This window comes from Mytilus californianus, unplaced genomic scaffold, assembly GCF_021869535.1.
Source record: "Mytilus californianus isolate M0D057914Y unplaced genomic scaffold, xbMytCali1.0.p SCAF_3, whole genome shotgun sequence".
Lineage (NCBI taxonomy): Eukaryota > Metazoa > Mollusca > Bivalvia > Mytilida > Mytilidae > Mytilus > Mytilus californianus.
Genome location: NW_026262679.1, coordinates 61406623 through 61467570, shown reverse-complemented (window position 1 = coordinate 61467570; position 60948 = coordinate 61406623). Strand labels below are relative to the sequence as shown.

General features: G+C 31.0%; 1 long non-coding RNA gene across 50 annotated transcripts; it reads left to right on the top strand.

The window, feature by feature from the left end:
- The first annotated feature begins 2383 nt into the window (after positions 1–2383).
- Positions 2384–44720, top strand: LOC127734955 (uncharacterized). Of its 50 annotated transcripts, none has more exons than XR_007997845.1 (19): positions 2384–2427; positions 14487–14566; positions 29902–29933; positions 30839–31012; positions 31870–31952; positions 33733–33923; positions 34256–34490; positions 34821–35066; positions 35398–35632; positions 35964–36209; positions 36542–36776; positions 37109–37353; positions 37687–37921; positions 38309–38497; positions 38831–39076; positions 39409–39653; positions 41590–41654; positions 43663–43747; positions 44404–44720. It is a non-coding gene; the product is annotated as an uncharacterized LOC127734955 (long non-coding RNA). The 50 variants fall into 50 exon arrangements; XR_007997843.1 differs by lacking the exon at positions 29902–29933 and adding an exon at positions 28091–28122; XR_007997846.1 differs by lacking the exon at positions 29902–29933 and adding an exon at positions 28091–28295 and having other exon boundaries at positions 30931–31012.
- Positions 44721–60948: the final 16228 nt, after the last annotated feature.

The window sequence follows — 60948 nt, the reverse complement described above, 5'->3', positions numbered from 1 at the left end:
ACCAGCCTAAATTAAAAAAAAAAGATACAACTAGCCTGTTCTATTCAGTATTATATTTTATTGCATATCTGATCTTTAATAAGTTCTTTCATTTTATTGGTCAAGTGTCGATCAACTGATATTTTAAAATTCGAAGTATTGAATGTAGCGAGTCCAATTTTCCAGTATACGAAATTCGAACCTCTAAATAATTTAGACTTATCCCCCTTTCAACAAGAGTAGACACACTGAAATGTCTCGCCTGTCCTAGTGTTCATAACTAATTTATGTTGAAAGTAAAAAAAAAAAAAAAAAATAAGTTCAAGGTCAGACGACACTATGACTGCCAGTTGGACATGTACACCTTACAGTAATTCCATACACCTAACACCTATTACTTTTAGTGTCTGAGATACGGACATGACCACGCAAACTTAGCCTTGTTCACTGATCCATGAAATGAGGTCTAGGTCAAGAGAAAACTATCTGAAAGGCACGAGGACCTTGCAAAAGAGGGACGAAAGATACCAGAGGGACAGTCAAACTCATAGATCGAAAACAAACTGACAACGCCATGGCCAAAAATAAAAAGACAAACAGACAAATAATAGTACAGATGACACAAAATAGAAAACTAAAGACTAAGCAACACGAACCCCACCAAAAACTGGGGGTGATCTCAGGTGCTCCGGAAGGGTAAGCAGATCCTGCTCCACATGTGGCACCCGTCGTGTTGCTTATGTTATTACAAATCCGGTAAATAGTTTAATTCGGTAGGTCACATTCGTGAAAAGGGAAGGGTATTGTAGTTACGACAAAAGGAACATATCTGATATCATCTGTGAAACGGTTATTCTATAACGGTCAACCAACTCGTGATTGCGTCCGTAAAATTTACGAAGGGATGATTTCAACTTCACCATTTGGAACTCTTGGTTTAATAGCTTCCTTGTGAGCAGCAATCCTCTATCAAGGAAATTATGATAGGAAATACAAGCCCGGGAATATCGTATCAATTGGGAGATATATACTCCGTATGCAGGCGCTGCTGGAATGTTGCTACATAGAAATGGAAAGTTCTCAATTGGGAAGCTGAAATCATCTCTTTTGTCGTAAAGTTTTGTTTTCAACCGACCCTCATTGTCAATTTCTAGATGTAAGTCAAGATATGAGGCAGACTTAACTGTATCTGTTGTATCCTTTATATCTAGTTCGATGGGATAAATTCGTTTAACATAGTCACCAAATTTTGTATTATTTAGTGAGAGAACATCATCTATATAGCGGAACGTAAAGTTAAAGGATATTGCTAACTTCTTATCTTTCTTCCTAAGAAGTTCCTGTATGAAGTCAGTCTCGTAATAATAAAGAAACAAGTCGGCAAGAAGAGGGGCACAATTGGTTTCCATTAGAATTCCGACAGTCTGTTGAAAAACACGTCCTCCAAACGTAACATATATGTTGTCAATCAAGAAATCAAGCATCTTGATAATGTCAGTTTCAGAGAATTTTTTGTTTGAATCAGAGTGAATTTTTACAAAGTAGGATTTATCCCCCCCCCCCCCCCCCGCCATTCTTTTTAATGAAACAAAGTAATACCAACTCTTCCAATTTGTCTTTTAGTTTGGAATGGGGAATGCTTGTGTAAAGTGTAGAAAAGTCAAATGTTTTAATACTATTGCAAGATGAGAGAGTCTTAGATTGTATACATATAGTATGTACTCTAAAGGATTTTTGGAATTTTTTAGTATCCAAGGTACGCACATACCAAATATAGTTACCTTATTACGTATAATAAGAGAAAAAGTAACATAACAAAAATAAAATCTTATTTTTTTTTAACTTTCAAGTAGTCGCTGATCCATAAATGATGTCATGGTCATCTGATAGACCGTAAGTTTGTAACATAGGCATCTATATACAATGGGGAATTATGCATGGTGTACAGATCGGATGAAAATTGTAAAACAATGCATGGCCAGTTGATCAACAAACAATTGCTAAACTGTGCATTGCGTAAATTATATAGTTTGCACAGTTTCAAAATTGTTTCAGGCCCAACCCAGCTGCATAATTTTACGTGTATATGGTTCATCATAACCTTTCAGTAAATGTGGCCGTCAGATTGACACTACAATTTTCACTTCGAGTACAAACCTTTGCACCTGGAAAAGTTTTAGAGCATAGCTGGATCTAGATATATACAATTTAAATGCGTTTTAAGTTTCAGAATATTAAAAACTTAACTTAAGAGGTTTGAGAAGCTCCCCTCAAATTTAAATGTTGTGAGTTGTATTGATTTAAATGGACAATAGATGGACAATAGACATGTACAAACAATAGGTTATTCAAACTGTGTAACTGAGTTTACCGTATCAAATAAAACTCATTTGTTTGTTTATTTTGATATCTTCTGCAGACTGGAAAAAAACGCACATCAAAATCTAGGTAAGTTTTTAATATTCTGGAACATATACTATATATAACTATAATATATCTAGGTCTAGCCATGCCTTAAAACTTTCCTTGGTGCATCGGTTTGTCTGTACTCGGAGAAGATTTTGTCCCAACGTGGTGTAAACACGGCCTTATTTTTAAATTGTGTTTGATGAACCATAAGCCATGCTAACTTTTACAATTGTTTGGTCAACTCAGCTATACATTATATATTAAGTGAATACATGTACTGCCCATGCAGTTTAACAAACAATTGCAAAACTCTGCATTACGTTAATATTAAGGCAGTGGCTATTTTGCCGGTACCGGCAAATTAGAAAATATGCTATTTTACCGGCTCTGATTAAAATATCTTTATTCAAGCCGGCAAAATAGCATATTTCTATAGAAATGGCTATTTTACCGGCACCAGCAAAATAGTGAATATGTTGCCGGAGCTGGAAAAATAGAAAATATGCCATTTTGCCAGCTCTGGGTATAAGCGAAAGCCAGGTTAAAACTTATTTCGTTTACATATATGCAATTCAAAGAACTGATTATTATTTCAAAAGCAAATTTAATTTAACATTTTTGATTTTTGAATCTATGCGATTGATTTTGTTGTATTGTACAAGTCACGGTGGACAAAAATTAGTGTGGATAGTATGATTGGGTGTTTGACAGTGTTTTATATGACAAAAGGAGTTCTATGTTTTATGTTTAATATGAAAAAGGTATTGCAGATATATTCTCTTTTCAATTTTTGTTGTTATATAGATATAGGAAGATGTGGTGTGAGTGCCAATGAGACAACTCTCCATCCAAGTTACAATTTATAATAGTAAACCATTATAGGTCAAGGTACGGCCTTCAACACGGAGCATTGGCTCACACCGAACATCAAGCTATAAAGGGCACCAAAAAATTACTAGTGTAAAACCATTCAAACGGAAAAACCAACGGTCTAATCTATATAAAAACGAGAAACGAGAAACACGTATGAACTACATAAACAGACGACAACTACTGTAATCAGATTCCTGACTTAGGACAGGTGCAAACATTTGCAGCGGGATTAAACGTTTTAATGGTACCAAACCTTCTCCCTTTTCTGAAACAATAGTATAACATCACATCATAGAAAAACACACTTTTAAAATTTCAATTGGAAGGCTTAACAATCAAAAAACGTAAATTAACATACAATGAACGAATAAATTTGACCTGTGACACCTGAATGCAAATACACAGTTAATAAAAAATTACAAGGGATAAATAATTAAAGTCAAAAGTAAATAAACAGGTTTAAACAAAGTTAAAGTATGATATCACTGTGAAATGTCAAACAATTTTTAGAAAATCATCACTTTTGAAGAAACCTGCGTCATATTATACACAGGTAAATGAAAATAATTTTGTTGTTAAGTATACTTCTTCTTCTGTGTGTATAAAATCTTCCGTTTAGGAATACCAAGAAATTTCTTTAATATCAATAAAACTAATCTAACACTTGGTACATATGGGGTGAATACCAACAATAAAACTATACAATTAGTGCTAGATAAAACTTCCTGTACAGGTCCAAGAACAGCATCTGAGGAAAAATGAAATAATTTTGATGTTCATAGTACGAAGAAGTGAAAATTTGTAGTAATTCCAAATAATCAAAGCTATTATATAGACAAGATCCATGTTAACATTAAATAACAAAAAAGCATTACAAATAGTATCAACAGGTCAAATTAAAAAGAAAGTACGATTTGAGAGTACTCGCAGTTACTGACAGCTAGTTAAAAGCCAAAACAATTAATAATAAAAAATCATGCATCAGAGACTAAAATCAACTAAAATACATCCAAGGGATTTAGTATTTTAAAGTCGTGAACAGTCAAAGAAGACAAGACTTGTGCAATGCCAAAAATAAATGTATCGACAGGTAGTAGGATAGTTAGGAATGACTATACAAATATATGTATACAAATATAAGTGATACCAGTACAGTAAGGCAGTTTTGTTGTGATATGAAAGTGTAGTAATTAACATTTACTGTTAATTCAAACAAATGAATGATAAATGTTGAACATGTACAATGAAATATAGTTTTAGAAATCAATTAGGCCAGATAGGCTTTAAAATTTTTTTTTTAACATACTGAATGACCATTTACACTCAGGACTGAGTCGTCAGTAGGCAGTACAGATGTATAAAAATAAAGTGTAATAAAACAACCTAGCATCATATTGCTAGTAGCGCGAGTAGTATTGTTTGGTAAATTTGTGCTTTTTTTTTAATTTGGCTTATGGACAAAAAATGTTTGGTTCAATACTACTTTGACAATTCCTTGTACATGAGAGTTGTCTGTCAAATCTTTATTTCACAAAGAATGAATTGCATAACAATGAACTGAGCTCAAAGCAAAGCACTTTAATAATACACTTAGACAAAGAGTTCAATCCAGTGATATACTTTGTACTACAGGTCCTTCATGAACATCCTATCGGCCAAAACCATATCTCACAAACATGCCATACTACATCGTTGGATCATTAAGTCCTGAAAAAGACATGAATTTTATTATCGTATTTTAAGTATATACACCGGTTAAAACGTTCACAAATTTGTGGTAAAATCATTCAGTATCTAGCAACTATCAATCGCTTCATGCACAAATTGATATAGGTTGAGTGCCCCTCTGTCGGAAATAAGAACATGCGTACCTCCACCTAATTTTAGTTAATTGATGAAAAAACATTCAAAACTATAAAATGTTATCTAAGACTTGTCAGTGTCTATTTACCATCACCACTGAATCAATAATATATGTATACATATATAAGACTAAAATTGACGTACATATATATAAGACTAAAACTGACATTCGGTCTTTACTCCACCTTCATTCCTCAAGTCGTGTTCAAATCTGACTTCATGATAAAATAAGATTCCATATCTACCAATGAAATACCCCTCTAATAGACTAGCCACAATGAAATGGTAGGTGGAACCTAAAAAAAAATGTTTAACGATATATTTTAAATATTGCAAATACATGCAATAATAATTCTTCTAAAAAATTCGCTATATTTTTCCTTATTTTGTCTTTTGTTCGAGACTGTATATTGACCTCTAGATGTCTTTCAATTACATCCAGTTTGGCATGGTTGATGTTTGATTGTTGTACATGTTATATATCGACGTGGGATTTATAAAAAAAGAAGATGTGGTATGATTGCCAATGAGACAACTCTCCACAAGAGACCAAATGACACAGAAATTAACAACTATAGATTTGTTTATATACATATATAACAACTATTCCCTTAAATTCAAATAAAATAGATGTAAATACGAAATTATAGGCAACCATATGCATACCACCTTCAATAAACAGCTGCGCCATGAGTGCATGATATGCCCGTCACATTTACAAAAAATAAAGTTCAATTACTTCTCAATGTCATATTAGTAATTTATGGAAAAAAAAAGAAGCTTTTTGGGGCCCTTTATAGCTTGCTGTTCGGTGTGAGCCAAGGCTCCGTGTTGGAAGACCGTACTTTGACTTATAATGGTTTACTTTTATAAATTTTGACTCGGATGGAGAGTTGTCTCATTGGCACTCATACCACATCTTCTTATATCTATTTACATCAATAGATATAAACAATTCACCAAAGATTAATGAGAATTGCTGAAAACATTGTCCAAAACTGGAAAATCCCCCCTTTTTAATATATATAACCCCATAACTTGGAAATGTAAAATGAAAAATTTATAAAATTCCAAAGGCAGCAGGGGCTAGCTTACATCACTAGATATAAACAATTCACAAATGTTTCATGAGAACTGCTGAAAGCATTTTTGAGTTATGGTCTGAAACCTGAAAAATTCCCCTTTTTTTAAGAATGAACTCGGAAATGTAAAATCTAAAATTTATAAAAAAAGAAAGGGAGCTCACATCAATAGATATAAACAATTCACCAAAGTTATATGCAATTTTTTTAAAGCGTTTTTAAGTTAATGTCTGACATGTTGACGACGGACGGACGGACAGATAGACGGACAACGGTATTCCATAATACGTCCCGTAAACAGGCCTATGAAAATGAGAAAACCCCATACTGTATATTCTGCTGTAAAAGAGCCCAACATGTTTATATTGGGATACAGTTTATATTGATATAAAGATTCGAGATTTATTAAAAAACCTTTCATGACATCATAATTATTTGCATTTGTTCTGTTGATTGATAGTGGTACATGTATGAGGACTGGGATGAAATCACTTATATATAGTTCTGATCAACAGTTTCATGGTAAATAAGTTGTAGTAGGTTGTTTGAAGTTTGCAGCATATTCAACTTTGAACATCTTTTTCAGGTCTGCAATCCATATAAAAATCAGTATATGTGGTATGATTGCCAATGAGACAACTATCCACAGATGTTCAAATAACAAAGTAATTATAGACAACCACACAGCCTTCAAAAATGAGAATAAATTGCTTCGCTGAGCGCAGCTGGATACGACCGCAGATGTCCAACCCTGAAAAGTTGGGGCCAAAATGGACACAATATTCACGCTTGATACAGGTCTGAATTTGGATTGTAACTAAATTTTTGATACATAATAGGTTTCTGACACAGAATAACTGAAGTCAAAGAACTTCAAATTGGTTATATGATTTGAATTTATATTAATTTTTTTGCTTTTGTGCAATACACTATGCTGTTGCGAATTGCCCCCCCCCCCCCCCCCCCCCAAAAAAAAAATTACCCCGGTTTTTTGCTTTTGTGCAATACACTATGCTGTTGAATATTAACCCCCAAAAAAAATATTTTAAGAAATTTTCTTTTAATTTCTGAAATCTGAAATGAGAAAAATTGTCCCCCCCCCTCCAATTTTTTTCACCTCCCCTTTTCCCTTAATCCCCAAAAAAATCTTTCCCTCAAGATAGGGTCAGTATCTCAATTCAAATTTCTAATGGAGTTTGCAACCATAATTACCCATTTAAATACCGTCATAAAAGTTTTAAAATATAAAATGACATACATAGTCATGGCTAAAATTAATATTAATTAATAGTAACTGCTAAAAATAAATTAACAGCTAATCACCTCAAGACAATCATCATTTCTTAATACATAATTAACAAGCAGTGTAAGGGAGGTAATCATACAGTGTTCTTTTAATTGATTTGGATTACCTCCCTTGCACTGCTTTTAAATTGTCTCAATTGTCCTTTAACCAATAAAAACCCTTGTTTTTCCCCTTTTTTTGCCCCTAATTACTAATTGGTTTGAGCCATAACCCCCAAAAGTCAATCCTCACCATCCCTTTGTAGTATGGAAACTTGTGGTATAATTTCAGAGAGATTCATACACTTTAACACAAGTTATTGTCTGGAAACCACAAAAATGCTTATTTGGGCCCCTTTTTGGCCCCTAATTCCCAAACAGCTGTGAAGTAGATAAAAAGAAGATGTCCGGTAGCCTTTTTAACTTATAAAAAGGGATCTGGAGGGGATTCATTACATTCGGAACAATTTTTCTAAAGGATGGATACATATAAAAATTACAATATGTAATATGATTACCAATGAGACAACTATCAACAGAGGTTCAAATGATAAAGCAATTATAGGCAACCATACAGCCTTCAAAAATAAGAAAAACTGTCCCGACATGAAAAGTATGCATCAATACAATTGAGAAGAGTAATGGCCTGATTCACAATTCCACTAATAAACAGGTTGGGAATCCCCCCCCAAATGAGGGATATTTTGCGGTTTTAAAAAAAGGAAAAAAAAGATGTAGCCTTTTTAACTTATAAAAGGGGGGGGGGGGGTTCATTTTATACTATATGAAAACAACTTTTCTAAAAGATGATTCCACTTATTTTCAATAAATAATAAATATTGAAGTCTATCTCAGGCATCTGGGAACAGACCCAACAGTATTTCTATACATGTATTAATATATTCCAAAATCTGGACAAACCTGACATCAAATGTTGTACTTGAATGACTTTAGTGGATGAGATCAAATTAAAAAGTTGCAATGGTGATATACTCCAATGGCAGTCTTTCCTGCTAAAATGTCATGTGTAAAACGTGATATACCATTTTTAGGACTATATACTGTCCTTTATATTTAGGTCATTTTGACACAGCAAGATATAAAGAAAACGTTTACCATCGGGAAATTGAGTTCTTTTTCGCAAAATAAATGCACTAAAACTAAACTTTGAATGCAAACGACCCCTAAATGGCTAACAGATATTGGTATAAAGAATAGTCCATGATTCTTGTTAAAAGTTCATGAAATGTACACTGATTCTGTCAGTTGAACGGACTAGAATGAGATAAGCTATATATATACATAAAGGTCTTTTCAACAGTTGTTGTGTAAATCAGTTGTATTTTATGGTTGACATATATATATATATATGTGTATACATATCATTGGCTTTTCTACACACTAACAGATATTGGTATAAAGAATAGTCCATGACGATTCTAGTTAAGAGTTGATGAAATGTACACCGATTCTGTCAGTTGAACGGACTATAATGAGATTAGATATATATACATAAAGGTCTTTACAGTTTTACGGTCGACGAAAGCAAGCTTGATAACGACTCCTCACACATTGTGACGTCGCTGATTACATCTCCCCAGACATTATGACGCGAGTTATGACGTTGCTGATAATGCCTGCTCTCGTATCAAAGCCGTGATACGACGGAGCGACTGAGCAGGGTGGCGTAGGGAAGGGGTGGGATATGCAGAATAAAATAAACGTATTTACACTTTTGGTATTTTCTTATTCAAACTACCGGTATATAGATTCTTTTATGTTCTAGACAGTGCACATGTTCTTTATTTTCAAAAGTAAATATTAAATTTCACTTTTCACTTTATTGTCGGTGCCGGTAAGGCTTGAATTAAGATAAGCAGGGGGTTGTTGGCCGCCGACTGAGGCCCCCAGGTAATGGCGGGAGGGGGGAGCAGGGGGTAAAGCCCCGAGCCGAAAATTGTAATATTAGTGTTCGAAATATATCTTGTTTCATCCGTTTTTGTATCATATTTACCGTTTTTTTTTATATTTACCGATGAAGAACTGCATTAGGCTATCAGAGCCGGCTGATAGATACTTGCCTCCAATTTTGTACCATCAAACATGTGTCCAATACCATTTACAGTAGGGTACATGTTTGATAGTAGAAAAAGCGGGCAAGTGTATGTGGTCAACGCTTCATTAAGATTACAAAATAACACACATTTTCAATATCTCTTCAATAAAGCCCAAAGAGTGGAATCAGTCACTATCTGTGAATGCTAGTTCGAACTTTCTTGTGCCACTTAGATCCCATCGTTTGACTACTTTCTTGAAATTGAATAATTATTTTTTTTTACTAATTTTATAAATGCATAACATCGGAATCAATAATGATACAAATTTAATACTCTCGAGCCACCTTTACCATGTTTGATTGTGCGACCGTCTTTTTTTCGCAAGCCAGGAGTACTCCAACAATACTCCATGAAAATTCATAGTATCAAGGAATCAAATTGTCAGTCTGCCAATTGCAAGGTCGGCTTCAAGTGTCCTGTCCATTTAGCATTCGAATGAAATGATCACATAACCTGCTCTCCATTATATAGCCGAAATAAAGCCCACTTGGCGTTAAACCAAACAAATCCTCCATCCATCTGAAATACATTTTTGTTTTCGAACAGCAGCTAAGTTTGTAGCAAAACATTTGAAACTACCTCAAATCTTCACTTTATTGAAAGAGAAATGCACACACATTGTGGGTGTTTTGATACTCCTGCGTGAGCTGTGAATGCTTCTTTAATAATATTGACCTGGCAAGTTGAAGAAATTGAATTCAAATTATTTAAATTTTGATTTACTTTGATAATGTGGAAAAAATCCATTATCATTTTCGCAGGAAATAAATAATTGCAGAACCAAATGTCGGTTTATTGGCGATGTTAATCAGACAGAGAGTTCAATGAAATAAAAGTACAGAAGCTGCACAACAACCTTAATTACTATTCGAAGTCTGCATTACTTATTTTTTTATATGAAAATGCAAGGATGTGTTCTACCCCTGCATGCCTAGCTTTCTCCATTTTCTTTTCTTTTCGTCTTTTTGTTTGGTTTTTTTTTTGCCATAATCTGCCTCATCAATAGTTACGGCCCTGCGAATCCGGCAGCTTTAACGGTTCATCGGTTCATTAATTAGACCACACTGCCATTACAATCTCTGTTTTAATTGGTTACTATGTTTTGGCGGTTTTTATCTAATGTTCTAATTTTTCAACTCATACCATGATGGAATTCATTCGGAAGGTCAGTTTTATTCTTTCTTTATTAATAACATAATAATGGTCTAGTAATGGTTCATTGGTGTTACTTACACACAGAATCAAAGTTTATTTTAGCAGAGACATATAGACACATACAAAAACGCTGAATGCAAACGATAAGAACCTACGAAGTCTCATAGTATAAGTCTAACCGGTCTACTCGATCCGAAACGTTGAGTCAATCAATTGGTAAATACAAGTCATATATAAACCAGACTAAATATCATAGTATAACAAATCTAAATAAGATTACTGAGTTATGAAATATGATCGTAAAATCTTCTTTTCTGATCGTAATTTTATAATGGATTGACTGTCCTTTTCGATAGTTACTAAAATATGAGACTTAGTAGGTTCTTATCGTTTGCATTCAGCGTTTTTGTATCGGATATTTTTGTTAACTATCAATGTTCGTGGTTCAGCATGGACAGTAAAAAAATATCCGATAAAAAACGTTGAATGCAAACGATATGAACCTACGAAGTCATTTATAGTAGTAGACCGGTATGAATGCTATTTTCAAAATTGTGTAAATCGATTGGAAATAACACGACATAGAAATAAATAGAAATAAGAATAGTACTATAAATGATCATATGGGTTAAATTTGAATTTTTATCATAAACAGATTTTTTTTAGTGTAAACTGATGAATTGAGCCCTTTTCAACTGATTTTTATAGCTTGTTCCTATATATGTTGAACTGTACACCACTATCCCAGGTTAGGGGGAGGGTTGGCACCTTCAAACTAGCTTAACCCTGCCACATTCTGTATGTGCCTGTCCTAAGTCAGGAGCCTATAATTCAGTAGCAGTTGGTTTTTGCTGTATATCATTTTGTTTTTTCTTTCATGGTTTTGTACCTAAATCAGGCTGTTTTCTCATTTGAAATGTTTTTTGCATTTGTCATTTCGGGGCCTTTCATATATGACTATGCAGTATGGGTTTTGCTCATTGTTGAAGGCCTTACATCAACCTATAGTTGTTAACTTCTATGTCATTTGGTCTCTGGTGGAAAGGTTGGGAACAGACCCTCTATATAATGTTTATACCTGTAAAGAGGAATAACCCTTCTGAAGAAGGATAATTATCCCTCTATGACCCTCTATAGAGGGATATGATTTTTTATATAAAAAAGAAGATGTGGTTTGATTGCCAATGAAACAACTCTCCACAAGAGTCCAAATGACACAGAAATTAACAACTATAGGTCACTGTTAGGCCTTCAAAAATGAGCAAAGCCCATATCACATAGTCAGCTATAAAAGACCCAGAATTGACAAATGTAAAACAATTCAAACAAGAAAACTAATGGCCTTATTTATATATACAAAATAATGAACGAAAAAAAACAAATATGTAACACAGCAACAAACGATAACCACTGAATTGTAGGCTCCGGACTCGAGACAGGCACATACAGAATGTGGCGGGGTTAAACTAGTTTGAAGGAGCCAACCCTCTCCTAACCTGGGACAGTGGTGTAACAGTACAAGACAAGAACAAACAATAAAAATCAGTTGAAAAAGGCTTAACCCATCAGATGGATATAAATAAAAAAACATCTAACAAAAACACAGTGGATGGGGACAGACTGCATCACAACAACAAAAATACATTAAGTAAAGATCTGAGAGTACTTGCAGTTACTGACAGCTAGGTCAAAGCCAATAACAACTAATAAAAAAAAACATGCATCTAGGACTAAATTATCAATCAGTTGATATCCAACATCCAATGGATTTAGTGTAAAGACGTCATAAACAGTCAGAGAAAATCATGACCTTGTACAATGCCAAGATACAGGATTATCATTATTAGACGGATTATAAGCAAAACATGGCAAATGTGCATTTTCTACTTATTATGGCAGTAACCTGCAACATTTGATGCACCAATTGTTGCACTTAATGTAATATGCACATGTCTAGTTTACTGCTAAACTGACTGAATATACAATCTATTGTTCATGTTAATTGAAAGCTGTGATGATCAGGTAAATTCCACTCAGTTATGCCTCAATGAACAGATTTCTACATATATGTAAGCGAATGATAATCCCTTTCTTCATGATTAAGAACAAGTGTTATCGAGTACTTACCATGAAGTAAGGGATTATCATTCTCTTGTCAGTGTAAATTAAATGTTTATAATTGATGCATAACTTCATTTTTTAGCATTTTATTTATGGGTTAGTTTTAGTGATGTAAGGACTGTCATATAGCTTGGGAGATATTTTTAAAATGCTTTATAGACATTAGGTGACACAACAGTAAAAAGAAAAGGTATGAATTGTATATGTTTCCTGATTGTGAGTATGAATGTAAATCATGAAATATTTTTGTGAGGAACTATCCTTTTTTTATTTACAGTTTAAATCAATAAATACATTTGAGTTACAACTAATTTTATTTCACAGCCAATATTTTGGTCCAGCTTTTTAAATAAAAAACTATTTCATTATGTCAGGGAAATGTTCTAATAAAATGCCTTTAAAAATTTAAATATATTCAAAACCTAAATCAGATTCCTGTTTTTTTTTATTTCTTTTATCAGAATATTGGAAATAACTATTCTTCCCAACCTGGGGTTCAGTAAGCTAAAAATTTAGGTTATTTTTTATTTTAAAAAACTTTTTTTGTATTGCTTTGATATTGTTTATTTTTTTTAGTAATTTGAAGTTATTAATATTTTCATGATAGCATTAAACGTACAAATTTTACTGCACCTGTAAACTTCAACTTATATTGATTTTTTTTTTTAACAAAACTTTTAGTTAGTTTCATTCACTGTGATAAATCCTTTCAATCTGATAAATCTGCTTCGGGGCAGTTGTAACTCATTTATAGAAACTCTTTGTTTTGAATTATAGGTTAGATAATACTTGGTCGAATATTTAAAGCCCGAGGCGTAGCCGAGGGTTTTAAATATTCATAAAACATGACCAAGTATTGTCTGACCAATTTAGAACATATTCAGACCTTCGAGTGACATAACAATATTGGCTGCTCATTGTAATAAACAAACTTTGATATTAGCTGACTTTAAGTGTTAACATGTTTAGTAAAAAGGATGTAAATCATTTAATGGTCATTTCAACAGATGGAATGAAAGAGCAATGAGATAGTTTTGTGATTACAAAAAAGGATAAATTATTCAAAAATGGAGATTGCTTCTGCTTCAGGTACAATTTAATCTTATATATCTAAAATTCCTTCATTTTAAAATGCACAAAATGTTGTATAAATAAGCTTTTCTAAAATTGTATAATTTTCAATAAGGGCAACACTTCATCAATAAATTTTAATTTTCAATCGTTTCAACTTCAGATGATTGCTCATTTTTAAAGATGAATGTATTGGTTTTTTTTTCTTTTTTTTCTCAAAAACTTTCCTTTGATTTTTTTTTATCAACAGACATTGTTTCTGAAAACATTGAATTGAGGTCTGGTATAAAAAAATGGGTTAAATATTACATGTATTTTACCTACACCTTTGCCCCCTTTTCAATTTTTTTTCAGGGGGTCTATATATGTATCATAAAATAACATTAACAATGTTGAAATCTCAACTTAGATACCAGCCCCAGCATATTTACGTCGGAACAGGTAACACATGCATTGGAAAGTATGTATATTTTTTTTTTATTTATTAATAGTTGTCTGATAGATATTAAAATAATTTGAATATGTATTACAGAAAGACGGGAGCCCAGAGAAGAAAAGTACAGTCCCAGACAGACCTGGAGATGATTTAATTGTAGATGCCTAGATGATGATGTATGTATTTTGTCGTTACAATTGTACTTAAACTGTTAATAGTTGTAAGGTAATAAAATCAGTTTTCCCTGGAGAAACAGCTTGAAAATTTATTACAAATTAGTCCAAAATTTCTTTTTCAAATTTATACTCGAATGAAAAAAAGTATACTTGTACTCCAATTTAGGATTTGAATTAAAACATGCATCACAATAATTTCTGAATTAATTATAACAGCAAATAGACTCTTAAGATTGACAATTTGGAAACCCTTTCTCTAATAGTCTCACCTGAACGAAAGTAAAGTTTCCGATTGCCAATGTTTATCTACATATTTAGTCGATTTTTTAAAAAGTAATTTGGAAAATATGACTTGATTTAGATTGTTTGAAATTCAGTTGAATTTTAATCATTTCTGTTCAAAATGTATACATCAGATTGTTTTGGTTAGCCACCAACTTCTGATAATTTGACACGCACATTAATTTCGGAAATAATGATTATATCATTAAACGGTCTTCATGACTGTTTGAAATATAGATTTAAAATGAAAATAAGTTAATGATTTACAGTCAAAAAGAGCAATTGACCAATGATGATGGCTGCCATTAATGCCAGTTTTTCTTTATAGATATTTTGAAAGAAAAAAAAATTAAAGTAGCAAATTTTTTAAGTTTTATATTTGGTTCAATATTTTTGAACTTATTTTGTTTTTGTTTCAGATACCAGCCCCAGGATATTTACATCAGGACAGGTAACATATGCATCAGAAAGTAAGTATATTTTTTTTTTATTTATTAATAGTTGTCTGATAGATATTAAAATGATTTGAATATGTATTACAGATAGACGGAAGCCCAGAGAGAAGAAGACGAAATAACACTCCTAGAGCTGGAGATGATTAATTGTAGATGCCTAGATGATGATGTATGTATTTTGTCGTTACAATTGTACTTAAACTGTTATTAGTTGTAAGGTAATAAAATCAGTTTTCCCTGGAGAAACAGCTTGAAAATTTATTACAAATTAGTCCAAAATTTCTTTTTCAAATTTATACTCGAATGAAAAAAGTATACTTGTACTCCAATTTAGGATTTGAATTAAAACATGCATCACATTAATTTCTGAATTAATTATAACAGCAAATAGTCTCTCAACATTTACAATTTGGAAACCCTTTCTCTAATAGTCTCACCTGAACAAAAGTAAAGTTTCCGATTGCCAATGTTTATCTACATATTTAGTAGATTTTTTAAAAGGTAATTTGGAAAATATGACTTGATTTAGATTGTTTGAAATTCAGTTGAATTTTAATCATTTCTGTTCAAAATGTATACATCAGATTGTTTTGGTTAGCCACCAACTTCTGATAATTTGACACGCACATTAATTTCGGAAATAATGATTATATCATTAAACGGTCTTCATGACTGTTTGAAATATAGATTTAAAATGAAAATAAGTTAATGATTTACAGTCAAAAAGAGCAATTGACCAATGATGATGGCTGCCATTAATGCCAGTTTTTCTTTATAGATATTTTGAAAGAAAAAAAAATTAAAGTAGCAAATTTTTTAAGTTTTATATTTGGTTCAATATTTTTGAACTTATTTTGTTTTTGTTTCAGATACCAGCCCCAGGATATTTACATCAGGACAGGTAACATATGCATCAGAAAGTAAGTATATTTTTTTTTTATTTATTAATAGTTGTCTGATAGATATTAAAATGATTTGAATATGTATTACAGATAGACGGAAGCCCAGAGAGAAGAAGACGAAATAACACTCCTAGAGCTGGAGATGATTAATTGTAGATGCCTAGATGATGATGTATGTATTTTGTCGTTACAATTGTACTTAAACTGTTATTAGTTGTAAGGTAATAAAATCAGTTTTCCCTGGAGAAACAGCTTGAAAATTTATTACAAATTAGTCCAAAATTTCTTTTTCAAATTTATACTCGAATGAAAAAAGTATACTTGTACTCCAATTTAGGATTTGAATTAAAACATGCATCACATTAATTTCTGAATTAATTATAACAGCAAATAGTCTCTCAACATTTACAATTTGGAAACCCTTTTTCTAATAGTCTCACATGAACGAAAGTAAAGTTTCCGATTGCCAATGTTTATCTACATATTTAGTCGATTTTTTAAAAAGTAATTTGGAAAATATGACTTGATTTAGATTGTTTGAAATTCAGTTGAATTTTAATCATTTCTGTTCAAAATGTATACATCAGATTGTTTTGGTTAGCCACCAACTTCTGATAATTTGACACGCACATTAATTTCGGAAATAATGATTATATCATTAAACAGTCTTCATGACTGTTTGAAATATAGATTTAAAATGAAAATAAGTTAATGATTTACAGTCAAAAAGAGCAATTGACCAATGATGATGGCTGCCATTAATGCCAGTTTTTCTTTATAGATATTTTGAAAGAAAAAAAAATTAAAGTAGCAAATTTTTTAAGTTTTATATTTGGTTCAATATTTTTGAACTTATTTTGTTTTTGTTTCAGATACCAGCCCCAGGATATTTACATCAGGACAGGTAACATATGCATCAGAAAGTAAGTATATTTTTTTTTTATTTATTAATAGTTGTCTGATAGATATTAAAATGATTTGAATATGTATTACAGATAGACGGAAGCCCAGAGAGAAGAAGACGAAATAACACTCCTAGAGCTGGAGATGATTAATTGTAGATGCCTAGATGATGATGTATGTATTTTGTCGTTACAATTGTACTTAAACTGTTATTAGTTGTAAGGTAATAAAATCAGTTTTCCCTGGAGAAACAGCTTGAAAATTTATTACAAATTAGTCCAAAATTTCTTTTTCAAATTTATACTCGAATGAAAAAAGTATACTTGTACTCCAATTTAGGATTTGAATTAAAACATGCATCACATTAATTTCTGAATTAATTATAACAGCAAATAGTCTCTCAACATTTACAATTTGGAAACCCTTTTTCTAATAGTCTCACATGAACGAAAGTAAAGTTTCCGATTGCCAATGTTTATTTACATATTTAGTCGATTTTTTAAAAAGTAATTTGGAAAATATGACTTGATTTAGATTGTTTGAAATTCAGTTGAATTTTAATCATTTCTGTTCAAAATGTATACATCAGATTGTTTTGGTTAGCCACCAACTTCTGATAATTTGACACGCACATTAATTTCGGAAATAATGATTATATCATTAAACAGTCTTCATGACTGTTTGAAATATAGATTTAAAATGAAAATAAGTTAATGATTTACAGTCAAAAAGAGCAATTGACCAATGATGATGGCTGCCATTAATGCCAGTTTTTCTTTATAGATATTTTGAAAGAAAAAAAAAATTAAAGTAGCAAATTTTTTAAGTTTTATATTTGGTTCAATATTTTTGAACTTATTTTGTTTTTGTTTCAGATACCAGCCCCAGGATATTTACATCAGGACAGGTAACATATGCATCAGAAAGTAAGTATATTTTTTTTTTATTTATTAATAGTTGTCTGATAGATATTAAAATGATTTGAATATGTATTACAGATAGACGGAAGCCCAGAGAGAAGAAGACGAAATAACACTCCTAGAGCTGGAGATGATTAATTGTAGATGCCTAGATGATGATGTATGTATTTTGTCGTTACAATTGTACTTAAACTGTTATTAGTTGTAAGGTAATAAAATCAGTTTTCCCTGGAGAAACAGCTTGAAAATTTATTACAAATTAGTCCAAAATTTCTTTTTCAAATTTATACTCGAATGAAAAAAGTATACTTGTACTCCAATTTAGGATTTGAATTAAAACATGCATCACATTAATTTCTGAATTAATTATAACAGCAAATAGTCTCTCAACATTTACAATTTGGAAACCCTTTCTCTAATAGTCTCACCTGAAGGAAAGTAAAGTTTCCGATTGCCAATGTTTATCTACATATTTAGTCGATTTTTTAAAAAGTAATTTGGAAAATATGACTTGATTTAGATTGTTTGAAATTCAGTTGAATTTTAATCATTTCTGTTCAAAATGTATACATCAGATTGTTTTGGTTAGCCACCAACTTCTGATAATTTGACACGCACATTAATTTCGGAAATAATGATTATATCATTAAACGGTCTTCATGACTGTTTGAAATATAGATTTAAAATGAAAATAAGTTAATGATTTACAGTCAAAAAGAGCAATTGACCAATGATGATGGCTGCCATTAATGCCAGTTTTTCTTTATAGATATTTTGAAAGAAAAAAAAATTAAAGTAGCAAATTTTTTAAGTTTTATATTTGGTTCAATATTTTTGAACTTATTTTGTTTTTGTTTCAGATACCAGCCCCAGGATATTTACATCAGGACAGGTAACATATGCATCAGAAAGTAAGTATATTTTTTTTTTATTTATTAATAGTTGTCTGATAGATATTAAAATGATTTGAATATGTATTACAGATAGACGGAAGCCCAGAGAGAAGAAGACGAAATAACACTCCTAGAGCTGGAGATGATTAATTGTAGATGCCTAGATGATGATGTATGTATTTTGTCGTTACAATTGTACTTAAACTGTTATTAGTTGTAAGGTAATAAAATCAGTTTTCCCTGGAGAAACAGCTTGAAAATTTATTACAAAATAACACTCCTAGAGCTGGAGATGATTAATTGTAGATGCCTAGATGATGATGTATGTATTTTGTCGTTACAATTGTACTTAAACTGTTATTAGTTGTAAGGTAATAAAATCAGTTTTCCCTGGAGAAACAGCTTGAAAATTTATTACAAATTAGTCCAAAATTTCTTTTTCAAATTTATACTCGAATGAAAAAAGTATACTTGTACTCCAATTTAGGATTTGAATTAAAACATGCATCACATTAATTTCTGAATTAATTATAACAGCAAATAGTCTCTCAACATTTACAATTTGGAAACCCTTTCTCTAATAGTCTCACCTGAACGAAAGTAAAGTTTCCGATTGCCAATGTTTATCTACATATTTAGTCGATTTTTTAAAAAGTAATTTGGAAAATATGACTTGATTTAGATTGTTTGAAATTCAGTTGAATTTTAATCATTTCTGTTCAAAATGTATACATCAGATTGTTTTGGTTAGCCACCAACTTCTGATAATTTGACACGCACATTAATTTCGGAAATAATGATTATATCATTAAACGGTCTTCATGACTGTTTGAAATATAGATTTAAAATGAAAATAAGTTAATGATTTACAGTCAAAAAGAGCAATTGACCAATGATGATGGCTGCCATTAATGCCAGTTTTTCTTTATAGATATTTTGAAAGAAAAAAAAATTAAAGTAGCAAATTTTTTAAGTTTTATATTTGGTTCAATATTTTTGAACTTATTTTGTTTTTGTTTCAGATACCAGCCCCAGGATATTTACATCAGGACAGGTAACATATGCATCAGAAAGTAAGTATATTTTTTTTTTATTTATTAATAGTTGTCTGATAGATATTAAAATGATTTGAATATGTATTACAGATAGACGGAAGCCCAGAGAGAAGAAGACGAAATAACACTCCTAGAGCTGGAGATGATTAATTGTAGATGCCTAGATGATGATGTATGTATTTTGTCGTTACAATTGTACTTAAACTGTTATTAGTTGTAAGGTAATAAAATCAGTTTTCCCTGGAGAAACAGCTTGAAAATTTATTACAAATTAGTCCAAAATTTCTTTTTCAAATTTATACTCGAATGAAAAAAGTATACTTGTACTCCAATTTAGGATTTGAATTAAAACATGCATCACATTAATTTCTGAATTAATTATAACAGCAAATAGTCTCTCAACATTTACAATTTGGAAACCCTTTCTCTAATAGTCTCACCTGAACGAAAGTAAAGTTTCCGATTGCCAATGTTTATCTACATATTTAGTCGATTTTTTAAAAAGTAATTTGGAAAATATGACTTGATTTAGATTGTTTGAAATTCAGTTGAATTTTAATCATTTCTGTTCAAAATGTATACATCAGATTGTTTTGGTTAGCCACCAACTTCTGATAATTTGACACGCACATTAATTTCGGAAATAATGATTATATCATTAAACGGTCTTCATTACTGTTTGAAATATAGATTTAAAATGAAAATAAGTTAATGATTTACAGTCAAAAAGAGCAATTGACCAATGATGATGGCTGCCATTAATGCCAGTTTTTCTTTATAGATATTTTGAAAGAAAAAAAAATTAAAGTAGCAAATTTTTTAAGTTTTATATTTGGTTCAATATTTTTGAACTTATTTTGTTTTTGTTTCAGATACCAGCCCCAGGATATTTACATCAGGACAGGTAACATATGCATCAGAAAGTAAGTATATTTTTTTTTTATTTATTAATAGTTGTCTGATAGATATTAAAATGATTTGAATATGTATTACAGATAGACGGAAGCCCAGAGAGAAGAAGACGAAATAACACTCCTAGAGCTGGAGATGATTAATTGTAGATGCCTAGATGATGATGTATGTATTTTGTCGTTACAATTGTACTTAAACTGTTATTAGTTGTAAGGTAATAAAATCAGTTTTCCCTGGAGAAACAGCTTGAAAATTTATTACAAATTAGTCCAAAATTTCTTTTTCAAATTTATACTCGAATGAAAAAAGTATACTTGTACTCCAATTTAGGATTTGAATTAAAACATGCATCACATTAATTTCTGAATTAATTATAACAGCAAATAGTCTCTCAACATTTACAATTTGGAAACCCTTTTTCTAATAGTCTCACATGAACGAAAGTAAAGTTTCCGATTGCCAATGTTTATCTACATATTTAGTCGATTTTTTAAAAAGTAATTTGGAAAATATGACTTGATTTAGATTGTTTGAAATTCAGTTGAATTTTAATCATTTCTGTTCAAAATGTATACATCAGATTGTTTTGGTTAGCCACCAACTTCTGATAATTTGACACGCACATTAATTTCGGAAATAATGATTATATCATTAAACGGTCTTCATGACTGTTTGAAATATAGATTTAAAATGAAAATAAGTTAATGATTTACAGTCAAAAAGAGCAATTGACCAATGATGATGGCTGCCATTAATGCCAGTTTTTCTTTATAGATATTTTGAAAGAAAAAAAAATTAAAGTAGCAAATTTTTTAAGTTTTATATTTGGTTCAATATTTTTGAACTTATTTTGTTTTTGTTTCAGATACCAGCCCCAGGATATTTACATCAGGACAGGTAACATATGCATCAGAAAGTAAGTATATTTTTTTTTTATTTATTAATAGTTGTCTGATAGATATTAAAATGATTTGAATATGTATTACAGATAGACGGAAGCCCAGAGAGAAGAAGACGAAATAACACTCCTAGAGCTGGAGATGATTAATTGTAGATGCCTAGATGATGATGTATGTATTTTGTCGTTACAATTGTACTTAAACTGTTATTAGTTGTAAGGTAATAAAATCAGTTTTCCCTGGAGAAACAGCTTGAAAATTTATTACAAATTAGTCCAAAATTTCTTTTTCAAATTTATACTCGAATGAAAAAAGTATACTTGTACTCCAATTTAGGATTTGAATTAAAACATGCATCACATTAATTTCTGAATTAATTATAACAGCAAATAGTCTCTCAACATTTACAATTTGGAAACCCTTTTTCTAATAGTCTCACATGAACGAAAGTAAAGTTTCCGATTGCCAATGTTTATCTACATATTTAGTCGATTTTTTAAAAAGTAATTTGGAAAATATGACTTGATTTAGATTGTTTGAAATTCAGTTGAATTTTAATCATTTCTGTTCAAAATGTATACATCAGATTGTTTTGGTTAGCCACCAACTTCTGATAATTTGACACGCACATTAATTTCGGAAATAATGATTATATCATTAAACGGTCTTCATGACTGTTTGAAATATAGATTTAAAATGAAAATAAGTTGATGATTTACAGTCAAAAAGAGCAATTGACCAATGATGATGGCTGCCATTAATGCCAGTTTTTCTTTTTATAGATATTTTGAAAGAAAAAAAAATCAAAGTAGCAAATTTTTTAAGTTTTATATTTGGTTCAATATTTTTGAACTTATTTTGTTTTTGTTTCAGATACCAGCCCCAGGATATTTACATCAGGACAGGTAACATATGCATCAGAAAGTAAGTATATTTTTTTTTTATTTATTAATAGTTGTCTGATAGATATTAAAATGATTTGAATATGTATTACAGATAGACGGAAGCCCAGAGAGAAGAAGACGAAATAACACTCCTAGAGCTGGAGATGATTAATTGTAGATGCCTAGATGATGATGTATGTATTTTGTCGTTACAATTGTACTTAAACTGTTATTAGTTGTAAGGTAATAAAATCAGTTCTCCCTGGAGAAACAGCTTGAAAATTTATTACAAATTAGTCCAAAATTTCTTTTTCAAATTTATACTCGAATGAAAAAAGTATACTTGTACTCCAATTTAGGATTTGAATTAAAACATGCATCACATTAATTTCTGAATTAATTATAACAGCAAATAGTCTCTCAACTTTTACAATTTGGAAACCCTTTCTCTAATAGTCTCACCTGAACAAAAGTAAAGTTTCCGATTGCCAATGTTTATCTACATATTTAGTTGATTTTTTAAAAAGTAATTTGGAAAATATGACTTGATTTAGATTGTTTGAAATTCAGTTGAATTTTAATCATTTCTGTTCAAAATGTATACATCAGATTGTTTTGGTTAGCCACCAACTTCTGATAATTTGACACGCACATTAATTTCGGAAATAATGATTATATCATTAAACGGTCTTCATTACTGTTTGAAATATAGATTTAAAATGAAAATAAGTTAATGATTTACAGTCAAAAAAGAGCAATTGACCAATGATGATGGCTGCCATTAATGCCAGTTTTTCTTTATAGATATTTTGAAAGAAAAAAAAATTAAAGTAGCAAATTTTTTAAGTTTTATATTTGGTTCAATATTTTTGAACTTATTTTGTTTTTGTTTCAGATACCAGCCCCAGGATATTTACATCAGGACAGGTAACATATGCATCAGAAAGTAAGTATATTTTTTTTTTATTTATTAATAGTTGTCTGATAGATATTAAAATGATTTGAATATGTATTACAGATAGACGGAAGCCCAGAGAGAAGAAGACGAAATAACACTCCTAGAGCTGGAGATGATTAATTGTAGATGCCTAGATGATGATGTATGTATTTTGTCGTTACAATTGTACTTAAACTGTTATTAGTTGTAAGGTAATAAAATCAGTTTTCCCTGGAGAAACAGCTTGAAAATTTATTACAAATTAGTCCAAAATTTCTTTTTCAAATTTATACTCGAATGAAAAAAGTATACTTGTACTCCAATTTAGGATTTGAATTAAAACATGCATCACATTAATTTCTGAATTAATTATAACAGCAAATAGTCTCTCAACATTTACAATTTGGAAACCCTTTCTCTAATAGTCTCACCTGAACGAAAGTAAAGTTTCCAATTGCCAATGTTTATCTACATATTTAGTCGATTTTTTAAAAAGTAATTTGGAAAATATGACTTGATTTAGATTGTTTGAAATTCAGTTGAATTTTAATCATTTCTGTTCAAAATGTATACATCAGATTGTTTTGGTTAGCCACCAACTTCTGATAATTTGACACGCACATTAATTTCGGAAATAATGATTATATCATTAAACGGTCTTCATGACTGTTTGAAATATAGATTTAAAATGAAAATAAGTTAATGATTTACAGTCAAAAAGAGCAATTGACCAATGATGATGGCTGCCATTAATGCCAGTTTTTCTTTATAGATATTTTGAAAGAAAAAAAAATTAAAGTAGCAAATTTTTTAAGTTTTATATTTGGTTCAATATTTTTGAACTTATTTTGTTTTTGTTTCAGATACCAGCCACAGGATATTTACATCAGGACAGGTAACATATGCATCAGAAAGTAAGTATATTTTTTTTTTATTTATTAATAGTTGTCTGATAGATATTAAAATGATTTGAATATGTATTACAGATAGACGGAAGCCCAGAGAGAAGAAGACGAAATAACACTCCTAGAGCTGGAGATGATTAATTGTAGATGCCTAGATGATGATGTATGTATTTTGTCGTTACAATTGTACTTAAACTGTTATTAGTTGTAAGGTAATAAAATCAGTTTTCCCTGGAGAAACAGCTTGAAAATTTATTACAAATTAGTCCAAAATTTCTTTTTCAAATTTATACTCGAATGAAAAAAGTATACTTGTACTCCAATTTAGGATTTGAATTAAAACATGCATCACATTAATTTCTGAATTAATTATAACAGCAAATAGTCTCTCAACATTTACAATTTGGAAACCCTTTTTCTAATAGTCTCACATGAACGAAAGTAAAGTTTCCGATTGCCAATGTTTATCTACATATTTAGTCGATTTTTTAAAAAGTAATTTGGAAAATATGACTTGATTTAGATTGTTTGAAATTCAGTTGAATTTTAATCATTTCTGTTCAAAATGTATACATCAGATTGTTTTGGTTAGCCACCAACTTCTGATAATTTGACACGCACATTAATTTCGGAAATAATGATTATATCATTAAACGGTCTTCATGACTGTTTGAAATATAGATTTAAAATGAAAATAAGTTAATGATTTACAGTCAAAAAGAGCAATTGACCAATGATGATGGCTGCCATTAATGCCAGTTTTTCTTTATAGATATTTTGAAAGAAAAAAAAATTAAAGTAGCAAATTTTTTAAGTTTTATATTTGGTTCAATATTTTTGAACTTATTTTGTTTTTGTTTCAGATACCAGCCACAGGATATTTACATCAGGACAGGTAACATATGCATCAGAAAGTAAGTATATTTTTTTTTTATTTATTAATAGTTGTCTGATAGATATTAAAATGATTTGAATATGTATTACAGATAGACGGAAGCCCAGAGAGAAGAAGACGAAATAACACTCCTAGAGCTGGAGATGATTAATTGTAGATGCCTAGATGATGATGTATGTATTTTGTCGTTACAATTGTACTTAAACTGTTATTAGTTGTAAGGTAATAAAATCAGTTTTCCCTGGAGAAACAGCTTGAAAATTTATTACAAATTAGTCCAAAATTTCTTTTTCAAATTTATACTCGAATGAAAAAAGTATACTTGTACTCCAATTTAGGATTTGAATTAAAACATGCATCACATTAATTTCTGAATTAATTATAACAGCAAATAGTCTCTCAACATTTACAATTTGGAAACCCTTTCTCTAATAGTCTCACCTGAACAAAAGTAAAGTTTCCGATTGCCAATGTTTATCTACATATTTAGTCGATTTTTTAAAAAGTAATTTGGAAAATATGACTTGATTTAGATTGTTTGAAATTCAGTTGAATTTTAATCATTTCTGTTCAAAATGTATACATCAGATTGTTTTGGTTAGCCACCAACTTCTGATAATTTGACACGCACATTAATTTCGGAAATAATGATTATATCATTAAACAGTCTTCATGACTGTTTGAAATATAGATTTAAAATGAAAATAAGTTAATGATTTACAGTCAAAAAGAGCAATTGACCAATGATGATGGCTGCCATTAATGCCAGTTTTTCTTTTTATAGATATTTTGAAAGAAAAAAAAATCAAAGTAGCAAATTTTTTAAGTTTTATATTTGGTTCAATATTTTTGAACTTATTTTGTTTTTGTTTCAGATACCAGCCCCAGGATATTTACATCAGGACAGGTAACATATCCATCAGAAAGTAAGTATATTTTTTTTTTATTTATTAATAGTTGTCTGATAGATATTAAAATGATTTGAATATGTATTACAGATAGACGGAAGCCCAGAGAGAAGAAGACGAAATAACACTCCTAGAGCTGGAGATGATTAATTGTAGATGCCTAGATGATGATGTATGTATTTTGTCGTTACAATTGTACTTAAACTGTTATTAGTTGTAAGGTAATAAAATCAGTTCTCCCTGGAGAAACAGCTTGAAAATTTATTACAAATTAGTCCAAAATTTCTTTTTCAAATTTATACTCGAATGAAAAAAGTATACTTGTACTCCAATTTAGGATTTGAATTAAAACATGCATCACATTAATTTCTGAATTAATTATAACAGCAAATAGTCTCTCAACATTTACAATTTGGAAACCCTTTCTCTAATAGTCTCACCTGAACGAAAGTAAAGTTTCCGATTGCCAATGTTTATCTACATATTTAGTCGATTTTTTAAAAAGTAATTTGGAAAATATGACTTGATTTAGATTGTTTGAAATTCAGTTGAATTTTAATCATTTCTGTTCAAAATGTATACATCAGATTGTTTTGGTTAGCCACCAACTTCTGATAATTTGACACGCACATTAATTTCGGAAATAATGATTATATCATTAAACGGTCTTCATTACTGTTTGAAATATAGATTTAAAATGAAAATAAGTTAATGATTTACAGTCAAAAAGAGCAATTGACCAATGATGATGGCTGCCATTAATGCCAGTTTTTCTTTATAGATATTTTGAAAGAAAAAAAAATTAAAGTAGCAAATTTTTTAAGTTTTATATTTGGTTCAATATTTTTGAACTTATTTTGTTTTTGTTTCAGATACCAGCCCCAGGATATTTACATCAGGACAGGTAACATATGCATCAGAAAGTAAGTATATTTTTTTTTTATTTATTAATAGTCTGATAGATATTAAAATGATTTGAATATGTATTACAGATAGACGGAAGCCCAGAGAGAAGAAGACGAAATAACACTCCTAGAGCTGGAGATGATTAATTGTAGATGCCTAGATGATGATGTATGTATTTTGTCGTTACAATTGTACTTAAACTGTTATTAGTTGTAAGGTAATAAAATCAGTTTTCCCTGGAGAAACAGCTTGAAAATTTATTACAAATTAGTCCAAAATTTCTTTTTCAAATTTATACTCGAATGAAAAAAGTATACTTGTACTCCAATTTAGGATTTGAATTAAAACATGCATCACATTAATTTCTGAATTAATTATAACAGCAAATAGTCTCTCAACATTTACAATTTGGAAACCCTTTCTCTAATAGTCTCACCTGAACGAAAGTAAAGTTTCCGATTGCTAATGTTTATCTACATATTTAGTCGATTTTTTAAAAAGTAATTTGGAAAATATGACTTGATTTAGATTGTTTGAAATTCAGTTGAATTTTAATCATTTCTGTTCAAAATGTATACATCAGATTGTTTTGGTTAGCCACCAACTTCTGATAATTTGACACGCACATTAATTTCGGAAATAATGATTATATCATTAAACGGTCTTCATGACTGTTTGAAATATAGATTTAAAATGAAAATAAGTTAATGATTTACAGTCAAAAAGAGCAATTGACCAATGATGATGGCTGCCATTAATGCCAGTTTTTCTTTATAGATATTTTGAAAGAAAAAAAAATCATAGTAGCAAATTTTTTAAGTTTTATATTTGGTTCAATATTTTTGAACTTATTTTGTTTTTGTTTCAGATACCAGCCCCAGGATATTTACATCAGGACAGGTAACATATGCATCAGAAAGTAAGTATATTTTTTTTTTATTTATTAATAGTTGTCTGATAGATATTAAAATGATTTGAATATGTATTACAGATAGACGGAAGCCCAGAGAGAAGAAGACGAAATAACACTCCTAGAGCTGGAGATGATTAATTGTAGATGCCTAGATGATGATGTATGTATTTTGTCGTTACAATTGTACTTAAACTGTTATTAGTTGTAAGGTAATAAAATCAGTTCTCCCTGGAGAAACAGCTTGAAAATTTATTACAAATTAGTCCAAAATTTCTTTTTCAAATTTATACTCGAATGAAAAAAGTATACTTGTACTCCAATTTAGGATTTGAATTAAAACATGCATCACATTAATTTCTGAATTAATTATAACAGCAAATAGTCTCTCAACATTTACAATTTGGAAACCCTTTCTCTAATAGTCTCACCTGAACGAAAGTAAAGTTTCCGATTGCCAATGTTTATCTACATATTTAGTCGATTTTTTAAAAAGTAATTTGGAAAATATGACTTGATTTAGATTGTTTGAAATTCAGTTGAATTTTAATCATTTCTGTTCAAAATGTATACATCAGATTGTTTTGGTTAGCCACCAACTTCTGATAATTTGACACGCACATTAATTTCGGAAATAATGATTATATCATTAAACGGTCTTCATGACTGTTTGAAATATAGATTTAAAATGAAAATAAGTTAATGATTTACAGTCAAAAAGAGCAATTGACCAATGATGATGGCTGCCATTAATGCCAGTTTTTCTTTATAGATATTTTGAAAGAAAATAAAATTAAAGTAGCAAATTTTTTAAGTTTTATATTTGGTTCAATATTTTTGAACTTATTTTGTTTTTGTTTCAGATACCAGCCCCAGGATATTTACATCAGGACAGGTAACATATGCATCAGAAAGTAAGTATATTTGTTTTTTTATTTATTAATAGTTGTCTGATAGATATTAAAATGATTTGAATATGTATTACAGATAGACGGAAGCCCAGAGAGAAGAAGACGAAATAACACTCCTAGAGCTGGAGATGATTAATTGTAGATGCCTAGATGATGATGTATGTATTTTGTCGTTACAATTGTACTTAAACTGTTATTAGTTGTAAGGTAATAAAATCAGTTTTCCCTGGAGAAACAGCTTGAAAATTTATTACAAATTAGTCCAAAATTTCTTTTTCAAATTTATACTCGAATGAAAAAAGTATACTTGTACTCCAATTTAGGATTTGAATTAAAACATGCATCACATTAATTTCTGAATTAATTATAACAGCAAATAGTCTCTCAACATTTACAATTTGGAAACCCTTTCTCTAATAGTCTCACCTGAACAAAAGTAAAGTTTCCGATTGCTAATGTTTATCTACATATTTAGTCGATTTTTTAAAAAGTAATTTGGAAAATATGACTTGATTTAGATTGTTTGAAATTCAGTTGAATTTTAATCATTTCTGTTCAAAATGTATACATCAGATTGTTTTGGTTAGCCACCAACTTCTGATAATTTGACACGCACATTAATTTCGGAAATAATGATTATATCATTAAACGGTCTTCATGACTGTTTGAAATATAGATTTAAAATGAAAATAAGTTAATGATTTACAGTCAAAAAGAGCAATTGACCAATGATGATGGCTGCCATTAATGCCAGTTTTTCTTTATAGATAATTTGAAAGAAAAAAAAATTAAAGTAGCAAATTTTTTAAGTTTTATATTTGGTTCAATATTTTTGAACTTATTTTGTTTTTGTTTCAGATACCAGCCCCAGGATATTTACATCAGGACAGGTAACATATGCATCAGAAAGTAAGTATATTTTTTTTTTATTTATTAATAGTTGTCTGATAGATATTAAAATGATTTGAATATGTATTACAGATAGACGGAAGCCCAGAGAGAAGAAGACGAAATAACACTCCTAGAGCTGGAGATGATTAATTGTAGATGCCTAGATGATGATGTATGTATTTTGTCGTTACAATTGTACTTAAACTGTTATTAGTTGTAAGGTAATAAAATCAGTTTTCCCTGGAGAAACAGCTTGAAAATTTATTACAAATTAGTCCAAAATTTCTTTTTCAAATTTATACTCGAATGAAAAAAGTATACTTGTACTCCAATTTAGGATTTGAATTAAAACATGCATCACATTAATTTCTGAATTAATTATAACAGCAAATAGTCTCTCAACATTTACAATTTGGAAACCCTTTCTCTAATAGTCTCACCTGAACGAAAGTAAAGTTTCCGATTGCTAATGTTTATCTACATATTTAGTCGATTTTTTAAAAAGTAATTTGGAAAATATGACTTGATTTAGATTGTTTGAAATTCAGTTGAATTTTAATCATTTCTGTTCAAAATGTATACATCAGATTGTTTTGGTTAGCCACCAACTTCTGATAATTTGACACGCACATTAATTTCGGAAATAATGATTATATCATTAAACGGTCTTCATGACTGTTTGAAATATAGATTTAAAATGAAAATAAGTTAATGATTTACAGTCAAAAAGAGCAATTGACCAATGATGATGGCTGCCATTAATGCCAGTTTTTCTTTATAGATAATTTGAAAGAAAAAAAAATTAAAGTAGCAAATTTTTTAAGTTTTATATTTGGTTCAATATTTTTGAACTTATTTTGTTTTTGTTTCAGATACCAGCCCCAGGATATTTACATCAAGACAGGTAACATATGCATCAGAAAGTAAGTATATTTTTTTTTTTATTTATTAATAGTTGTCTGATAGATATTAAAATGATTTGAATATGTATTACAGATAGACGGGAGCCCAGAGAGAAGAAGACGAAATAACACTCCTAGAGCTGGAGATGATTAATTGTAGATGCCTAGATGATGATGTATGTATTTTGTCGTTACAATTGTACTTAAACTGTTATTAGTTGTAAGGTAATAAAATCAGTTTTCCCTGGAGAAACAGCTTGAAAATTTATTACAAATTAGTCCAAAATTTCTTTTTCAAATTTATACTCGAATGAAAAAAGTATACTTGTACTCCAATTTAGGATTTGAATTAAAACATGCATCACATTAATTTCTGAATTAATTATAACAGCAAATAGTCTCTCAACATTTACAATTTGGAAACCCTTTCTCTAATAGTCTCATCTGAACGAAAGTAAAGTTTCCGATTGCCAATGTTTATCTACATATTTAGTCGATTTTTTAAAAAGTAATTTGGAAAATATGACTTGATTTAGATTGTTTGAAATTCAGTTGAATTTTAATCATTTCTGTTCAAAATGTATACATCAGATTGTTTTGGTTAGCCACCAACTTCTGATAATTTGACACGCACATTAATTTCGATATAATGATTATATTATTAAAAAGTCTTCAATACTGAAGTCAAATACAGATATACCAGCAGTTATATATATAAAGATATCCTACAATCTATACTCATCACCAATTCATACTTTTGTGTTTCTCTTACCAAAGCAAACTCTGTAAATTCAGAAATTATTGTGTGCATTTATTATTGCGATTTTTACATTATGGACATTATTGAATTTCAGGAAAGTTTTTATACAGATATTGGAATCGGAGTTTCTTATTATTGCAATACTCAACCTGTCGCATTATTCAGATTAATAAAACCTCGCAATAGTGTTTCTGAATTAACGGTAAATTATTTGTGCCAGAAGTTATCCAACACATCACTCTCTTACAATTTTTGTTTTTGTTACAAATGCAGGCCCGAGAAGTTTCAGTGGTACAGCTTGAAGATGGTTCCATTGTACATAGAAGATGAAGATGAGTTAGGTTAAACCTTGTTAGGTAATAATAGAATCAGTTTCCCCTGGGAAAATTGCTTGGTTTTTTAATCACAACTGGGTTTAATATTTATAGCTTTCAAATTAATATTTTCATGTTACCGAATTGACTAGAGAGTATAGAACTGTTTGATAGGTAACCTACTCTGTGTTAAGACATTCTAGTACTCTGTGATTTAAGAAAGACTGAAAGAAGTAACATCATGTAAGCTTACAGTCTGTGCAATTTGTCGAAAAAGTTGATTATTTTGGGTTTTTTTTTTTAGTCTTCTTATCTGTGTAATAATTTTGACCGTTTGTGGCCTAAAAGTTTATTAGCCATTCATAATTAGGAGCAAACTTCAAAGACTGTGACACACCTTTCAATTCAAAGGAACACAGCATGGCTCCCTATAGCTTTAGATATGGCAGCCAAACAAGTTGGAACTGAAGATAGTGACCAGACAACAGAATACTTGGGGGAATAAAAATAATTTGGTTTCTAACTCCAGACAATAAAATTTCTTAAATGTCCAAAAACTCAGATGACAATTAACTGAGAGCCCAAAGGATGATGTGAGATGCCCATCTGTCCTTTGATATATCAACACTAATATGAAATGCTTCAAAGACCTGTAGAATTAACAACTAAAACTGCATATGTGCAAAAGTAATATTTAAAAAAGTTAAATTGTAAATGTACAAACTGTTCAAGATTCAGTTTAACTTTGGTGAACATATTTAAGAGTAGTTGAAGAAATCATGATATATATGTAACACTCCCAAACGTTTCCATCCCCCCAAACATGTCCGCTTCCCCCAAACGTGTCCTTAGAATCTTAAATCGCCCAAACGTGACCGATTTCACTCCCCCAAACTTGTCCAATAATTATTATTCGCCAAAATGTGTCCAGTTTAAAGCACCAGAACGTCTCAAAACTTTTAGCGCTTATATGTCTCTTGTGAAGTTTACGGCTAAATAATGATGGGGGACACGATAGAAGACGTCGGGTTTGGGTTGGATTTTAAAAATAAATCGAAGCAGCTATCTAAGGACAACTGGAGGAAAGATATAGTAATCCGCATAGACAAATATCCAAGATATGGTACAATGTGCACCGGGACTTCTGCTTTTAAATAAACAGACACAGTGTAAGAAAAAGGATGACAAAATAAGCTATTTTTACTTACAGTGGTTTATTAATTTTTCATCAATAGAATTGTCATTGTTTTAAATTACAGTTGGAGGTACTTCATAATTAAGAAATCTAATACAATTTATATTGCATGTTTTCCCAGTGCTTCACTGTTAATACAGTCAGTGGTCATTTATTAGCATTAATTTGTTCAACGTCGGTTGTTTATATTAAGCATTATTGCAAGCTTAATTTAACTATTGACCGTTGATTGCTTAATGCCAGTGGCAAATATTTCAAGCATATATAGAGTAAACTATTACACAGAAAACGCAATTAACTAGTTTTGTACAGTGTAGATCATCGTTTACTTAGTGAATTATTTTGTACTAATATACTCTGGTGATGCCTAAATATCTTTATAATGTATGAAGGTATTGCACGACAGGCTTCCTGCAGAAGTTGTTTCTGGGCTTTTTAAAAAAACCCTTTGGTTCCATATAGACTGGATACGTTTGGGCATTCATAAACAGAACACGTTTTGATGCCCTTTAGCAACAAGTCATATTTTGCAGTTCATTGACGTCATATGGACACGTTTGGGGGAATCAGACACCTTTCTGAGTGGTACATATATACAATAACTATCTGATTTCCATCTACATGCAGAGTGAAAAAAAAAATAAAGCAGCCGAGCAGGGATAGTAGTTCCAAGGAAGATGGTAACATAAATCTTCAACTAACTCTGAGGCTCTGTGAGTCTGCCATGAAAAAAATAAAGAAGCAAGAACAGCAGCTCCAAGGAAGATTATTACATTGATCATCTTCCAAGTCTGATGTGTGGCCATTAAAGAAATAATGTAAGTACAATTAGGCAATACAATTTCTGTATATTCTCTAAAAATATGTGATAAAAGTACAGAAGGCAACAACCGTTTTCTTATTTTTCACATTTACAACAGAAAAAAAAAAGAATTTATCAATTTAATATATGGTTTGCAGGAACATGAATAAAGCTTTCAAATCACGAAAAGTAAAATTCAGAGAGAATTTTTCCTTCAAGGGGAGACTAGTACAACAAACGGCAAGACTGTTTCATTCATTGGGAGATTACTCATTGAAAATTTTAGGCTGGCAATTTCAACAAGATTTGTAAAATGTATAATTTATGTCAATTTTAATTCTTTTTTAGGTCATTTCTGAGTGGTACATATATACAATAACTATCTGATTTCCATCTACATGCAGAGTGAAAAAACAAAATTAAGCTTCAGGGATAGCAGTTCCAAGAAAGATGGTAACATAGATCTTCAACTAACTCTGAGGCTCTGCCATTAAAAAAATAAAGAAGCAAGGACAACAGCTCCAAGGAAGATTATTACATTGATCATCTTCCAAGTCTGATGTGTGGCCATTAAAGAAATAATGTAAGTACAATTAGGCAATACAAGTTCTGTATATTCTCTAAAAATATGTGATAAAAGTACAGAAGGCAACAACTGTTTTCTTATTTTCCACATTTACAACACACAAAAAAAAATTTATCAATTCAATATATTGTTTCCAGGAACATGAATTAAGCTTTTAAATCACGAAAAGTAAAATTCAGAGAGAATTTTTCCTTCAAGGGGAGACTAGTACAACCAATGGCAAGACTGTTTCGTTCATTGGGAGATTAATCATTGAAAATTTTAGGCTGGCAATTTCAACAAGATTTGTAAAATGTATAATTTATGTCAATTTTAATTTTTTTTTAGGTTATTTCTGAGTGTTACATATATACAATAACTATCTGATTTCCATCTACATGCAGAGTGAAACAAAAATAAAGCAGCTGAGCAGGGATAGTAGTTCCAAGGAGGATGGTAACATAGATCTTCAACTAACTTTGAGGCTCTGCGAGTCTGCCATGAAAAAAATAAAGAAGAAAGGACAGCAGCTCCAAGGAAGATTATTACATTGATAATCTTCCAAGTCTGATGTTTGGCCATTAAAGAAATAATGTAAGTACAATTAGGCAATACAATTCTGTATATTCTCTAAAAATATGTGATAAAAGTACAGAAGGCAACAACCGTTTTCTTATTTTTCACATTTTCAACACAAAAAAAAAAGAAGATATCAATTTAATATATGGTTTCCAGGAACATGAATTAAGCTTTTAAATCACAAAAAGTAAAATTCAGAGAGAATTTTTCCTTCAAGGGGAGACTAGTACAACAAACGGCAAGACTGTTTCATTCATTGGGAGATTACTCATTGGAAATTTTAGGCTGGCAATTTCAACAAGATTTGTAAAATGTATAATTTATGTCAATTTTAATTTTTTTTTAGGTTATTTCTGAGTGGTACATATATACAATAACTATCTGATTTCCATCTACATGCAGAGTGAAAAAACAAAATTAAGCTTCAGGGATAGCAGTTCCAAGAAAGATGGTAACATAGATCTTCAACTAACTCTGAGGCTCTGCCATTAAAAAAATAAAGAAGCAAGGACAACAGCTCCAAGGAAGATTATTACATTGATCATCTTCAAAGTCTGATGTGTTGCCATTAAAGAAATAATGTAAGTACAATTAGGCAATACAAGTTCTGTATATTCTCTAAAAATATGTGATAAAAGTACAGAAGGCAACAACCGTTTTCTTATTTTCCACATTTACAACACACAAAAAAAAATTTATCAATTCAATATATTGTTTCCAGGAACATGAATTAAGCTTTTAAATCACGAAAAGTAAAATTCAGAGAGAATTTTTCCTTCAAGGGGAGACTAGTACAACCAATGGCAAGACTGTTTCGTTCATTGGGAGATTAATCATTGAAAATTTTAGGCTGGCAATTTCAACAAGATTTGTAAAATGTATAATTTATGTCAATTTTTATTTTTTTTTTAGGTTATTTCTGAGTGGTACATATATACAATAACTATCTGATTTCCATCTACATGCAGAGTGAAACAAAAATAAAGCAGCTGAGCAGGGATAGTAGTTCCAAGGAAGATGGTAACATAGATCTTCAACTAACTTTGAGGCTCTGCGAGTCTGCCATGAAAAAAATAAAGAAGAAAGGACAGCAGCTCCAAGGAAGATTATTACATTGATAATCTTCCAAGTCTGATGTTTGGCCATTAAAGAAATAATGTAAGTACAATTAGGCAATACAATTCTGTATATTCTCTAAAAATATGTGATAAAAGTACAGAAGGCAACAACCGTTTTCTTATTTTTCACATTTTCAACACAAAAAAAAAAGAATTTATCAATTTAATTTAGGTTTCCAGGAACATGAATTAAGCTTTTAAATCACAAAAAGTAAAATTCAGAGAGAATTTTTCCTTCAAGGGGAGACTAGTACAACAAACGGCAAGACTGTTTCTTTCATTGGGAGATTACTCATTGGAAATTTTAGGCTGGCAATTTCAACAAGATTTGTAAAATGTATAATTTATGTCAATTTTAATTCTTTTTTTTAGGTTATTTCTGAGTGGTACATATATACAATAACTATCTGATTTCCATCTACATGCAGAGTGAAAAAACAAAATTAAGCTTCAGGGATAGCAGTTCCAAGAAAGATGGTAACATAGATCTTCAACTAACTCTGAGGCTCTGCCATTAAAAAAATAAAGAAGCAAGGACAACAGCTCCAAGGAAGATTATTACATTGATCATCTTCAAAGTCTGATGTGTTGCCATTAAAGAAATAATGTAAGTACAATTAGGCAATACAAGTTCTGTATATTCTCTAAAAATATGTGATAAAAGTACAGAAGGCAACAACCGTTTTCTTATTTTCCACATTTACAACACACAAAAAAAAAATTTATCAATTCAATATATTGTTTCCAGGAACATAAATTAAGCTTTTAAATCACGAAAAAGTAAAATTCAGAGAGAATTTTTCCTTCAAGGGGAGACTAGTACAACCAATGGCAAGACTGTTTCGTTCATTGGGAGATTAATCATTGAAAATTTTAGGCTGGCAATTTCAACAAGATTTGTAAAATGTATAATTTATGTCAATTTTTATTTTTTTTTAGGTTATTTCTGAGTGGTACATATATACAATAACTATCTGATTTCCATCTACATGCAGAGTGAAAAAAAATAAAGCAGCTGAGCAGGGATAGTAGTTCCAAGGAGGATGGTAACATAGATCTTCAACTAACTTTGAGGCTCTGCGAGTCTGCCATGAAAAAAATAAAGAAGAAAGGACAGCAGCTCCAAGGAAGATTATTACATTGATAATCTTCCAAGTCTGATGTTTGGCCATTAAAGAAATAATGTAAGTACAATTAGGCAATACAATTCTGTATATTCTCTAAAAATATGTGATAAAAGTACAGAAGGCAACAACCGTTTTCTTATTTTTCACATTTTCAACACAAAAAAAAAAGAAGATATCAATTTAATATATGGTTTCCAGGAACATGAATTAAGCTTTTAAATCACAAAAAGTAAAATTCAGAGAGAATTTTTCCTTCAAGGGGAGACTAGTACAACAAACGGCAAGACTGTTTCATTCATTGGGAGATTACTCATTGGAAATTTTAGGCTGGCAATTTCAACAAGATTTGTAAAATGTATAATTTATGTCAATTTTAATTCTTTTTTTTAGGTTATTTCTGAGTGGTACATATATACAATAACTATCTGATTTCCATCTACATGCAGAGTGAAAAAACAAAATTAAGCTTCAGGGATAGCAGTTCCAAGAAAGATGGTAACATAGATCTTCAACTAACTCTGAGGCTCTGCCATTAAAAAAATAAAGAAGCAAGGACAACAGCTCCAAGGAAGATTATTACATTGATCATCTTCAAAGTCTGATGTGTTGCCATTAAAGAAATAATGTAAGTACAATTAGGCAATACAAGTTCTGTATATTCTCTAAAAATATGTGATAAAAGTACAGAAGGCAACAACCGTTTTCTTATTTTCCACATTTACAACACACAAAAAAAAAATTTATTAATTCAATATATTGTTTCCAGGAACATAAATTAAGCTTTTAAATCACGAAAAAGTAAAATTCAGAGAGAATTTTTCCTTCAAGGGGAGACTAGTACAACCAATGGCAAGACTGTTTCGTTCATTGGGAGATTAATCATTAAAAATTTTAGGCTGGCAATTTCAACAAGATTTGTAAAATGTATAATTTATGTCAATTTAATTTTTTTTTAGGTTATTTCTGAGTGTTACATATATACAATAACTATCTGATTTCCATCTACATGCAGAGTGAAAAAAAATAAAGCAGCTGAGCAGGGATAGTAGTTCCAAGGAGGATGGTAACATAGATCTTCAACTAACTTTGAGGCTCTGCGAGTCTGCCATGAAAAAAATAAAGAAGCAAGGACAGCAGCTCCAAGGAAGATTATTACATTGATAATCTTCCAAGTCTGATGTTTGGCCATTAAAGAAATAATGTAAGTACAATTAGGCAATACAATTTCTGTATATTCTCTAAAAATATGTGATAAAAGTACAGAAGGCAACAACCGTTTTCTTATTTTCAACATTTACAACACACAAAAAAAAAGAATTTATCAATTTAATATATTGTTTCCAGGAACATGAATAAAGCTTTCAAATCACGAAAAGTAAAATTCAGAGAGAATTTTTCATTCAAGGGGAGACTTGTACAACAAACGGCAAGACTGTTTCATTCATTGGGAGATTACTCATTGAAAATTTTAGGCTTGCAATTTCAACAAGATTTGTAAAATGTATAATTTATGTCAATTTTAATTCCTTTTTAGGTTATTTCTGAGTGGTACATATATACAATAACTATCTGATTTCCATCTACATGCAGAGTGAAACAAAAATAAAGCAGCTGAGCAGGGATAGTAGTTCCAAGGAAGATGGTAACATAGATCTTCAACTAACTTTGAGGCTCTGTGAGTCTGCCATGAAAAAAATAAAGAAGCAAAAACAGCAGCTCCAAGGAAGATTATTACATTGATCATCTTCCAAGTCTGATGTTTGGCCATTAAAGAAATAATGTAAGTACAATTAGGCAATACAATTTCTGTATATTCTCTAAAAATATGTGATAAAAGTACAGAAGGCAACAACCGTTTTCTTATTTTCAACATTTACAACACACATAAAAAAAAGAATTTATCAATTTAATATATTGTTTCCAGGAACATGAATAAAGCTTTTAAATCACGAAAAGTAAAATTCAGAGAGAATTTTTCCTTCAAGGGGAGACTAGTACAACAAACGGCAACTGTTTCATTCATTGGGAGATTACTCTTTGAAAATTTTAGGCTAGCAATTTCAACAAGATTTGTAAAATGTATAATTTATGTCAATTTTAATTCCTTTTTAGGTTATTTCTGAGTGGTACATATATACAATAACTATCTGATTTCCATCTACATGCAGAGTGAAAAAAAAATGAAGCAGCATGCAGGGATAGTAGTTCCAAGGAAGATGGTAATATAGATCTTCAACTAACTTTGAGGCTCTGCTAGTCTGCCATGAAAAAAATAAAGAAGCTAGGACAGCAGCTCCAAGAAAGATTATTACATTGATAATCTTCCAAGTCTGATGTTTGGCCATTAAAGAAATAATGTAAGTACAATTAGGCAATACAATTTCTGTATATTCTCTAAAAATATGTGATAAAAGTACAGAAGGCAACAACCGTTTTCTTATTTTTCACATTTACAACACAAAAAAAAAAATAAATTTATCAATTCAATATATGGTTTGCAGGAACATGAATAAAGCTTTCAAATCACGAAAAGTAAAATTCAGAGAGAATTTTTCCTTCAAGGGGAGACTAGTACAACAAACGGCAAGACTGTTTCATTCAATGGAAGATTACTCATTGAAAATTTTAGGCTGGCAATTTCAACAAGATTTGTAAATGTATCATTTATGTCAATTTTAATTCCTTTCTAGGTGATTTCAGTGTTTTCATGGATGGGAGTAAGACTTGGTGGTATAATATTTCTTATATTTAAGTGGGTATATAATTCCTCTATTTAAACAAGTTTTATTTTCATCATAAAATAAGTTTATAGGAAATAAAATATGCTCTATGCTTGAAGATGTAAGAAGTCAGAAGTTTGTTTTTTCATATCAGTACCAAAATTTGACCGAATGTTTTAAAGATTTTAATTAATTCTGTGGATGTATCATTTTTGTGTTGTTGAGATGTTGTCACATTGATGTATACAACACATCTTCTGTTACTCATTTTTGTCGCGCCTTGACGGAGTCAAAAAGCGAAACATATGTATGCTGTTTCCGGCGGCGACGGGGTCATTGACTCAACAATGTATTAGTTTGTGATTAGGTTTAGTTCATGGTAAACCACTAGTGGTAGGTCAGTGATATTTGGTATGCAGTTGTATAAGCATTGGCATATCTCATTTCCATGGACAATATTTGGTCCCTACCCCTCAGTCATGGTCTATTGACTTTAAAACTTTTGCTTAGTTTACATGTATTAATTTGTGATTAGGTCAGTTTAAGATTAACCACTTATGTTAAATCAATGATATTTGGTATTTGCAAGTTTTATTTCCATGGAGATTATATAACCCCACCCCCTAATTATGGTTCATTGACTTTGAAATTTTTACATAGTTTACAAGTTAATGTTTGTGTTTAGGTTTGATTAAAGGGAACGACTTATGAAAAGTCAATGGTATTTGGTTTGCATTTGTATTAACATTGGCACATCTCAATTCCATGGAGATTGTTTAGCCCTGTACCTTCAGTCATGGATATATAAGTGACCAACATATATAAATGTTCAATGTAGTATAAATTTTCTATAGGCTTGTATGCCAACTTTATCAAAACCCACAAAAATACAATTGTTCCTCAATCCACGAAAATGAAGAAATGTTCAAAATGTTGAGATCTACCAGCTGTACAATTACGTCAAAACTGTCAGACATTCTTAAAGGAGTTATTGCCCTTAAATGTGAAGTTTTACCATTTTTTTTCATTTTTATTCATTATTTTGAAAATAAAAATAGATGCAGAGAAATTTTAATACAAAAAAAAGCAAGACAAGATATGCACAAAAGTCAAATGACTGAAATCTTCTGAGGACTAGTTATTGGAGTTATTGACCTTCAATGACGATTTTACCATTGATCAGCAAGTCAAGATTTACAAAAAAGCTGCCTTGGATTAAACAAGTCGACCTGTTCATGGAGTTTTTGCCGTTTTTTTACCACGTTTTTTTAGTTTTTGCCTATTATCTTGAAAAAAGTATGACAAGACCTACAAATATGTCAACATGACTGAAGTCGTCAGTTTACTCTTTATAGAGTTATTGCCCTTTTGTAAAGCAAAAATGATCAACAGGACCAGACCTACAAATATGTCAACATGACTGAAATCGTCAGTTTACTCTTTATAGAGTTATTGCCCTTTCGTGATGATTTTTACTAGGAAGTGGTTATTGTTGAAGATGAAGAAGAGCGACACATGCTCTTAAGAGCCTCTGTTTTGAACAATTTTGATTGACTAAGCATTTTACTTTCAGGTTAGCATTAGTTACTGCTTGTCAGTATGGATTGTTTAGAATGGTCATTTGAGCTGTCTTTTAAGGTAAGAACCATTGCATAGATTTATAAACTTGTCAATTAAAGATTATGTAAATGCACTTTAATTTTGCCTGTGACATTTTGTCGCAGAAGCCAGGCATAGCAATTCACATTACTTTGTTTTAGGCGTCCAAATTTAGGTTCAGTATTATGGTTAAAAAGTTTTCAAACATCAAAATCTTTATCAAACTTTAAAGTAATTGTACATCAGAAAAATCCACAGCAAAATTTTGAAATTCAAATTGAAGGAACAAATGTGTGTAGGGTATTAGTTATTTAGTTATTACTGCTGTATATAAAATCAGAGAAGGGGAATTATCAATTTTTATTTAACTTGGAAATCAGTCCTTCATTGCAACAGATGCAATAAATGGACTTTTTTCAAAGTTTTCACTAAGATAATTTTAAGGTTAAAATATTAGTTATCAATTACTTTGTCAAACCTTCATAGAATTTTATGAAAATACGACAAAGAACATTTATTTTCCACATTCAAAGTACCAAGAAAGTTATTTTATCAGTTTGATATTTGGTTTCCAGTAACATGAATAAAATAATATAATCTGAGATAGATTTCACCTTCAGGATGAGACTAGTACAACAAACAGCAAGAATGTGTCATTCAATGGGAGATAACTCATAGATTATTGAGAAAAAAATTAATGTTAAAACAAAATCAAAACATGTTTTTTTTTCCCGGTTTTATAGATATTGGTTTTGATGCTATGCGAAATCTTAAGTCAGAAAACTAATTTTTTGGCCAACAATTTAACACTTTTGTAGAATATATAATTTGCGTCAATTTTAATTCCTTTTTAGGTTATTACAGTGACTGTTTTCATGGATGGGGAGTAAAACTTTGTGGTCTAATACTTCTCATAAATGAGTAGGTATCTACTCTGCTGAAAACAAATTTTATTTTCATCTAAAAATATAAAAATTGAGAGGAATATAATGTGCATTAGGCTTGATAGTTTTAAAAGACTGGTCAGAAGTTCTTTTTGTCTATTTTGCACCACAGGGGATATATGGTTATAGTCTTTGTCTAAGTGTCGTAAACACATTAATACTAAAAGATGGTCGCCCTTTTTTTTTTTTTTTAAACTTTTTGTCAGATATTCAGAATCCTCTTGTTTTATGCCATTACAATTTTGCCCACTTACCCCTACTTATCTTTTCATAATTTTATTACATATGGTTTAAAAACCCATGTTTAAAAATCTTATAAAATCCTTATTTTTTCATAATCTAATTTGCAATAAGATAAATAAATGGAGAATGTGTCCATGTAACATGTAAAAGTTCAAATGTAATTCAAAGCTGAACAGTGTTTTGTGGTAATTAGCATTGTGTATAAGTTTCAAAACATTTGGTCGAGGCAAACTAAAGTTAAAAACGGTAACCACTTTTGGGATGCACATACAGACAGACAAGCTAGGGTAACACTTGATGCCCCTCAGCTTTGGTGCTGGCATAAAAAATGACCTATATGTTAACAACAAACAGAAACAAAAATTCTTTTTAAATCACACACTATTGCCTTCATTTTGATACTAATTTTCAAAACCTACCTCCATTAAAATATGACCAATTGCCATGATTGCCGTTTGAATTCAGGAAAAATAAAAATATATATGTGGTTCCAGTTACCAGACCCATCCTAGAACTTTTTTTTTTATTCTGTAAAATAAATTTTGAATGATCCCATTTTATGGAATGTGAATTTCAATAATTAAATTCACAGACTTCTGTCATATGAAATTCCAATAAAAGTATCCACTACGGCTAAAAATGCAACAATTTCTTAACAGAATGCAACAAAATTAACTAAAAACGTAACATGTCTGTAATATTTCACAACCAAACATATAGAAAATGGCAAACTTGCGGTAGGGGCGTGTATAATACCAGAATGGGACTCCGTGAACACACTGACCCTATCTTTTTTTGAGAATGTAACTGGAACCACACATATAATTTTAATTTGGACTTAGGTTTTTTTTATTATGCAGATGAAGATTTTGGATCCTTTTAGTTTGAAAGATTGTCAGGAACATGAAGAAACTGAATCCATAATAAACATGTGTACACAAACAGGTAGATATATATCTGTATATAGTTTTCAAACAAAACATGCTTCAGCAGTGTGCAAAATTACTGTTCCATTAATGTGTTATGTATTATAAGGAAAGATGGGGGGTACTTTTAACCACAATTTAAAATCACTAATTTCTACTAATTCTAAATGTTTATGTATGATTTTTCAAGAGATTGCAAGAAAATACATGCAAGCCCAATTACATCCTAGTCAGTGCCCATGTGTGCCCTATATTAAAGTACATGTACACAAATATATGCACAGCTGCATGTGAATTGGGTTTGGAATGAAGCAATATTGCTCCAAAACATTTTTTTGTCAAATTGGTATTGAGTCTCAAGGGCCTGTATGCATAAACCACTTAAGTTAAGAAATCCAATCGTAGTACTAATTTATTGTAGGACATGTAGAAAAATCTGTCCATTCGGAACAAATCTTAACTTAAGTAGCTTTATAAATTATGCATACGGGCCCAGGCTACTATATGAAAATACACTAGCTAAACTAGCCTTTTGGTCATAATATCCCAATAGAAATGATTCCCTATGCAGATAATCAACATTAAACAATAAAATATATTAAAAAAAAACCTCTATTAGATCTACAAATCATTAGTCTTCTTTAATGTTATAAATCAATAAATCATTTTTTCCAGACAAAATAACAACAACACTGGTTGATACAATTCTAGGAACCGGTGAAGAAGTTAAAAGTTTTACAATATACTGAAGACTTGCAATGGAAAATCCAGGAAACAGGTCTTTTACGAAACAGTATGAGAGATCCAAGATGATTGTTGGATTTACAATGCTTGGAAAATACAACCAAATGAAGACAAAAAATGCATTGCATCAACAAACAAAACAACTACTGGAACGTTGGGGCACCAGTACTGATTTCTGATTCTAAAAACAATTGTTCAAAATCTTCTACAAGTTTAAGAAGACTGTACATACATATATATATATATATTTATATAAGAAAGAAAAAAATAATGCATGTGCTTGAAACTTGTGTACATACATGTAATGAATAGAAAAAATGAAAGAAAAAAAATGAAAACAAAATGAAAAGAAAAAAAAAAAAAAAAAAAAAATAAAGAAAGAAAGAAAATTCAAAAAAAGAAAAGAAAAGAAAAGAGAAGAAAGAAAATTCAAAAAAAGAAAAGAAAATTTAAAAAAAAAATGAAAGAAAAAAAAAAAAATTGAGGAGGGAGGTGGGTAATGCAGCCAAGTAATACTGTATTCACCAATTTTCATGCACCATAATACCCACAATCGTGATAGTACGCTTAGATTTGCCTACAAATTTTGTGATTAAATAATATAACCTCATTATGCAGGAAATCTATTTTAAAAATTATTTTTACAATCATCATCTAGAGCAGACCCAATATTTACGTCTTTTATCATTTTCATTGATATAAGATACCCCATTTTTAATTTCTAAATAAAACCAAGGTGCTTATTATTATGAAAACAGTACAACTTGCCAGTCACAAGCCTGGAATAAAGAGCCACATTAAAATATCAAGAATTAAGTTAGTTTAAACAGGACTATTCACAACTTTTTTTGCCATTAAATGCTTGACACTCATATTTTTTTCGTTTCCTTTAAATTAGGTCAAAATATTCTATAGCATGTTTAGTTACATGTACCTACCCTTTTTCATAGTCTCAATAAACATTGCCTTCACAGTGTTTCTAATATACAAATGTACTCCAGGTAAACACAAAATTCTGGAACAAATTGTACATTCTAGTTGTACAGTATATGTCATACTAGTAAAAAAGGGGGGATACAAATTTTAAACTTTTAACATATATTTAAATCATGGATTTATTGTGGCTTTTAATGCAGAGTGAACCACCATATAGTTTTAATTTTAGATTTATTGTGGCTTTTAATGCCGAGTGAACCATCGTATAGTTTCAATGATATTGTAGAACCAACTTGTAAAATTCAGAACTACACCGATTAATACATACGTAAAATTATGTATTGTACTAGGAATACACAAATCATATGATAACTCAATATAATGTATATGTAGTTTTTATGCTAGTCAAGACCATGCTCATTACAATAAAAATTGTTTTACAAATATCTTTAGTTCAGAGATAGTTTCTTTTCAGAGTCACAGTGTCCAATATTTTTTGTTCAACATACATGATCACATACAAAAGTCATGGGAATAAAGTCAGAAATCTAAGAAATGTTTGAATAAAACAATGTTGTCTGCATGAAAATATAAATATCAACATATTACCATGATTACGTTTGGTTTTCATCAGAGTCCTTGAAGATAATCTGCTGATCCTCACTATAGATTACATGTACATGTACGTTCTATTGAAAAACAACAATGGTTTTCATCAGAGTCCTTGAAGATAATCTGCTGATCCTCACTATAGATTACATGTACATGTATGTTCTATTGAAAAACAACAAAATAGTCAGTCCTTTGAATATGGTGGTGGGCAAAACCTTCGGACCACCACTTTTTGAGAACTCTGCTGGACTACATTTCCTTAATACGCCTGTGTATAATAAACTAGAGGGGTGCATTGAAAAATGTCACACATTTGATAAAAGAAAAATGGTGCCAATGTTAAATGTATGAAAAATCTACAGAATCATTTCCTGCCAAATTTAAATGGCTTACATCTTGAAAATCAGGACACAGACCCTTCATTTTTTTCTGCTTGAATTGCAAGCTATCGGATAATGACCGAATTAACGGCAAGTCTATCCTTGTTTTAATAAATGCCTCCCCCCTTCAGAGATGCAAAATATGACACCCCGAGCGACACATTACATTTCAATGGAAAATTTACTTTAAAACCAATAAATTTTGACTTAGAAGCTGGCATTTGGTTAAATTCTATGATAGGAATTAGTTTCTTTATAAATCATACGGGAAAAAATTGCCAAAAGTAGTTTTTTATCCTGAATCATGCATATGAAGTCTCAAAATCTGCAACACAGAAAACTAGGGAGAGGTGTTTGAGAAAACTGAAAACGTCTGTTTCTGCTTGATGGAAATAGATTATGGTTCGGTTCCTTCAGTGCAATACATTATTTGGTGCTAACAATTCTCAAAAAAGAAATTTTGATACTTTTACTTTCCTTGATTGCTTTTTGTCCTTTTCAAAACCACTACCCCATGTCAAACATAGCCAACACCCAGCATGTGGCGTTCTACACTATTTTGAATATGTAAGCATTTATATTTCATTAATTTTAAGCATTATTATATTCGGACTATTACCCTGTGAACTAGCATGTTAAAAATCTAGCTCAGCATGTCGGTCTAGTACAAAGCAGGGTAAATTAAAATATTCATTTTACATTAACATGTTCTTTTCCTGAATATGCATTTTAATTTGCCATTGGACGCTAAGCAATTATCCATCAACATCATCAAGTTTTAGGAAGGCAAAAATGATTATTTTGGAATCTTTACTGCCTATATAAGCCAGCAAACAAGGAATTATTGGAATCTGGAATTATAGTTTTGAATTCTGCAAAATTGATAAGGCATGTATGATGAAAACTAACCCTATTAAGGACGGTTGGCCTTGCAAACAAGGCTGAGTGGGCTTAGTTAGTTCATATTGAAATATCAGTGATTGTAAAATGAACCTTATGTATAACTTACAACAAAATTATTTTTATTTACCTGTGTACGTTATTTTATTTGGCGGCATTTTGTCCAAGGTTATCGTTGTCTTTCTGATATTGTTTTACATCTAACCCCCTTGTTTTATTAATTTTTGTATTTACATTGTGTCATAGATCAAATTTATTTGTTCCGTGTATGTTCACTTGTTTTTGTTGATATGTCTTTTGAGTTAAACCATTTCAATTGACATTTTATAGTGTGTTTCTATGTTGTGATGTTACACTATTGTGGAATTCTCATTTGGGGGGTTCTGATCCTGGATCCCGCTTACTGTTTTGTCAGATTCCCGTATCCCGCTTACACTATGTACGTAAGCAATTCTCTTTTTTTTGTAATTTCCCGTGTCCCGCCAGACTTCATTTCCCGTTTTCACGGCACAATAATTTGACTTTCACGTGTCACGCTTACAAACAATCGGCAATCCCGCGTCACGCTTAGACCCCAATGAGACCCACTACTGTTTCAGGGACCGTTCAATATTTACCAGATGGATGGGCCGGTGCATTCTAAATATTATTTCATTAAAAAAGTTCATGCCCATCCTTTTAAATTCTGCAAAAAAGTCCTTGCCCATCTAAAAAAAACTATAAAAAAAGTCCTTGCCCCTCTAAAACTTAAAGACAATCAAAATTGATTTAGGTTCTTTTTCTATTTTAATATTTGCATGTTTATGTCTGGAAATCAAAGAATAGACTTTTGTGTATAAATACAAAATTCAAAATGTGCTAGTTAATTCCACATATATATATTTATGTGTGTATCAGAAACATACATTTTATTAATTTTAAAACCAGTATGAATATACATGTATGGATTTGATTTTATATGTGCAGCCTCAGATACAATATCACAATTAAATTATCTCAAGACATAAGTTATAGCATATTATATCAGCCAGCCTTTCATAGAGGCTTAAGAAGTGCTAACAATATTCATGCAAGTCATAAAACATATGAAGAAATATTAGGGGGCCCAGGCATAGGAAATCCCTGAAGCATGACTGGAGCAGGCCCCCTCCTAGACAGTCAGTGGGCCCCTTCTTATGAAAATTTCTGGATCCGCCACTGAATCCCTAAATTTGTCAGAAATACATGTACACCAAACTACCAAATAACCTGGCATTCTGTAAGATCAATATATAAACGAGTAGGCTGTAGAGTTTTATGAAATTCAAAGTTGATTTGGAAACGTTACACCAATTTTTAAAGATGACTATCTGAATTTAGCCTAAACTGTTGCACACGTGAATATTAGTTGACCCATTTGATTTTGTTACATAATTATTTCCAGATGATGATGATTAAATTGTATCTAAAGATCAAAACAAAATGGCTGCTTCAAAATAGGATAATTTTTCAAATTTAAATGAAAATCTTAAATAATTGAAAATAAAATAAATGACACATCTGTTAAGTGTTTATCTTTATTACTGTCATTTATGATTTTCATATTATTTTGTCTTTTTTGTTATTTAAACAAAAATGACGAAAAACAGTACATTACATTATAAAACTAGTGCAGGGACTTGCAAGTTTAGTACATAATGAATGTCTTTGATTAAGTACTGTATTTCAAAAAGTTTAAAACAGGAATTATCTATATACATGTAGTACTTATTTGAAGCAACATGCATACTCCCATAAGGGAGCTACCATTTGTCTTTTATGGGGGGGGGGGGGGGGGGGGGGGGGAGGTGCTAGTATAAAATTTGAAAAAAAGGCAGGAAAGGAGTTTTGAGTTAAAAAAAAAAGGCAGGATGAGCAACTTTGTAAAAAAAAAAGGCAGGATGACAATTTATGTAAAAAAAGTCAGGATAAACTAATAAAAAAAAAGGCAGGACCGAATAGAGAGAAAAATAAAAGGCAGGACAGAGATTACAACTTAAAAAAAAATGCAGGACAAAATTTTTCATCCTAGCCCCCCCCATAAAAATCAAATGGTAGCTCCCTAGAGGACTTAAAATTGTAATATATTTTAGAATCTGAAACAAAAACGAACATGATGAAATAGAAGCAATAACTTACAAATAATTAATCACAGCCACACTGGTTTTATCAGATTCCAACAATGCCATTAAGTTCAAATAGCACAAAATATATGGCTTAAAATTTTTCATCTCCATCTCCCTCCAAATTGATGCTTTGAATTTGAATTTACAGGAAGTACATGACTGGGCATGTCATTTTGAAAAAGCTCATATTGAGCAATGATCTACGTTAGCTTTAAATTGTTAAAGAATGGACAAACTTTTCAAAGTACAAAACTAACATAAAACTAACATAGATGATAAAAGCTCACCTGAGGTTTGAATTGCACATATGAGCATTATGTTAGATTTTTATGGGCACATATGAACTACCAAACTGCACATGTGAGCAATCTGATTTGCATACAATTCTTACTTGCATCTCATGTGCTTTTGTTAGCAATTTCTGTACCGGTTAAATCTGGCGTCCATCGAGCATGACAGACTGTCAGCAAAGTAAGATTATGTTTGTGTTGTGTTATATTTGGCACGACTATGAAGTTAATGCACAAAATCATCTTTTGTTTTTCTCATTTCCCTAGTAAGGTCCTACACTAGAGTTTCGCTGGCATTGACAAAAGGACTCAGGTACCTTAAAGTGGGTTTTTACCTGGTCTCAGCCGAATCATTGGAATGTAGTTTTTTAGTTTTTCAAAATAAAATAAAAAAGGTTAAGGTGGCTGGGGCATCTTATTTAAAACTGATAGAATTATTTAATAATTTGTCATAATGAAGTTCTTAAATAATTATCATGCTTTTTTCAAAAATATAATAAAAAGTATGGGTCACCGGACTTTTTTTCACGCTACAGGTTGTGCAAAATTGTCAGATTTTGTATAGATTATGCATGGAAAATCAAATTGTGTGTGATAAAAAGTTAACTACATGATAGAATTTTAAGATAAAATGTGAGAAGATAGCTCTTATAACATGCTTTCAGATAAGAAAAAGAAAAAATGGGATCACAGAACTTGTTTTCTTGCTACAGATTAAAATAGGTAAATTCACAACACTTTCTATTATAAAAATTACTTTATCTGAGTTATCTCCCCTTATTTGGCAAAGTTGAAAAAAAATAAATCAAACACAAATAAGGTGTTTTTTTAGAAATTACAGCCGTAATTATGATAAAACCCACAATTTTCTATATTTACATCAATAGTCTTACACATAAATTACATACTACTCTCAAAATTTGCACATTTCATCAAAGATCTAGACCAAAGTTATCTGCTATTTCAAAATCCAAAATGGAGGAAGACTCCCGAGCCTCCTTAAGATGAGATTATTTTTATAGTATGAGTTATTGAACTGATATTGTAAAGTGTATAGTGTATATAAATAATATAAAGATATACGCTATACAATATACACTATACAATACCAATTCAATATCTTTATATCATTTATTTGTCTTATTAAACTGGCAGCTCACAAAATGCAGTACTCGATCTAGTCAACAAACAAGAATGTGTCCATAGTACACGGATGCTCCACTCGCACTATCATTTTCTATGTTCAGTGGACCGTGAAATTGGGGTCAAAATCTAATTTGGCATTATATTTTGAAAGATCATACCATAGGGAACATGTGTACTAAGTTTCAAGTTGATTGGACTTCAACTTCATCAAAAACTACCTTGACCAAAAACTTTCACCTGAAGCGGGAAGGACAAACGAACGAACAAACGAACGGACGCACAGACTGAAAAATGTAATGCCCCTCTACTATCGTAGGTAGGGCATAAAAATAAGTTTGTTTTTCATCAAGACACTTTATATTTAAATAGGACATATATCCTAAATTTTATCCTGTGACAAAATTCCTGAAACTTGAAACCAGATTAAATATATTGCTTAGTTTGTATCCGAATTTATATTTGTTTATGTGCGAAAGGTTTCCTACGTCAGTTTTCTAATTTTTTACCTCACATGTCCCAAAGGTTCAAGTGAGCTTTTCTCCTCACTTGGCATTTGTCAAAGTCCATTATCTTTTACACAAATATTCACCTCTAAAACCTCTAGGCCAAATTTGATTAATCATTATGGTGTCTAGTTTACAAAATGTGTCCGATGACCCCAACTGCCAACCAACAAGGGCAACATGTTTAATATAGAACATAAGGATAAAGGAGAATTTGTCTATTATCTTGAAACCACTATAGATAGAGAAAATGACACCAATTTTTTTCCATTATGCCTATTAGCTTGAAAACTATAATAGATAGAAAATTTATAAACCAAAAATGATCAGCAAAACCAGATCCTTAAATAAGTTTACATGGTTTTATCTGTTTCTCAGGTACTATAAGCAAGAGGGTCACTATATTTGGTTCATCTGACCTTGACCTCGTCATGAATCTATGAAATGACCACATCAAAAGATCAATGTAATAAAAACTTAATTCCCCCCTTCATATTCTGAACTTAGAAAATATTTGGTGATTATAAGCATTGTGTATAAGTTTAATAACATTTGGCTGAGAAAACTAAAAGTTTAATAAGAGAACGGAAACGAAAAATTCAGTAATTTTTTATGTTTATAAAGGGGCATAACTCAAGAATGGTAAAAATGACGCCACCATCCAGTATGCATTGTCTTGATGGACCAAATTCTTGATGATTTTTATCTTTGGTTATTTTCAGGTCCAGGTCAGTACTGTGACATTGGCTAAATGAAATTTACTAGCACACGTTCATGAATTTGATATGGGTAATAAAATACCTGCATGTTGTTATGAATGATCACATGAAATTGTAACAAATTGCCAATGGAAGCAGTCACATGTCAAACTGTACATTATAATAGAATCCTCAAACAAAAATAAAAACTCTTGAGCAGACCAATAATGCATGTGTCCAAAGCCCCCCCCCCCCCCCCCCCCCCCCCCTTTTTTGGAATTTTTGCCTGTTTTTTCCAACCAATTAAAAAATTAAAGGCAAAAAGTAGACAAATTAAAAAATCATGAGATACATATTAATTTTGACAAAAATCAGGTTTTCAGGCAAAAATTGTGGTTATTTTTTTTCTTCAAAGAAAAAAAATTAAAAATAACAGAAATTGAAAATGCTGGTTTAAAGACAGGATTCAGGAAGACTATGGAATCTAACCTCCAAATATTTTTACAACCAATAAACATTGTTGCTACAAATGAATTGCATAAGAATTATAAGAATTGAAGTTATCAATACAAACTCCATAAAAATACAATAATGAGAGAAGGTTCTCAGGTACTAAGGAAGGGAAAGCCTGTCATGCTCCACTAGTACTAACCTTTGTAGTGTTCTAAAAAAAAAAAAACGTGTTAGTAAATTTTTTAGTCTGTTTAAGACAACAATATGTCTCGGGTCATTTTTGAGAAGAAAAAAAAACTTTGTATTGAGCTAGAACACTACTATTTTAGCAGTTGTCAATATTTGCCTAGGTTATGATAATATGTTGTATTTTTTTTTGTAGGTACAAATGCCATTTATTAAGAAGAAATCTTTCGTGCCATGCTGTTAATTACACTTATATTACAAAGACAAATTAGATGGAGGATATAATGAAACAGTAGAAACAGAATATATTCCAAGAGCAAATGTAAAAGCTGATGATATTTCAGATGATGAACCATTCTTTGTTTGTTCTGAGTGAAATTGCATAAAGGTTTACACAAAAACCTCACATCTTAGAAAAATATCGTATATGCATAGGCAAGGGTGTATATGCCAACAAAGAAAATAATAACTACATAGTGAAACTTCTCTAGGCTAAGACATGTGTCATGAGCACAAAGGTTTCTCTACAATCAGTTTTGACAACAAATTTGAATAATGCAGAATGATGGTCTTTTACAGTTTCTATTAGCCATTGAAACGTTTTAATAGTGGGGCTATGGAATTTTTACATGATACATACATAGAATGCAGTGCTACAGAAAAAAGACCAATTTTTAATCAAACCTTTAATAATTTAAACTATTGAGGAACTAGAGGTCCAGCAAAGTCAGCATTAGTTAAAATTGAGAATTTGAATATAGTTGATGACAAAGATTTGCAAAGCAAAATGTCAAGTGATGACATACTGGTACATGCTGTTTCTACAAACTTGGCAACATATATTACTATACAGATAGCATAGACATTTCAACTTAATACTCATTCTTGTTGCAAAAACAGTACAGTCAGAATATGCGTGCCGCGTGCAAAACGAAACACCTCCTCTGCAGTACAGTGTAACTACAAAAAAACGCCATCGTCATTGTATCAGTCAATTTAGTGTTTTACTTTCCTGTATTAATTCCCTTGATACATGTATTTTGAATAAATATAAAATGAAAATGATTGAAACATGTTATTAAATTTATGTGCACAAGAATCTGACAGTTAAAGTCTAAATGAAGTTAAAAACTGCTAAGGGAGCAACCATTTGATTTTTATGGGGGGGGCTAGGATGAAATTTGAAAAAAAAGGCAGGACAGGAGTTTTGAGTAAAAAAAAGGCAGGATGAGCAACTTGGCAAAAAAAAAAAGGCAGGATGACAATTATGTAAAAAAAAGTCAGGATAAAGTAATAAAAAAAGGCAGGACCGAATAGAGTGAAAAATAAAAAGGCAGGACAGAGATTACAACTAAAAAAAATGCAGGACCAAATTTTTCATCCTAGCCCCCCCCATAAAAATCAAATGGTAGCTCCCTAAGGGGTCATTTTAAACTTGCTGTGAGCTTTTTGTACATGTTGAAAGCATCACTGTGATTTTTAGAGGAAGAACAGCAACAATAGCTCTGTTAATTTGCTGGGATTTTATCAAGTAAATATCATGAATATATACAACATATCCCTGCTTTTTAATTTAGAATCAAATATATAAATTAAGGATGTTCGCTACTCTTGTTTTTGACTTTTTGTCAGATATTCGGAATCCTCTAGTTTTATCCATGTAGTGCCAATAGAAATTTTGCCCACTGACCCCTACTTTTCTTTTCATAATTTTATTGCATATAGTTTTAAAAGTCATTTTTGAAAATTTTATAAAATCCTTGTTATTTTTTCATAGCTTTTGAAAGGAAAAAGGTGTCAATGTTAAATATATGAAAAATCTAGAGAGAATCATTTCCCACCAAATTTTCAATTGATTATATCTCAAAAACTAGAACACGGACCTATCATTTTTTTCTAATTTTTAGGTTCCCGTAATTATTCATATTGTATCAATCTATAACAGTCGTTTAAAAACCTTGAAATAGAGGAGCAAACATCCTTAATTGGTGATTTGATAAATTTTCTCTACATGTCTTATTCCATTGGAAAGATTCATACGCATATCCACAGTAGTGACCCAACCATATCCCCTAAGTTTTCTTTTTTTAATAAATTATTTAACAGGCCAGACTTATTATACCCATGCTATTGATAGCTGGGGGATATATAATATTCATAATGTCGATCGGTCTGTCCATCCGTCTGTTTGTAATATATCTACAATCCTTAAGTCCGCTCAAAGAACAGAATGGATTTAATTCCAACTAACTGATGATATGTCTTGTGAGGGTTGTGAAATTGTGCACCATATGTTTTTTTTACCATTGAGGGTTTATGGGGGAAACTTTGGACCAAAAAGGAGAAAATCAGCATTGGTGTAGTGTAACTACCTGCAGTCCGCAATTACTAAAGGGTTTAATGTGAAAGTTGTATGAGCTAGATACTAAGTAAATATTTTAGTTGTATTAAACTAAGTAAGTCATATATTTATTTTCTAAATAAGAGAAGTATCATTAATATAGATAACACCTGCTAAACCACAATTCCTTCCAAACTAATAAATTTACATTGAGTACTAAATATAAAAAAAAAGATGTGGTATGATTGCCAATGAGACAACTCTCCACAAGACACCAAATGACACAGAAATTAACAACTATAGGTCACCGTACGGCCTTCAACAATGAGCAAAGCCCATACCGCACAGTCAGCTATAAAAGGCCCCGAAATGACAATGTAAAACAATTCAAACGAGAAAACTTACGGCCTAATTTATGTACAAAAAATGAACGAAAAACAAATATGTAACACAATGATGATGATAAACAAACGACAATCACTGAATTACAGGCTCCTGACTTGGGACAGGCACATACATACAGAATGTGGCGGGGTTAAACATGTTAGCGGGATCCCAACCCTGCCCCTAACCTTTGACAGTGGTGTAACAGTACAACATAAGAACGAACTATAAAAATCAGTTGAAAGAGGCTTGACTCATCAGATGGATAAAAATACAAATACAAGTGGATGGGGGGGAAATCATTTGCCGAAGTTGGATTTTTTATATTTTGTAGATATATGATTAGGGTTTAAGAAAAAACAAATGGCATTAAAATATTTTTGCCACTTTAGAAAATATAGACTTTTAAAAATTAGCAAATTTCACCATTTTAACCGTTTCATAAAACTTGGGATATTTGGACCAGAATTGAGCAAATATAGGAAAAAAAATTAACCTCAGGTATCAACATATTTTTGGCAGTTAAAATACAGTATTACACATCATATTATTACCAATAAAACAGTTCCGTGCTGCGAAACACTGGTAATTTTCAGCTTAATACTGCTGAAATTGGCTAATTTTCATCTTTATTTTGACCATAAATGGCTATTTATAGATGCAGCTCCATATAGAGAGTAACATAATAACATTGAATATTTTTTTTAAATATTTTGCACAGAAAGTAGTTGCTATGAAGGTCTCATGTATGCTAAATTTCAGGTCAATATGACAACATTGCATTTGGAACCTTTTGCATTGTTTTCTGGCAGATTGGCTCTTAAATACGCTCATTATGTAGAGACCAGATAAAAAAAAAAAGTTATACATGGTTCAATGTTTTCTGCAAAAAGGTACTATGGACCACGAATGCATTTGGTGTACTTTTTATACTTTAAAAGTTGTTTTTGTTTTATCGCTAATTTCATTTTCAACATGTAACTGGGTATCGGTTTAGACTTAATTTTCTTTGACATTTTTAGGCCGTCCATTTTAAAACAGGTTATTTTCGGTTTTCATTTCAGTGTTTTTAATTTTGTTTTAAGTAACATTACAAGTACAAGAAGCAATATTCCAGCCATTTTTTTTTACGTCCTGCGAAGATGGAAAAAAAAATTAGATCTAATACACACAAAAATTGAACATTTACACACAGCAGATTTGTTGATTGAATTTTTGGTGTTTAATACCACATTCAGTCCTATTGGCAATGTTACCGCATTTTCCAAAGAGACACCAATATTGTGTGCATCACCTTTATGTTATCTACAAAATATTATCAAAATTATAAACACTACCGTATAGTCACAGATTAAGGTAGCAATACACAGTTAGAAGTTTAGTTCCGCATTTTGGCCATGGTGAATTTTTTTAAATATGAAAGTTTTTGTACAATAAAATTTATTTTTAGATGGTTGAAGAATAATAAAGCCTTCTAAGTGGGTTTATATGAACATCAAGATTGTTTTTTGCATGTTTTATGGGTCATTTTTCTGTTTGACAGTCCGTATTTTCACATCCGTACCGCCCATAGATCCAGAAATTATTGTAGTGTTCAAACTTTTCAATTCAATCTATGGAAAAATGAGCAGAAATGCATATGATTTTCTTTTTGAACCTCTTAATAGATAAATGTCTATGGTTTCAGGAAAGGTATCACTTTAATGGATTGAAATTCTCCTTTGAACCAAATTTTTGGGACTTTTGGGACATTTTCACCCCCTTTTTGCAATATTTTGTATCAAATAATGCAGATTGTTTCCATAGTTACATCAAATTCACCGTTATAACTATTGGAAATCAAATCTATGGAAGATGCTGATTCCATATATATGCACATGCATAACACAAACATAAAGCCTTATTTGTTAGAAAGCAAGGGAAAGAGGGTGGTTACAAATTATGAGTGTCAATTTTAAATTTTTCTCCTAACTGTGTATTGCTATCTAAAGTTCAAATAATTATGACGTCTTGCAAGGCTATTTTATTTTTTTGCTTTGACAGTCCGCTAAAGCAAAAAATAAAATAGCCTTGTAAGGCGTCATAATTATTTGGACTACCAGGTATCCAGTTTCCAGGGGTGTGGAAATATGCCCGACTCGCCCGAATTTGACCGACCGAACAAGCTATTTTTAGTGTCTTGGTTGCCCGTGGACAAGTAAAAGAATGTCGATTGACATTGTTAATTTATATTATCATATAGAAAAGTCCTCAAAATTCATTCATAAAAGTAGAAAAAATATCAAATAACAAGACGAAATCCACATGTTTTAGTAAAACAACATCAATGATAAAGAAATAGATCAATTACCAAACAACATAAAAATAAGTATGCGGACCCGGGTTTCATTAATAATCTGATATTTTCCCATTGATCTGGGATCGCTGATAAGGTTATAGCAACATCACACTGGAAATGGTCATTATTAAATTTTGAACTGATTTGTCAAGTATGAAAACTAAAAATGCTAAATGACCGGAGCATTGGATAGGTACATGTAATCAATCGGCAGTTGACCAACGGAAAAGAGGCACCTCATAAAAAATTAAATTGTTGAGCTTAGAACTTGGTTTTGACAAGAAACAGAAATCTGAGGCGGCAAAGCGCAAATATTATAAAAATAAACGGTATAAAAGATTTTAAAGTCCTATAATATTTTGATTTCGCTTAATAATTTATAAGCTATCTAAAAAATCTCAAATTTACAATTAGTCCACCAAAACTTTTTGGGGGAAAGGAGGGGTGCAAACAACAATTCAATAATTCATAATTTATTCGGTTTCATCTCTTCATTTAACTATAAAACTCTGTACTGGCTCACAGTGAAAAAAAAATATAAGTCATTATATTCTCCCAGGTTCATGTAAGCAAGCATTGAAAAACATTGCTGCAAATATTGGCCTCTAGATTCTTTAATTTAGAGTTGCTTTGAGTTGGTTTCTACAATGTAGCTTATTGGTGTATGCTCTTCTTATTTTGTATCATTCTAACATGTCTAATATACAAACAAATACCATACATTCCATTTTCATTGTGTTTCAAAACTGTTTTAGAAACATACACGTTTACCGAAAAACATATCTTCTGACATTCCAAAATTCATTAAGAAATCAGGGCAAGTAACTTTATTTTCGAACAAGTAAAATTTACAATTTTTCTTGCCCGGGGACAAGTGGTCACAACAAATATTTCCACACCCCTGGTTTCATAATTTATTGTTTCTTTGAATGATAAATGAAAGTTATTTCATAATAGGGGGCTAGGATGAAATTTGAAACAAAAGGCAGGACAGGAGTTTTGAGTAAAAAAAATGCAGGATGAGCAACTTGGCAAAAAAAAAAAGGCAGGATGACAATTTAGGTAAAAAAAGTCAGGATAAACTAATAAAAAAAAAAGGGGAGAACCGAATAGAGTGAAAAATAAAAAGGCGTGACACAGATTACAACTAAAAATAAAATGCTCCACTGGGTGCAGCTTGATACGACCGCAGAGGTCGAACCCTGAACAGTTGGGGCAAGTATGGACACAACATTCAAGCTTGATACAGCACTGAATTTGGATTGTGATTAAATATTTGACACAGCATAGGTTTCTGACACAGAATGAATGTGGTCTAAGAACTTAAAAAATTTTTAATCTACCTATTCAAACCATATCATTATTATTTGATTTTATAGATAAATCAGAAATAACCAATTTAAAATGGAAAATTTTAAAGAAAAAAAAATGAAAAAAAGGGGAAAAAAATCCCTCCCCCAAATTTTTTGAACCCCAGTATGATTCATCACCCCCAAACTCAATCCCAGCCTTCCTTTTGTGGTATGGTACCTTGCAGTACAATTTCAGAGAGATCCATAGACTTAAACACAAGTTATTGTCTGGAAACTAGAAAAATGCTTGTTTTTTGGCCCCAAATTCCTAAACATTTAGGGCAATTGCCCCCAAACTCAAACCCAGCTTTCACTTTGTGATCTGGAACCTTGTAGTACAATTTCATAAAGATCCATACACTTACACACAAGTTATTGTCCTGAAACTAGAAAAATGCATGTTTTTTGCCCCTTTTTGGCCCCTAATTCCTAAAATGTTGAGGCAATAACCCCCAAAATCAATCCCAGCCTGCCCTTGTGGTATGGTACCTTGCAGCACAATTTCAGAGAGATCCATGCACTTGAACACAAGTTATTGTGTAAACTAGAAAAATGCTTAGTTTTGGCCCCTTTTTGGCCCCTTATGAAGTTATTCCTAAACGTTTTGGGCAATTACCCCCAAACTCAATTCCAGCTTTCCCTTTGTGATATTTAACCTTGTTGTACAATTTCAGAAAGATCCATACACTTACACATAAGTTATTGTCCTGAAACTAGAAAAATGCATGTTTTTTTGCCACTTTTTTTGTGCCTAATTCCTAAAATTTTGAGGCAATTACCCCCAAAATCAATCCCAGCATTCCCTTTGTGATATGGAACCTTGTGGTACAATGTCAGAGAGATCCATACACTAACACACAAGTTATGTCTGGAAGTTACAAAAATGCTTATTTTTGAAAAATAGGCCCCTTTTTGGCCCCTAATTCCTTAACTGTTGGTACCATAAGGCATAACCCCCAAAATCAATCCCAACCTTCCTTTTGACCAAGTTTTGTGGTATTGAACCTTGGTAAAATTTCATAGAGATCCATTCACTTAAGTCTTAAACTTAAGTTAGAGTGCGAAAACCAATATGTCTTTGGACGACGACGACGACGACGCCAACGTCATACCAATATACCCAAAATAAGTTACTCAGACCTTTAAAAATAGTAAATATTAACTTCCAGTCTATTAAGAACAAAAAACCAGATGTAGATATTCTGATCGATACCACACAGCCTGATATAATAATAGGTACTGAAACCTGGTTAGATCCTAAAACATCATCTTATGAATATTTTTCAAAAGATCAATACACAGTATTTAGAAAAGATAGACCACCAAATAAAAAAGGCCAATGTCATGGAGGCGTACTCATAGCTATATCAAATAATTTTTTTATGTACAGAAATCAAAGAACTAGACACAGGATGTGAAATGATATGGGTAGAACTATTAATATCAAATGCACGTAAATGTTATATATGTGCTTATTATCGACCTCAGCAAGATGATGATACATCCTTAGATTTGCTAAATGAATCAATAAGTAGAATAAACGCCAGCTCAAAGTCAGCCATAATTATTGGTGGGGACTTTAATTTAGGGAACATCAATTGGGAAACAACAAGCGTCATCCCTGGAAAAACAAATCAAAAACAACATCAGCAATTTTTAGACATAATAAATGACTATTCTCTAGCACAAGTTGTAAACATACCAACTCGAAATGATAAAATATTAGATCTTGTGTTAACAAATTATCCAGCCATCATTGAAAAAACTGAAACCATGCCACCATTAGGAGAGGCAGACCATGATATTGTAGAAT